This window comes from Trachypithecus francoisi, unplaced genomic scaffold (assembly GCF_009764315.1).
Source record: "Trachypithecus francoisi isolate TF-2019V2 unplaced genomic scaffold, Tfra_2.0 Lachesis_group6, whole genome shotgun sequence".
In the NCBI taxonomy this organism is placed as follows: domain Eukaryota; kingdom Metazoa; phylum Chordata; class Mammalia; order Primates; family Cercopithecidae; genus Trachypithecus; species Trachypithecus francoisi.
This window is the reverse complement of record NW_022681471.1, coordinates 73,013,138-73,085,226: the sequence shown is the minus strand read 5'-3', so window position 1 is coordinate 73,085,226 and position 72,089 is coordinate 73,013,138. Positions and strand designations below refer to the sequence as shown.

Genomic DNA, 72,089 nt, shown 5'->3' with positions numbered 1-72,089 from the left:
TGAGTTGGCTGGGCGTGGTGGTCACGCCTGTAATCCAGCACTTTAGGAGGCCAAGGCAGGCGGATCACCTGAGGTCGAGAGTTCAAGACCAGCCTGACCAACATGGAGAAACTCCGTCTCTACTAAAAAAAATACAAAATTAGCTGGGTGTGGTGGCGCATGCCTGTAATCCCAGCTATTCGGGGGGCTGAGGCAGGAGAATCCCCACCGGGATTGGAGGTGGAGGTTGCGGTGAGTCGAGATCGCGCTATTGCACTCTAGCCTGGGCAACAAGAGTGAAACTCCGTCTCAAAAAAACAAACAAACAAACAAACAAAAACACATGAGTTCAATTCCCAAGCTCACCACTAACTAGTCTAATAATCTTGGGCAAATTCTGTGACTTCCCTGAGCCTCTTTCCTTATCTGTAAAATGGTGATACCTCTCTCACAGGTTGTTGTGGAGATTCAATGCAATGACATATGTAAAGTACTTAATGCAAAGTATGCATTTATAACTATTCATTTATCTCTTATCTACCACAGACTCCCGTATTTTCTTTTCTCTTTTTTTTTTTTTTTTTTTTGAGACAGCGTCAGCCAGGCTGGAGTGCAGTGGTACGACCTCGGCTCACTGCAGCCTCTGGCCTCCCAGGTTCAAGCGATTCTCCTGCCTCGGCCTCCTGAATAGCTGGGATTACAGGCACACGCCACCATGGCTGGCTAATTTTTTGTAATTAGTAGTAGAGACAAGGTGTCACCATGTTGACCAGGCTGGTCTCGAATTCCTGACCTCAGGTAATCCACTGGCCTCGGCCTCCCAAAGTGCTGGGATTACAGGCGTGAGCCACCGTGCCTGGCCTCTGGCTAATTTTTGTATTTTTAGTAGACACAGGGTTTCACCACGTTGGTCAGGCTGGTCTCAAACACCTGACCTCAAGTGATCCACCCACCTCGGCCTTCCAAAGTGCTAGGATTACAGGCATGAGCCTTCGCGCCAGGCCAACTCCCATATTTTCATCCCAGACTGGGCCAGGAAGGAAAGTCTCAGCATGGGAAGATAGCAGCCTCAGGGCAGAGGTAGCCTTGCAACAAGGAGGCAGAATGATTTCTTCTGCTGCTTGCAGAAACAGCAAGGCCAGGAGTAGGCTGAGCTCTGGTTGGGCCATGCTGTTGGGGTCCTTCAATTTCCCCCAAAACCATGAACCTAGGCTGGGCCTTGGAAACTTTTCAGTAGGCCCATGCCAGGGCAAGAAGTATTGATACAGGAGGGAAAAGTAGGGACCAATGTTCTCCCTGGGGGAAAGATGAAAAAGAGAAGTTGGGGAGGGAGTGAAGGCTTTTGAAAGTGAAAAATAAATCGGTAGAGGAAACCTGCTGCGCTTTTCTGAAAGGAGTCACATCTTGGGGTACCAGGAAATGAACAAACTAGGACGCTTTCCCTAGCTGGCCTATAAGTTTCCCTCAGTCCTTGGGGACCATTTTAGGGGAACTCCTCCATTAAAAGGGAAATCCAAGCTCTGAGTAAAAGACCAACCTCTCACCCCCTGTATTGTAGGGCTCTGTCTCAGAGATAACAGGAAAGTCAGAGGTGGGGACCATGGTGAAATTGGGATAGGGCCCTGCCTCTTGGCAAGTATGTTCTGGGTGCCCCTCCCTCCACTCATTCAATTACTTAGTGCCAGGCCCTGTGGGGAATAGAAGAGTCTCAAGTCTCACCTATATTAAAAAACAAAACAACAACAACAAAAAAAACTGTACCGGCTGGGCATGGTGGCTCACGCCTGTAATCCAACACTTTGGGAGGCCAAAGCGGTGTGGATTACCTGAGGTCGGGAGTTCAAGACCAGCCTGACCAACATGATGAAACCTTGTCTCTACTAAAAAATACAAAAATTAGCCGGGTGTGGTGGCAAGCGCCTGTAGTCCCAACAACTCGGGAGGGTGAGGCAGGAGAATCGCTTGAACCCAAGAGGTGGAGGTTGCAGTGAGCTGAAATTGTGCCACTGCACTCCACCCTGGGCAACAGAGTGAGACTCCGTCTCAAAAAAAAAAGAAAAAACAAAAACAAAAACAAACTGTATCATGACGCTACTTCCTTCTCTGTTCCTGGCTCTTCTTTCTTTTTCAGGTAAGCTCTTGGCAGTTTCTTCCTCTGAAAAAAAATCCATGAACTTCATCCCTTTATCTCCATCCTGAATACAACTTCTCTAGCCTAAGCGTAGCTCATCTCTCACCTACCTCCAGTTTCTGTCTTCCTTCAAGGCAGCTGGCCTCCAGGTCATCAGTTGTATGCATCCACTTACTTGCTTAGAACTCTTTGATGGCTCTTCACTGCCCCCACCAGATCAAGTCCAGTCTCCTTAACCTGGCACATGAGGTCCTCTGTGATCTGGTCCCTGCTTATCTGTCTGTATTTCTTGTCACTTCTCCCACAAGAAACATGCAATTCATACTTACTTACTTACAGTTCCTGGAATGACTGTGAGTAACTACCATTTCACACCTCTCTTTATTTGCACATACCGTTATTCCTGGAATGTTCTTTCCAGCTTGACTGGAGTAATTTGACCTGTCTTACAACCTGTGACTGAACCGTGATCTTTTTTGTGAAGCTTTCCTTCAGCCTTCTAGTCTTCTAGTTGGCACCCTCCTCAAACTCCCTGGCAAGTTCCTGCCATGCCTGGTCTTGTTTATTCCCATTTTTGCCCTTCATTTTTCTTCAATTGAGTTTTATTCTATACCAAACATTCTAATTATGTTGTACGCATGTTATCACATTGAATCTTCACACCCACCCTGTGAGCTTGATGCCATTATTATCCCCATTTTACAGCAGACAAAACCGAGGCTTGAGTATCTACGTTAGTTGCTCAACATACCCAAGATACAAGGTTAATAAGTGGCATAGTGGAGATCAAACCCAGGTTGACTCAAAAGGCTTAATCATGGTGCTAGAGTCCCTAGCCTTTACCGAGTTGAGGGGTGCAGTAACCCTGGGAGAGGCTTGCTGAAGCTGGGCAGAAGTGGAGGTGAAATCTCCTTAGGGCCATGTGTCCTGATATCCTAGAGGCTACAGTTACTTTGGGGCAGGCCAGTGGCTAGTATGTGGCTTCTTCCATCTGAGACAGAGAGCGGGGTGTGGCAGGAACAAAGGTAGTGCCTTTCTAAGGATAAAAAGATGCAAAGTTGGGCTGGTAGCAGTGGCTCATGCCTATAATCGCAGCACTTTGGGAGGCCGAAGCAGGTGGATCACTTGAGGTCAGGCGTTCGAGACCGGTCTGGCCAACATGGTGAAACCCCATCTCTACTGAAAATACAAAAATTAGCTGGGCGTGGTGGGATGCATCTGTAGCCCCAGCTACTCAGAAGGCTGAGGCACAAGAATCGCTTAAACCCAGGAGGCAGAAGTTACTGTGAGCTGAGATCACCCCACTGTACTCCAGCCTAGGTGACAGAGTGAGACTCCGTCTAAAAAAAAAAAAGGTTTTAAATACTGAAACTGCCTACTTTAAGAGCTCTCACAAAATCCTCTAGCCATGCCTAGGCAAAGAAGGTCAAATTGTCCTGGGGCAAGACTGACAGGCAGCAGAGAGAAGGCAAAGGAAAGCAAATGAGACAGAAGTTAGCTCCAGCGCCATCTGGTGGTCAGCCTTAGAGAAGCAAGTGGATGGTTCTAGGGTCGCAAGCTTAGGACACAAGCCAAGGGCCAGAGAGGCTGCTCAGGTGAGCTGGGCCTTGGCTCACGGCATTCATTCATTCATTCACTACTCACGTATTCATCCACCCATCTATCTATTCATTTCTTCATTCATTTAAGAAAGGTATATTATACTAGACAGAGTCAGCACTGGGAATACAGCAATGAACAAAAACAAAAATTCCGTCTCTCATTGAGCTCATACTGCAGTGGTAGGAGACAGAGCAAAAGAATCCATGACATTGTGTGTTAGATGGTGATGAGTGCCATGGAGAGAAAGTGGGGAAAGGGCAGGAGCAGAGGCTTTGCCATTTTAAATAAAGTCTCACTCAGAAGGTGAAATTTGATAAAAGACTTGAAGGAAGGTAGGGAGGTAGCCCTGAGGATGTCTGTGTGAAGCAGATCTGGGTTAAGGAAACAATCTGTGAAAGCCCCAAGAGTAGGATCATGTGTTATGTGACTGAGGATCAGTCAAGAGGCCAGCGTGGCTGGAGCAGAGTGAACAAGGGGGAGAGTAGTAGGAGACCGCCGTAAGGAAGCAGGCAGGAGATCGATCATGTGGGGCTCTGGAGGCATATTTTATATACTGAGTGAGAGACAGGAAGCCAGGGGAGGGTGACTTGCCCAGGGTCACCCAAGCTAGCAAGTGGTACTAGGCATTCTGTCTCAAAGGCCTGAGCTCTGACCAGTGGGACACAAAAGAGAACTCAGAAATAGACGTATACAAATCTGCCCACTGATTTTTTGACAAAGGTACAAAAGCAATTCAATGGAGGAGAAGGATAATCTTTCCAGCCATTGAATTGTCTGTTTTTGGTTTTTTTTGTTTTTTTTTTTTTTGCCTATGGTTGTCTAATGCTCTAGAGCTGGGCAGAAGTGGAGGTGAAATCTCTTTGGGCCATGTGTCCTGATGTCCTAGAGACTACAGTTACCTTGGGGCAACCCAATAGCCAGTATCTGGCTATCTAATAGCTCTGGAGCATTTAGACAACCATAGGCAAAAAAATAAACCCTGAACTAAACCTCATACCTTATACAAAAATGAACTTCAACATGGATCACAGGCTTAAAAGTAAAATATATAAAAATGTAAAACTATAAAAGTTTTAGTTTTTAGAAAAAAATAAGAGAAAATCTTTGGGACCTCGGACTAGGCAAAAAAGTTCCAGGCTTGTCACCAAAAGCATAATCTATAACAGAAAAAATTGATAAAATGACTTCATCAAATAAAAAATTTTTGCTCTGTGAAAGACATGTTTCAGTCACACAAAACCATGAATATTCATAGTAGCTTTATTCATAATAACCAAAATGTGGAAGTAACCCAGACATCCTTCATCAAATGACCGGTTAAACAAACTGGAACATCTCTACCATGCAATACTACTCAGCAATTAAAAGGAATAAATTATTGGTACATTCAACAACTTGGATGAATCTCTAGGGAATGATGCTGAGTGGAAAAAAAAAAAAAGCTACTCCCAAAAGGTTATATACTGTATGATTACACTTTTATAACATTCTTGAAATAGCAAAATTATAGAGATGGAGAACGGATTTGGGGTTGCCAGGGATTAAGAATGGGGAGAGGGAAGCTGGGTTATAAAAGGATACCATGAAGAATCCTTGTGATGACTGAACAATTCTATTTCTTGACTGGGGTTGTGGATACATGAATCTCCACATGTGATAAAAGTGCATAGAACTACACACACACACATACACACACACACACACACACACAGAGAGAGATGAGTTCATATAAAATATGAAGTCTGAATAAGCTCTACGGACTGTATCAATGTTGGTGAACTTGTGTTTTTTTGTTTGCTTGTTTTTTTTTTTTGTTTTGAAACAGGGTTGCCCGGGCTGAAGTGCAGTGACGTGATCACAGCTCACTGTAGCCTCAACCTCCCAGACTCAAGTGATCCTCCCGCCCCAGCCTCCCAGTTAACTGGGACTAAAGGTGTGCAAAACCAGTGGATTAAGTTTATTTTTTGTACGGACAAGGTTTTGATGGGTTGCCCAGTCTGGTCTCACACTCCTGGGCTCAAGCGATCCGCCCACCTCAGCCTCCCAAAGTGCTGGGATTAAAGGCGTGAGCCACCGCGACAGGCCAGTTGACTGGTTTTGATATTGTACTATAGTTTTGCAAGATGCCCGCATTGGCAGAGGTGAGGTAGAGACTGCACAGGATCTCACTGCAACTTTCTGTGAACTATTTCAAAATAGAAATGTAAAACCAAAACTTAAAACCCTACAAGAAACCAGGAGATATTCTAAACAATAAACTTAAGATGTTAGATCAAAAGTTTGGAGGCCTCCACTGTCAGTTAAACAAAAAAGAAACAAAAAACCTTGATGTATTTACTGTTAATAATATTCATAACTGAAAAACCAGCTCCTCAGTGAGATTAGAACTACTTCTGATCTAACCTTACATAAGGGGATATTCAGGAAGATACTTAGTCCAACACTCTTATTTTAATGTGGGGAAAAGGAAGCTCAGAGAGAACTTGTCTACAGTCACATAGCAAAAAGACAATGGTGGAAATAAAATCCTGTTGGCTTTCCGTTCAGTGAGGATTATAAGAAGCTCAGGGGGAATTAAGGGCAAGTACCTTCGCTTCTCTGAGCCTTTCTTCCTTAAATTCTGTAAAATGGCCAGTTATGAGTTTGAGTGTGTAAAGTAACAGCTTAGTGCCCGGCACATAAAAAGTACTCTATAAACCATAGTTTCTTCACCCCCTTTGTTGAGAGAAGGACTGCTATGCTTTCAAAGCCAGAAGGGACAGAGAAGAAGACAGCAACTACTGCAGAGAGTCACCCTCCCCTTCCAGCCCTCCCTGAGTTCTAGACCTCCGGTAGAAATTGATCCTAATGATATCCTGGGGATAGTCACCATGGAAATGACTAGGGAGAGGGGCGTTCAGTTTCTATGGTGACAGCCCAAGAAGCAGGGATGTGACTTGAAAAAAACGTTGGGGATCATGGAGTTCTTTCCATGGGAATGGGAAGGGAGCTTTCTGAGGCTCACATAGGGGGAGGGGTAGGGGAATTGGAGAAATGAAGCCATTCATCTATATAGCAATAGATGGAAAAGCAGTGGAGTCACTCAAGGAACAGTTGACAGTGAAGCTTTCTATCTCCGATGCTAGAGGGCTGTTACAGGTTCACTTAGACCTATTTAAATTTTTAAAATGTCCCTCCATGTGCCGTATAAATTCATCTTTCATATCACAGTATGCCTCCACACTTTGGGAAAACTGGACCAGTGTATTACTATAGTCTGTCTTCAAACAATTAAGGGGAGCAGTTAAGACATTGTTTATCTGAATTCTTTGGAAATAAGTGCTTTACAAAAGGGGGGCATGTAGTAGCACCAGCTTACCTTTCATGATCCATGAGGGCAGGGAGTTTGCCTGTCTCATTCACTCCGGCACTTTAGAATGGTGTCCACACATAGCAAGCATTCAGTAAATGTATACGGAATAAATTAACCGTCCTCTTCTTGTTGCTCCCAACTGGAAGTTCCAAGAATATAAAAGTGCTTCAAGTTCCCTGCATATGATACCACCATTTAAGACTCAGTTTAGGAGCTAGGCACGGTAGCTCATGTCTGCAGTCCCAACACTTTGGGAGGCGGATGCAAGAGGATCGCTTGAGGCCAGGAGTTTGAGACCAGGAGTTAGAGACCAGGAGTTTGAGACCAGCTTGGGCAACATAGTGAGACCCCGTCTCTACAAAAAAATTAAAAAAACAGCCAGGCAGGGTGGCACACGCTTGTGGTCCCAGCTACTTGGGAGGCTGAGGTGGGAGAATCGCTTGAGCCCCAGAAGATTGAGCTGCAGTGAGCCAGGATCACATCACTGCATTCCAGCCTGGGTAACAGAGCTATGAAGCCCCTAGCTAGGCTCTCCTCCTGGATGTTTCTGTCATACCCTCCAGGTATCATGATAACAGCATTTGCTTCATTACATTGAATTCATGCGTTTCTTTGTCTGTCTCCTCACCAAGCTGTTAGAGCCTCAGGAGTAATGACTATGCATATTTATATCTCAGCAGTTAGCACAGTGCCTGGCACTCCAAAGGTCCTCAATAAATATTTAATTGACATAAATGCCTTTCTCTTACTTATCAAGTCTGCACTCTCCTGGCAGACTGTACATCCTCCATAATGTGAGCCAGCCTACTGATTCAATCTTTCTTCCTTTTACTTTCTAGCACATATGTATTACATTTTCATTTCTTTGTCCTTCACTAGGTCTATAATTCACCCCTCTTCTGTAGTAGAGTGTGGTGGGTTAAAGCATGGGCTCTGGCCGGGCGCGGTGGCTCAAGCTGTAATCCCAGCACTTTGGGAGGCTGAGATGGGCGGATCACGAGGTCAGGAGATCGAGTCATCCTGGCTAACACGGTGAACCCCGTCTCTACTAAAAAAATACAAAAAAAAAAAAAACTATCCGGGCGAGGTGGCGGGCGCCTGTAGTCCAGCTACTCGGGAGCGCTGAGGCAGGAGAATGGCGTGAACCCGGGAGGCGGAGCTTGCAGTGAGCTGAGATCCGGCCACTGCACTCCAGCCGGGCGGCGACAGAGCAAGACTCCGTCTCAAAAAAAAAAAAAAAAAAAAAAGCATGGGCTCTGGAACCAAATCTGGATCCAACAGATCTGGGTTCAAATTCCACCTGAATGTAACACTATTGGGCCAGTTACTTAACCTCTATGAGCCACAATTTCCTCATCTGTAAAACAAGATGCTGTGGTTTGAATGTTCCCTCCAAAGCTCATGTTGAAATGTAATGGCCAATGTAACAGGATTGGAAGATGTGGCATTTAAAGTGTGAACAGATGAATGCTGTTTCATGGGGGTGGTTAGTCACTGAGGGAGTGGGGCTCCAGAGAAAAGGATGAGTTCAGCCCAATTTCCTCTGTCTTGTGCACATACTCACCATGTGATGCTTTCCAACATGGGATGAGGCCCTTACCAGATGCCAGCAGCATGCTCTTGGACTTACCTGCTTCCAGAACAATGAGCCAAATAAATCTTTTATTTATAAATTACTCATTGGTAGTATTCTGTTATAGCAGCAAAAAAAAAAAAAAAAAAAAAAAAGGACCAAGAAACTGCAGTATAACAGCATATTCTTATGGCACTTCACTTGTGAGGTATTTATTTTATTTTATTTTTCTGAGATGGAGTCTGGCACTTGTCACCCAGGCTGGAGTGCAATGGCACAATCTTGGCTCACTGCAACCTCCACCTCCCAGGTTGGAGTGATTCTCCTGTCTCAGCCTCTCAAGTAGCTGGGATTACAGGCACCTGCCACCATGCCCGGATAATTTTTTTGTATTTTTAGTAGAGATGGGGGTTCACCATGTTGGCCAGGCTGGTCTTGAACTCCTGACCTCAGGTGATCCGCTCACCTTGGCCTCCCAAAGTGCTGGGATTACAGGTGTGAGCCACCTCGCCTGGCCACTTGTAAGGATTAATTGAGAAAATGCAGGTGGAAGCAGTGAAAAATGGCTTCCCTCCACTCTTCTAGGTTCTGTGGGTGGGCTATGAATTCAATGGACAGAAGACAGATTAACAGTAGAAGAAATATTAATTACATACATAGGCACAGGAATCCCACAAACTATGAGACTTCAAGAAGGGTCAGATGATTGAAGCTTATCCTGAGCTATAGGAAGGAATAAGGGCTTGAGGCTTCTAGGGAGTGGTGGCAACACAAGTTAGGAGAGGGTAGGGGAGGAAATGTGTGGTGCATAAACGTTGTTTTGTTAGGCAGACAAAAACTCTCTCAGCTGATAAAAGTCAACTCCGAGCAGCCCTCAGAAAAATAGATGATAGTCAGCCTGGGTGTGGTGTCAACCTCCAGTCTCCTCTCCTGTGATCTACGTTAAATCTTCCTGGTTGGTAAGATTCACAGGAAGGGCTTTCGTAACAATTAAGTTCCTTTGGAGGAGCCAGCTTTAGGCAGATAAGGGAAGCTCAGGACAGCCTCTGCCTGTATCCACTGTTCCCCAAGTGCCCTCGGTTCAAATATGAGTACACCAAAGCAACATATTTGAGGTGGCATTTCCTGAACTCCTCCATTTCCCTGTCTGAAACTTGTCTGAAGTTCACACACTAACTGTTGAGTTAATGGCTGAGAGAAAAATTGAGTTAGTAACTGAGTGGTAAGAGACTGAGAACAGGCCAGTCTACCTAAACAGTTGTGTCTCATTTCAGGAGGTGTGTTGCAGGTGGGTTCCCATCAAAGTTAGACCTCTAGATGATGCAACCTGTATTTAATAAGAGACATTTCTATGGAAACAAAAGAAAGACAAAGGTTAATGTTTGGAGCAGTATATAAAGTAGTTTTTTTTTCTTTTCTTTTCTTTTTTTTTTTTTTTTTTTTTTTTTTTTTGAGACACAGTCTCACTCTGTCACCCAGGCTGGAGTGCAGTGGTGAGATCTCAGCTCACTGAAATCTCCACCTCCTGGGTTTAAGCAATTCTCATGCTCAGTCTCCCAGTAGGGTTACAGGCGCCTGCCACCACACCTGGCTAATTTTTTTGTTTGTTTGTTTGTTTTATTTTTAGTAGAGATGGGGTTTCATCATGTTGACCAGGCTTGAACTCCCGACTTCAAGTGACCTGCCTGCCTCAGCCTCCCAAAGTGCTAGGATTACAGGCGTGAGCCACTGCAGCCAGCCTCTATAAAGTAGTTTCTGAGTCTGGAGGGCAACCAGTTGAGAAGATTTCTAGATATTAAACTTCAAGCATTTTCGGTTGGAGTAGGGGCAGGCAGTGGCAATATGACCTATTTTCCTGGTTTGCAGTTGGCATCAAGTGTTACAGTGAACTTTCTGAGTAGTCCATACATCAACAGGCACAATGTTTATCCATGTATAAGTTGTTGTGGTGATTTCTCTGACATTTATATCAAGTCATGCAGCTTCAGCTTTCAGGGCTTCTGGAAAAGGCAGTTTTAATTTCAGAAATTACAAGTCATCAGCGTAGGAGAAAAATTGGAAATATTAGTTTGCAGAGTCATAGCCAGACACTGGAGAAACTAGAAGAATTCAAGATTTAGTCTAGTTTATAGGTAAATAATAAATCTCAAAAGAATGAACTAAGATCTAATAATGGGTGCACTGTAATTTTCTTTTGAAACATAATTTTTCTCTCTACAGTCACCCCCATTTCTACCAAAAGTAATCACAGTAAGACCAACTTATTTACAACAAACTTTTTTCATAAGTTTTGGCCTGATTATTTACATAAGTGCTGCAAGAATGGTGATTGAATCATCCAAGCGTGGTGGTGCATGCCTGTAGTTCCAGCTACTCAGGAGGCTGGGGTGGGAGAATCATTGTACCCGGGAGGTGGAGGTTGCAGTGAGCCAAGATCGTACCACTGCATTCCAGCCTGGGCGACAGAGTGAGACCCTGTCTCAAAAAAAAAAAAAAAAGAAATAGTAATTGATCTTGTAGTCTATTTTAAGTCTGGAACTTTTAATAAGGAATTACAGATTGGACTTCTGAAAGCCTCTTGAGGCTATAAAGCCAAACTGAAGACTCATCATCAAATTTTGCCTGTAATATTTGTAGATTTGTATGAATTCCTCTCTTCTCAAGTTCCCCAAAATATTTTGAGGTTCCTGGGCTTGCCAGGAAATAACCTACCTGTAAGACAACAAGGTGAAGTGTGTGTTCAAGATACCAGGCTAGTTTTTTCCCCAAGGGCTTTATTGGTTTTATAAAGTCAACCTTAGTTCCCTAAATTATCTAGTCATATCAGAAAATATGACATTTTGGGCCTGGCGCAGTGGCTCAAGCCTGTAATCCCAGCCTTTGGGAGGCCGAGACGGGTGGATCACAAGGTCAGGAGATCGAGACCATCCTGGCTAACATGGTGAAACCCCGTCTCTACTAAAAATACAAAAAACTATCCGGGCGAGGTGCGGGGCGCCTGTAGTCCCAGCTAGTCGGGAGGCTGAGGCAGGAGAATGGCGTGAACTCGGGAGACGGAGCTTGCAGTGAGCTGAGATCTGGCCACTGCACTCCAGCCTGGGTGACAGAGCGAGACTCCGTCTCAAAAAAAAAAAAAAAGAAAGAAAATATGACATTTCAATCAAGCCTTGTTAATATGTCTTGGCCGGGCACGGTGGCTCAAGCCTGTAATCCCAGCACTTTGGGAGGCCGAGGCGGGCAGATCATGAGGTCAGGAGATGGAGACCATCCTGGCTAACATGGTGAAACCCTGTCTCTACTAAAAATACAAAAAACTAGCCGGGCATAGTGGCGGGTGCCTGTAGTCCCAGCTACTCGGGAGGCTGAGGCAGGAGAATGGAATGAACCCGGCAGGCGGAGCTTGCAGTGAGCCGAGATCACGCCACTGCACTCCAGCCTGGGCGACAGAGCGAGACTCCATCTCAAAAAAAAAAAAGTTCATTAAATTTTAGTCAGTTTGACCACACAAGATTCTCTCTCACTTACTCTCTCTTCCCAATTTCACATCCAGTAAATTTTTGTCCATCTTTTCTTCATTTGTTCTGAAACAATCTTTAAATAACCTCCAAATGGACAAAACTATCTTTCTGCAAGAGGCACCCTTTCTGCAGAAAGTAAAAATGTCCTTGCTGAGAGAATTAAATTTATGTTCGAGTGTTATTTCTTTGTGGCACCGGGGAACAAGCATTTCTAATGCTTTCCCTCAACAACAACAAAAAAAACAAAAAACACATTTTCGTACCATAGATCATCTTTCTTTGTACATTTTGTATACAACATTCTCTTATTTCTTGTAGTTTGATTACATATTAGGATTTTAAGTCTTAGAAACCTATATGGTTTGACTCTGTGTCCCCACCCAAATCTCATCTGGAATTGTAATCCCCACAGTGTCAGGGGAGGGACCTGTAATCCCCACGTGTCCAGGGAGGAAGTGATTGGATTATGGGGGCAGTTTCCCCTATGCTGTTCTTGTGATAGTGAGTGAATTCTCACAAGATCTGATTTGTTTTGTTTTGTTTTGTTTTGAGTCTCGCTCTGTCACCCAGGCTGAAGTGCAGTGGCTCAATATAGGCTCACTGCAACCTCCACCTCCCAGGCTCAAGTGATTCTCCTGCTTCCGACTCCCAAGGTGCTGGGATTACAGGCACATACCACTATGCCTTCCGAATTTTTGTATTTTTTTAGTGTCGACAGAGTTTCGCTACGTTGGCTGGCTGGTCTCGAACTCCTGGTCTCAAGTGATCTGCCTGCCTTGGCCTCCCAAAGTGCTGGGATTACAGGCATGAGCCACTGCACCCAGCCTCGAGATCTGATGGTTTTTAGAGTGGCAGTTTTTCTTGCACTCTCACTTCTCCCTTCTGCCAACTTATGAAGAAGGTGCTTCATTGTAAGTTTCCTGAGGACTCCTCAGCCATGTGGAATTGTGAGTCAATTAAACCTCTTTCCTTTATAAATTGCCCAGCCTCAGGGAAGTTCTTTATAGCAGTGTGAAAACAGACTAATACAGCAACCTAGGAAGTAAGCAATTTTGAACTGTCATGTACCAACACTTTATTAATACACATTTCATAATTTTTGCAAACATATTTTATCATAGAACAATTTTTCATTGTGGAACAGGACATATTTACTAATACAGATCCAAAATATATTTTGTACTTCTATAGAATTCAAGAAGCCAAAAGTAAATAAACTTATGTTCAGAAATTAATGTTTTAATATTTTATCTTATTTGGAAATGATCTGGATGTTCAGTGAATAGCCAACATTCAACTTAACTTAGCAAAACTCTGTAGGTAGGAGTTACCAAAGAGATTTGGGAAACTTTTTAAGTAAACATATAATAAAACATAATTATTGTTTAAGTTTATTTATAAATTTTTTTACATCTTATTTAATTTACTCATTCATAACAGTTGTGTTTGGATTACCCATGAAAATTTCATGAGATATTAGACAAAACTAGCCATCATCTCAAGTTATTTCACTATTAACTTTTTCTTTTTTTGTTTTTGAGACAGAGTCTCACTCTGTAGCCCAGGCTGGAGTGCAGTGGTGCAATCTTGGCTCACTGCAACCTCCGCCTCCTGGGTTCAAGCAATTATCCTGCCTCAGCCTCCCTGGTAGCTGGGATTACAGGTGTGTGCCACCACACCCAGCTAATTTTTGTATTTTAGTAGAGACGGGGTTTCACCATATTGGCCAGGCTGGTCTCAAACTCTTGACCTCAAGCAATCCACCAGCCTCAGCCTCCCAAAGTGCTGGGATTATAGGCATGAGCTACTGTGCCTGCCACTATTAACTATTTTTACAGCATATGAATGTCAGGCAGTCATCACCAAAGCAAATTACATGGGTGTTGTTTTAGTTTTTTTGTTGTTTATTCGTTTGTTTCTTGTTGACAGCTCAGAAGATGCAGCTGTCTTCGTTAAACCAACAGTATCAAGCTAGTCTTATTTACCAAAGATTTACCCAAGTCACATAAACTTGAAAAATATTTGGGTTAGTTCCCATATTTCTAGTAGTTTTAGTTTTCCATTTAGGTAAGCACTCATTTACCTCTAAGTCAATTTGGTTTTTGGTTTTTGTTTGTTTGAGACATGGTTTTGCTCTCTCAGCCAGGCTGGATGTAGTGCAGTGGTGCAATCATAGCTCACTACAGCTTCATCTGCCAAGCTCAAGCAACTCTCCCACCTCAGCCTCCCAAGCAGCTGACACTTGCAGACACACACAACCATGCACTGCTAATTTTTTTTTTTTAAAGTAGACACAAGGTCTCACTATGTTGCACAGGCTGGTCTTGAATTCTAGAGCTCAAACAATCCTCACATCTCAGCCTCCCAAAATAGTTGGGATTACAGGCATGAGCCACCATGCCCAGCTGATGTCTACAGCCAATTTGAATAGAACTCCTTTAAGAGATTTTATGACATGGGCCTGGCATGGTGGCTCGTGCCTGTAATCTCAGCACTTTGGGAGGCCAAGGCGGGCAGATCACTTGAGCTTAGGAGTTCAAGACCAGCCTGGCCAACATGGTGAAACCCAGTCTCTATTAAAAATACAAAAATTAGCCAGGCCTGCTGGCAGGCCCCTGTAACCCCAGCACCTTGGGACACCAAGGCGGGTGGATCACCTGAGGTCAGGAGTTTAAGAACAGCCTGGCCAACATGGCAAAACCCCATCTCTACTAAAAACACAAAAGTTAGCCGAGTGTGGTGGCATGCACCTGTAATCCCAGCTACTCTGGAGGCTGGGGCAGAAGAATCGCTTGAACCTGGGAGGCGGAGGTTGCAGTGAGCCAAGGTCACACCGCTGCACTCCAGCCTGGGTGGTAAAGCAAGACTACGTCTCAAACAAAAAATTAAGAGATTTTATATCATGTAGACATAACATGCAAACATGCTTGTGTATACACATCCATAAGCATACATAGGCATACAAATAAACACAAATAAAGATCTTACGGCATTTTACTTTAAAAGTTTTAGTTATGAGGCAGTAAAATATAGTAATATAAACTCACTGGTTTATCCTCACTTATATTTTTATGTAATTGTGTTTCTGACCCCCAAAAATAGAACAAATTGAGGTTACCTACTCACAAGGCTAAAGTTTTTTTTTTTTTTTTTTTAAAGATGCAGTTTCACTCTGTCACCCAGGCTGGAGTGCAGTGGCACAATCTCGGCTCATTGCAACCTCTGCCTCCTCGGTTCAAGTGATTCTTCTGCCTCAGCCTCCCAAGTAGCTGGAATCACAGGCGCCCACCATCACGCCCAGCTAATTTTTGTAGTTTTTAGCAGAGACGGGGTTTCCCATGTTGGCCAGGCTGGTCTCCAACTCCTGACCTCAGATAATCCTCCCACCTCGGCCTTCCAAAGTGCTGGGATTACAGACATGAGCCACTACACCCAGCCGGCTAAAGCTTTTTACTGTTAATAGAAAAGAATTTTTTAAGATTTTTTTTCAGGCCGGGCGCAGTGGTGCACATCTGTAATCCCAGCACTTTGGGAAACTGAGGCAGGGGGATCACCTGAGGTCAGTTGTTCAAGACCAGCCTAACATGGTGAAACCCTGTCTCTACTAAATACAAAAAAATAGCCGGACGTGTGGCACATGCCTGTAATCCGAGCTACCTGGGAGGCTGAGAAAGGAGAATCGCTTGTATCTGGGAGGTGGAGGTTGCAGTGAACCGATATCATGCCACTGAATTCCAGCCTAGGCAACAAGAGTGAAACTCCGTCTCAAAAAAAAAAAAGCATTTTTCAGGTTTTTTGTTGTTGTTGTTTGTTTATTGCTGAGAATCATCTTCCTAAAGTTTGCATTTCAAAAGGGATAAGACAGAGTAGAACGTTACATCTCAAAGGCACAGAAGAAGAATGTAAGTTTTCACCAAGAAGGAGGGGGCATGTTTGCCTATTAGAGGTCTAGTGTAGTTACTTTTTACATTTTTCTTTCTTTTTCTTAAGTGTAGGACCGTTCTGTTTCCAATGCTCTAATTTTTTAAAGTATCTGCAGACATCTTGAGATGAATAAGTGAAGTCTGGAGATTGATAATAAGGATAGGTGGGCTTTGAATTGCTTCTAGAGGCACATTCATGTTTTTGTAAGGACTCAATTCATAAGACAAGGACTGCTGTTTTTAATTCCCCCAAAAATTAGGTTGCAGGCTGATTATATCAAGGGGTTGACCAATCCATCTGATTACATTATCTATAATTTGCTCCTTTATATCAGGGAGATTTCCAACTAAAATGGAAATTAAAAGATTCCTCTGTTCTAGATTTACAGCTGTTCATCTTTGGAATGTTTTAATAATCTGTTTTCTTTCGTTCTGAGTACATAGTTCCATTTTAGCTCAAGAGAGAAGGCCCCCCCCTAAAAAAAAACAGCTCCTATTATGCTCTGAATATATATAAACCAAAGTTCTAAACCAAGGTATACCTAATAGATCACTCAAACCAAAACTAATAAGCCTCTTTTGGCTTTAACCATGGACATATGAGGCATCTCCAGAGAGGGAGCAAGAAGATGCAGCCCTTCCAAGATACAAAGCCACTCCCAAAGACAGCCAGAAGAAAACCTTAAGACGATGATCCTGAGAGCTGGCAACAGTAGGTACACTAGCCTCAAATGGGGCACAACCCACATTCCTGTCCAGCCATACTTTGGGGTGCTCCCAACCTTTTGGTTGGCTGCCTATACATGCAGGCCTGATAACCCATGTGCCTCTAACAGGCAGAAAGTTAAACAAGTTCTCAAGACACAAAAATGAGACAAACAGGAAAACAATAGCTGTCCACAAGAGGGAAAGGATCACTACCAAATGGGTACTCCAAAACCAAAAGTCATAATTCAAAGCAATTCTTACAAATGTTTCTCTCCTTAGCTAAAGGAATGTAATGAGGGAAATGGAGCTGGATTTGGAGGAGGGGAGTTTTAAATTAGGACCATGAGATCCAAAAGATATTCCGAAAGGTCAGAGACAGGGAGTTGGGGAAGTAAGTATAAGAGGGCAGAGAAGTAGAATTTACAATGAGTTAAAAGGATTTTAACTTTGTTCTAATCTGATTTCTGCTTTTTGATCTTGCTAAGGGTGTCTCTAAAGCTAGCTGTTATACCCCTTTATGCCCTTTTTTCAATTTGACCTTCTCATAGGTACCAATAAATAGGTGTTTAGAAGAGCCCTCTGAAAATACATTTTTTTAATATAGTCAATTCAGTTATCCTAAAAGTGACTCAAACCAATAAGTCTTTTCACAGAAAGATGTAGAGTTAACCCAAAAGTTATTCTAACTTTCCAGGTTTAGAATATGTGATCTGAGAGACCAAAATAGATTCTATCAACTAAGATGTACCCTAAGGTTAAGAAAATAAAAGTTACCTGTATTAGTCTGTTCTCGCATTGCTATAAAGAACTACCTGAGACTGGGTAATTTATAAAGAGGTTTAATTGGTTCACGATTCTGCTGGCTGTACAGGAAGCATGATGCTGACATCAGCTTGGCTTCTGGTGAGGCCTCAGGAAACTTACAATCATGTCAGAAGGCAATGGGATAGCAGGCAGGTCACATGGTGAAAGCAAGAGCAAGAAAGCCAGGGAGAGGTGCCACACACTTTTAAATGATCAGATCTCACTCGCTATCATGAGGAAAATATAAAGGGGGATGATGCTAAATTATTCATGAGAAATCCACCCCTATAATTCAATCACCTCCCTCCAGTCCCCACCTCCAGCAATGGGGATTACATTTCTTTATTTTATTTATTTTTATTATTTTATTTTATTTTATTTATTCCTTTATTTTTGAGATGGAGTATTGCTCTGTTGCCCAGGCTGGAGTGCGGTAGCACAAGCTCGGCTCACAGAAACCTCTGCCTCCCAGGTTCAAGCAATTCTCCTGCCTCAGTCTCCCAAGTGGCTAGGATTACAGACGCCTGCCACCACACTCGGCTAGTTTTTGTATTTTTAGTAGAGACGGGATTTTGTCATGTTGGCCAGGCTGGTCTAGAACTCCTGACATCTGGTGATCCTCCTGCCTCGGCCTCCCAAAGTGCTGGGATTACAGGGATGAGCCACCGCCCCAGGCTGGGATTACATTTCAGTATGAGATTTGGGTGGGGACACACGTCCAAACTACATCACCCACAGAATGTGGGATGCCTCCAGTCACAAACCTCCTGGTCTTTAACACTAGGCAAGTGATATTGGGATGGGAATTTCTAAGCACTAACCAAGCAATGAAGGTTAAAACAACAAAAGCCCCTTGTGGACTGGGACTGCTTATTGTGACAGACTCTCCTGAAAGTTGACATGGTCAGTCAAAGAGAATGCTGCTTGTCACTTCTTGTCTCAGGTTCTAACCTGTTTAACTGGCTGCCTGATGCAAGCCCATACTTGAGCCCCACTCCACCAGACGGCAGTATCGGAGAGAGTGTTCTCTGGTCAGAAAGCCAAGCTCTCAGGACATAAAGCAAGATGAAAGGAGAACCTCATCCAGTTTATTTGTCTCTGGGACCCACACCAAATTTTGTCTAAACTGACACCCCTTTGGTGAGAACCCTAAACTCACCAATCTGTGAGGCCAGCTTGAACAGCAGGTTTATAAGGGCCTGTCCCCATGTCCTGCCCTATGTTTCTACTCCTCGTGACACATGACATGAAAGACAAAATAAATGGAAAACAAATGCCATATCTGGGAGGAAAGGGATCAGAAAACAAGAATATTCATACTCCCCTCTCCAAAATACTAGAATCCTTATACAGGAACTAGTTCAGTGGCCAGGTGCAGTGGCACATACCTGTAATCCCAGCACTTTTAGAGGCTGAGGTGGGCAGATCACTTGAGGCCAGGAGTTTGAGACCAGCCTGGCCAACAAGACAAAACCCCATCTCTATTAAAATACAAAAATGGCAGGGTGTGCTGGTGCACACCTGTAATCTCAGCTACTGGGGAGACTGAGGCATGAGAATCGCTTGAAGCCAGGAGGAAGAGATTGTAGTGAGTCAAGATCATGCCACCGCATTCCCGCCTGAGTGACAGAGTGAGACTATTGTCAAAAAAAAAAGAAAGAAAAAAGAACTAGTTCCCACACATTTCTTCTGCTGAGCCAAATTTAGAAAGGGTAAGACAAAGAGACTCAACAGTTTTGCTTCAACCAGACTCTGAAGGAAGAGACCTGAAAACCTGATGTGGTCAGAAATCTTACCTGTGGCTAGCATTTTCGTCAGGGGTCCCAGAATCCTATAGTTTCAGCATTTGTGGAGCGAGCTGGTCCCTTCCAGTGAGGCCTTGGGTTGGGTGCCAACTATAGGGGAGCAAAAATAGGCTTTCCTCCATCCTTCTATGTTCCTTGGCTGGGCTATGAATTAAATGGATATAAGACAGATTAACTGGATTTTAAAAACCTATTTCATTACATACATATGTATGGGAATCCCACAAATTATGAGACTTGTAGAAGGGTCAGATTATTGTGTTATAGGACCAACAGGTTTGTATGCCACTGTGCAGTAACACACCAATACACTGAAACAGAAGGGTTTGCAGCAGAGAAAGAGTCTAGTGATTGCATGGCACCAAGCGAGGAGATGGCAGGAGACCCTCAAATCAATCCTCTCAAGGAGCTCTGGGCTGGGGTTTCTAAGGGGATCCTGGAGGGTGAGGGGGCTGGAGAATTGGGGCCATTGATTGGTTGGGGTAAGGGGGATGAAATGTGCAAACTGCACTCTTTGGTGAGTCAGCTTCTTGTGGGGTTCTTCACCCCAGCTGATGTCAGTAGTTTTGCTGGCATACAGGACCTGAAAAAAATATCACAAATGGAAAACTTAGTATTTTATAATGTTCAAGTTGTGCACTTTATTATTATTATGCTCATCAAGCATGAATGAATTAGCACCTTATGGTTATAAATGTTGATTCATAATATTCAATTTAAGTACAGCTACAATTGATTTGGCTGGGTTCAGGCTCCCACCATGCTGGATCATAACATCCCCAAATTTTAAAAATACCAAATGCATGACAGTGCTCCCATGAGTGATCATGAGGTGATTAGTCATTGTTCCATTGAGATGTCTTATTTAAGAGGAATAAGCTGGCAATCTTAGTGTCCATGGCCCTGAAGAACCAGATGCCAGGTTTAATTTCAGTATAAGTCACACCCAAGTGTTATGGGCCTGGAGCAAGGAGGGTGGAACTTCTCGGGTGGGTTTCTGATTTCTAGAAGGTTGGTAGTTTAAGAAGGTGAATTGGAGGTGATAAGCATGTTGACAGGGAATGATTTGACTTGGATGTGCTATGTACAATAAATGACTGAATGTCCTATGTAATATTAAGGATTTGCTGTACTAGACAATGGGCGTGTATGCAAATCTGTCCTTGTGATATGTTCAATAAATGTATGATAGGTTATTATGGCATTATTGTTCTTGCTGGATATTCATGGAAGTAGGAATTTAATGTATGACAATACATCAATGTACAATGTATGATTAAGCGTATATGATACCAGTACATTAATTCTTGGGGTGGAGCAGGAATGAGCAACGTACATAGTTGTAGTATTAATTTTTGTGGATTCTTCAATACTGACATAGCAGTTAAAATAAAATTATTGTACTCCCAAGTAGAGAAATCAGGGAATAGTTAAGGTACAACTTAAGTTTTGGGTGCTGGTGGTGAAGCACGAAGCTTCCTCCTTGAAACTGTCCTGGGGAGGAGGGCCCCCCATTTTTGGTTTACAAGACCAGAGTAATTTAGTTATACTACAAGGACTTCTTCATCTGAGTAACTTATTTTCTATTAGACTAGTGAGTGACATAAAAACCAGGATGAGGGAAAAATATGCAATAGATGCTGCTTAGCCAACGATGATGAAGCCTCACTTCTGATTCATGTAAGCTTAAGAAGGTCTGCTACTGGCCGGGCGCGGTGACTCACGCCTGTAATCCCAGCACTTTGGGAGGCTGACGCAGGTGGATCACGAGGTCAGGAGATCGAGACCATCCTGGCTAACACGGTGAAACCATGTCTCTACTAAAAATACAAAAAAATTAGCCGGGCGTGGTGGCGGGCACCTGTAGTACCAGCTACTCGGGAGGCTGAGGCAGGAGAATGGCGTGAACCTGGGAGGCAGAGCTTGCAGTGAGCGGAGATGAGGCCACAGCACTCCAGCCAGACAGAGTGAGACTCCATCTCAAAAAAAAAATTAATAAAGAAGGTCCGCTACTAACATTCAACATAGCATTGACTTAATGGTTGAAATATCATGCTTCGCTGCTTGGATATGTGAATATTGGAACAATAGTTAGCATAAGAATGGAGAGGACAAAGGCCAGTACCCCTCTTAGTTTGTTAGGGACAGAATGTAGAACTGTGTAGGCAAACAAAAAGTATCACTCTGGTTTAATGTAGGGTGGTATACTGAGGGGATTTGCTGGAGTCTGGTTGTTCAGGTGAGAATGAATAGGTCAGGTGAGAATAAAGTAGTAATAGAAGAAAGGGGATCAGGCTTAAGATGTCTTTGTATAGTAGGGGTGAAATGGAATTTTGTTAGAATCTGATGAAACTCCTGACAGGTTGTTAGAGTCTGTCTTGTGGAGAAATAAAAGGTGGACAGCTACTAGGGCTACAATAGCAAAGGGTAAGATGAAGTGAAGGCAAAGAATCATGTGAGGGTGGCCTTGTCAACTGAAAAGCCCCATCAAATTCACTGCACAAGGTCAGTGCCAGTATATGGAATAACTGATACGAGGTTGTGATTTCTGTTGTACCTCAAAAGTTTATCTATTCTCATGGCAGGACATAACCTATAAATGCTGTACTATTATGGCAAATAATAAAATAATACCGGTGTTTCAGGTTTCTAGGCAAGGATAAGACCCATAATATAAGCCTCATCCTACATGTAAGAAGAAGCAGATGAAGAATATTGATGCTCCATTGGCATGTAGATATTGGATAAATCAGCCATAATTTATATCTCAACAGATGTGTGTGATGGAGAAGAATGCAGCTATTATATCTGATGTATAGTGTATGGCTAGGAACAGTCCTGTAATAATTTGTAGGGCCAGGCAGACACCTAGAAGAGAGCCAAAATTTCATCATGCAGAAATGTTTGGTAGTGCTGATAGGTCAATAAATGAGTGATTAATAATTTTTATTAAGCGGTGGGTTTTTCAGATGTTGGTCACTAGAGTTCTTATAGTTGAAGTACTGTATTAGGGTTCTCTAGAGGGACAGAACTAATGGAATATATATATATATATATTTCATTATATATATTCCCTTTATATATATGTGTATATATGAGAGTTTATTATATGAACTCACATGATCACAAGGTCCCACAATAGGCTGTCTGCAGGCTGAGGAGCAAGGAGAGCCAATCCGAGTTCCAAAACTGATGATCTTGGAGTCTGATGTTCGAGAGCAGGAAGCATCTGGCATGGGAGAAAGATGTAGGCTGGGAGGCTAGGCCAGTCTCTCCTTTCACATTTTTCTGCCCACTTGCATTCTAGCTGCACTGGCAGCTGATTAGATGGTGCCCACCCAGATTAAGTGTGGGTCTGCCTTTCCCAGCCCACTGACTCAAATGTTAATCTCCTTTGGTAACACTCTCATAGGCACACCCAGGATCAATACTTTGTATCCTTCAATCCAATCAAGTTGACACTCACTATTGACCATCACAAGCACAATGATGATTTTTCATGTCATTGGTCATGGCTAAATTCCATGTGAAAATTATGACATAGACTGTGTAAGAGTTAAAGAAAGAGGAGCTGGCACAGTGGCTCATGTCTATAATCCCAGCACTTTGGGAGGCTGAGGCAGGTGGATCATGAGGTCGGGAGATCGAGACCAGCCTGGTCAACATGGAGAAACCCCGTCTCTACTAAAAATAGAAAATTAGCCAGGGGTGGTTGTGCATGCCTGTAATCCCAGCTACTCAGGAGCTAGGGCAGGAAAATTGCTTGAACCCAGGAGGCGGAGGTTGCAGTGAGCCAAGATCACACCATTGCACTCCAGCCTGGGCAACAAGAGTGAAACTCCATCTAAAAAAAAGAAAGAAAGACAGAGAGAGAGAGAGAGAGAGAGAAAGAAAGAAAGAAGGAAGGAAGGAAGGAAGGAAGGAAGGAAGGAGGAAGGAAGGAGGAAGGAAAGAAAGAAAGAAGAAAGAAGAAAGAAAGAAAGAAAAGAAAGAAAGAAAGACAGACGAAACGTGGCTGGCAGTTAAAGACAGGTTTACTTTAGATAAAACCTGAGAGGCACTCCTGGCTGATTTTGGTCAGGAGCACTTTCTCTTACGGACTAAGAGTATATATTGGTTTTAGGGTGAGGGGGACTTATCACAAGCTTGGAATGTTTCTGTGTGAGGGAGAAGTTTTATGGTGGGGTTGGAATGTCTCTGGGAGGAGGGGAGGTTATCTTGGGGATGACATCTTTCTGGCCAGAGGGGGCTTATCTCGAAGCTGGCATCTTCCTGGCTGGAGGGGTGTTTATCTCAAGGCTGGCATGTCTGTGGTCAGGGGAGTTTGGAATGTTTCTGTTGGAGATGTTATTTGTGGTTTATGGTCATGCCGACCTTAGCCATTAGGCTGATACCCTTTGGATTAGGCGGAGTTTTACTAAGGTGAACTTTAGAATGAGGGACTTGTCCAAAATGGCGATGCTCCTGCTCTGTCAGACTGTGTTTTTATTAAGTACAATTTTTGTTGTGGGCTTTGCGGGTTTTTCTTCAAAGCCTTCACCTATTTATGGAGGTTTAGGGTTGATCATTAGTAGACGAGTAGGTTGTGGTATTGTGTTAAATTTTGGTGGTGCTTTTTTTTTTTTCTTTTTTTTTTCTTTCTTTATTTATTTATTTATTTATTTTATTATACTTTAAGTTCTAGGGTACATGTGCATGACGTTTATATCATGTATAACTCCCCAATGCAATCCCTCCCTCCTCCCCCCTCCCCATGATAGGCCCCAGTGTGTGATGTTCCCCTTCCCGAGTCCAAGTGATCTCATTGTTCAGTTCCCACCTATGAGTGAGAACATGCAGTGTTTGGTTTTCTCTTCTTGTGATAGTTTGCTAAGAATGCTGGAGGCGTCACGCTACCTGACTTCAAACTATACTACAAGGCTACAGTAACCAAAACAGCATGGTACTGGTACCACAACAGAGATATAGACCAATGGAACAGAACAGAGTCCTCAGAAATAATACCACACATCTACAGCCATCTGATCTTTGACAAACCTGACAAAAACAAGAAATGGGGAAAGGATTCCCTATTTAATAAATGGTGCTGGGAAAATTGGCTAGCCATAAGTAGAAAGCTGAAACTGGATCCTTTCCTTACCCCTTATACGAAAATTAATTCAAGATGGATCAGAGACTTAAATGTGGTGCTTTTCTGGGGTTAATTTTTTTTTAATTTACTTGGGGTGAGTGATAGTGGTTTTGGAATGTGCTACAACAATGGCTATTGAGGAGTACTCTGAAGCTTGGGGCTCAAGTGTTGTTATGGGGTGCCCTGTTGTTAGGGTTATTGTTAGAATTATTATGGTTATGTGACTAGTGCATTATGATGAGGTAGAAATTATTACTGATTATTAAAATATGAAAATTGGGTGGTTTTTAAGGGTGAGGAGGTAGGGCTTTGTGAAGATTCTGTAGGTACTGCTGCATTGTACAGTTATGGTAGTTGATTAATGGTGGTTTCCGGTTTATCTTTGTCAGCATTTTTATTGTGATTGAGATTACTTGGGGAAACAGGGTTACATGATTAAGAATAAGATTAGAAATACTGGGACAAGAAAGGAGAGAAAATAGAGTTTGGTTAGGCCTTTTTTGACTGGATACAGTGATTGAGTTTAGTTTTTAGAGCTGGGCTATATTTTTTGGTGTTGCTTTTTCTTTTTTTTTTTTTTTTTTTTTTTCTTGAGACGGAGTTTCACTCTTGTTGCCCAGGCTGGAGTGTAATGGCAGTCTTGACTCACCGCAACCTCCGCCTCCCGGGTTCAAGCAATTCTCCTGCCTCAGCCTCCTGAGTAACTGGGATTACAGGCATGTGCCACCACGCCCAGCTAATTTTGTATTTTTAGTAGAGATGGGGTTTCTCCGTGTTGGTCAGGCTGGTCTCGAACTCCCAACCTCAGGTGATCCACCTGCCTTGGCCTCCCAAAGTGCTGGGATTACAGGTGTGAGCCACCTCACCTGGCTCACATTAAGTTCTATTGCTACTGAAAATCCTAGAATAGTTATGCCAAGGGCTGTAAGTTTTAGGAAGAGGGGCATAGTTATTTGGGGAATAGGTATAGGAGTAATATTGTTGGAGATGAAAAATCCAGCAAAAATACTACCAATTGCTAGGCATTTAATTTAGTTTATTAGAATAGGGTTACTTTTTGTTTTTTGTTTGTTTGTTTGTTTGTTTTTGAGATGCAGTCTCACTCTGTCGCCCAGGCTGGAGTGCAGTGGTGTGATCTTGGTTCACTGCAACCACTGCCTCTTGGGTTCAAGCGATTTTGCTGTCTCAGCCTCCCAAGTAGCTGTAATTACAGGCGAGTACCACCATGCCCGGCTGATTTTTTGTAAATTTAGTAGAGGTGGGGTTTCACCATTGTTGGCCAGGCTGGTCTCGAACTCCTGGCCTCAAGTGATCCACCCACCTCAGCCTCCCAGAGTGCTGAGATTACAGGTGTGAGCCACTGCACCTGGCCTGATTTATTTTTGTTGATGACTACTAAGGTTGTTAAAGCAAGGCTGTCCTAGCAGTGTGAAGAAAATAATTCGGGTAATGTATACAGCCTTTAGGGAGGTGGTGATGAGTATAATTAACAGGGCTCAGCCATTAGTATATGATGTGCTTGTGGTTTCAATGATGAGATCGTTGGAGTAGAACCTGTAAGGCAACATATACCTGCGAGGCTGCCAATGATAAGCGAGGACGAAGTGAAGATGTCTTGTTCATTATTTAGTTTATGAATAATAGATCCAGAGCATATACACTATGGCTTTGAAGAAAGTGTGAGTATAGATATGAAGAAATGCTAGATGAAGTTGATTAATGACAGTTGTACCTATTGAGACCTAGTTGACTTGAGGTAGAAAATGCTACAATTTTTTTGATATCATTTTGTGTTAGAGCTCAGATTGCTGTGAATAAAGTGGTGATGGCACCTAAGCATAGTGTAAGTGCCTGAACGATTATATTATTTTGTATTAAGGGGTAAAAGCAAATTAGTAGGCAGATACCTGCTACTACTATTGTGCTAGAATGAAGGAGGGCAGAGATGGGAGTTGGGCCTTCCACGGCTGATGGAAGTCATGGATGAAGTCCAAATGGAACTGATTTGCCAGTTGCTGCTACTAGGAGCCCAATTAGTAGGATATTGGGGTTGGGGTTAAGAATAAATATCTGTTGAAATTCTCATGTATTAGAGAATGATAGGAACCATGCTATTGCTAAGGTGAAGCCAATGTCTCCAATGCAATTATGTAGAATTTCTTATAGAGCTGCTGTGTTAGCATCTGTTCAGCCATATCATCAGCTGCTTAGTAGTAAAGATACAATACTTGCTCCCTCTCATCCAACAAAAAGTTGGTAGTGACTAGAATTAGTATGGTGATGAGAAATGTGAGTAAATATTTGAAGAATGATTGATATTAGGGCCTGAGTGTATATATAATATTTATTTATTTATTTTGAGATGGAGTCTCACTCTGTCGCCCAGGCTGGAGTGCAGTGGCATGATCTTGACTCACTGCAACCTTCACCTCCTGGGTTCAAGTGATTCTCCTGCCTCAGCCTCCTGAGTAGCTGGGACTACAGGTACACACCACTACGCCTGGCTAATTTTCGTATTTTCAGCATGTTGGCCAGGCTGGTCTCAAACTCCTGACCTCAAGTGGTCCACCCACCTGAGCCTCCCAAAGTGCTGGGATTATAGGCGTGAGCCACTGTGCCAGGCCATCATATTTAAATTCTATAATCGACCATGTGATGAAGAGTGCTACTGGTATAAATACTATCGAAAAATAATCTAGTTTAAAGCTAAGTGAGAGTTTTAGGGTTTGGGTGGTCTTTCAGTGTCAGTTTGAGATGATGGTTTCCTGAAGTAGGTAAATAAATGTAGTAGTTGGAATGAGACTGGTAATGAAGGGCTCATGTGATGGAGGTTTTTATGTAGGTGAGGTAGGAGTTACTTTTGTAAATATTAGTTGAAGTAATAATAATTGGAAAAGTTAAAGGAGGAGAATATACGCATATTACTTTTATTTGGAGTTGCGCCAATCTTTTGGCACCTAAGTCCAATGAATAGCTTCTATCCTTTGAAAGTTGAGCCTTATTGTTAGATATGGGGGCATGAATTAGCAGTTCTTGCATGCTTTCTTGGTAAATAAGAAGTTGGAGGCTTCTATTATTAGACTCACAATCTAATGTTTTGGTTCGACTGTATTTACAATATATGAAGCCCAAAATCATTTTGGGGTCAGTGACAGGAAGAGGAAGGGTAAAAGACGTATGGACGTTAAGGTGTTTTCTCATGTAAAGGAAGGTTTAATGCTATTAATGTAATAGGTAAATATCCCTCATTGTATTATAATTTATATATATAATATAATATTATATATATATATATATAGTGAATAGAGGCCTGTGATTGACATGTTAAGTCTATTAACACATACTGAAGTTACATCAGGAGAATGAAGCTATAGTTACAAAAAATTCTCCAATTTGGTTGATGGTTGTGGGGAAAGCGAGATTAGTAAGACTAGCTAAAAGCCATCACATGCCTATTAGGGGAGTGTTTGGAGATCTCAGTGCTGCTTGGCCCACTGGAGACCTCTGTGGCCAGCAATGCCCCTGTCTGGGCCTCACTCAGCCCTGGGCTCTCCACAGGAGGTACCCTGCTCACTCAGCCCAGTGGGCTGCACTTGGCTTGTGCTCAGGCCCAGATCCCCCACTCACTATGGGATCCATGCTCAGCCCTCAGCTGGGCCAAGTGTGCCACGACCTACTTCCACCTTGGGCGCAGGCGTCTGGATGAGGGGACTGTGGTGGTGCCTGAACAGGGATGCCAGTGACCTCGAAGCCCCAAAGAGGGTGTTGCAGCATGCTAACAGCTCTTGCAATCCCACTGTCCACAGCCTGACAAGGGGGGGCATGTGGCGCCCAGCAGCTCCCTATCCTGCTTGCTCAGCAAGCTGGAGGGGAGTGCTACAGGGTTACAGTTCTGTTCACACACACCATTTGGGGGTCCCAAGTTCTTGTCCCACATCCAAGAAGAATGAGGTTATGCTGTCAGCCAGTGGGTGAGCAAGGCAAACTGAGTGATGAAACAGCTCTCAGTGGAAAGGGGACCCAGTTGGGCAGCCCTTTTACCCAAAGTCAGGTAGGCTCCCCACAACCTGAAGGCAGGTAGTCCCAAAGTGTGAATGAGTCCGGGGCTTTTATGGACTCAGAATGGGGAGTGTGTGCTGATTAGTTTATGAGTGTGCAAAAAAGGCTAAAAAAAAGACACCACTCAAAGATGGGCACAACAGTGTAAAAAACCAATTAGGGAAGGGTAGGTATATGTAAAATAGGTGAAGGGTGGGGATCAATCAGAGGAAAGCACGCCAAACAGGAAGAGTGGTTCTCAATCCGGTCTGTGGATTTATTGAGACTTGTAGCTTGGTTTTCAGACTTTAAACTGTCTTTGGTTTGAAGGTCAGGTTTCACAGGGGACCCGCCCCTGTCTGCCTAGGGATTTGTCTGCCTCCTGCTGCTGTCATCAGGCTAATAGTATTGTTCAACTATGGATTCGTTCATAATTTGAGTTTGCAAAGCAAAACAGTATAGATGATGTGAGTCCATGGGCAATTTTTAGGACAACTGCACCTATAAAACTTCAGGGTATTTGGATAAGGATGGCTACAACAAAAAGTGCCATGTGGCTGCTTGCAGAATAGGCAATGAGATATAGAACAATTAAGGGGAACTATAATCCTATAACAGGGTCTACATGATTTTGAAGCAGTAGGCAGCAAACTATGAGGAAGGAAGCGAGTCAGAGGGTAAGCTGACCTCATGATTCATGCTGAATTTGCTACGAGCTTGGTTTATTTTTTCTCTCTCCCTCCCTTCTTCCCTGATTAATTTTATGAAGTTTATAGGGATTGTTTCAATTAAAGCTTAAACAGCATCCCGAACTACAGAAGGAATAGGGGCTTGGGGCTTCCTGGGGGCTGGTGGCAACACAAGAGTTATGGGAGAGCAAGGGAAGGAAATGTGTGGTAACAGAGGTTGTCTTGTTATGCAGATAAAAAGTCTTTCAGGTAATAAAAGTTGTCTCAAAGCAGCCCTCAGAAGAATAGGTGATTGTCTGGGTGTGGTGTCAGCCTCCGATCTCCTCTCCTGTGATCCAAGTTAATCTTCCCTGGTTGGTAAGATTCCCAAGAGGGTATCCATGACAATTACGTTCCTTTTGGAGGAGACAGCTTTAGGCAATAAGGGGGAGCTCAGAGACAGCCTCTGCCTGTATCCACTGTTCCCCAAGTGCCCTTGGTTCAAATAATCAGCATACCAAAGTGGCATATTTTGGGGTGGCATCTTCTGAACTCCTTCACATGTAAAGCACTTAGCATAGTCACTTGGCAGGATGTGAGCACTCAGAGAAGGTTGGGTATTATTATGATACAAAGTTATTCATTTAACATTGAGTCTCTCCTACCTAATGGGTGGCAGGTTCTGTGCTGGAGTGAACAAAGATGAGTAAGACACTCTCCCTGGCCTCAAAGAGCTCTCAGTTTAGTGAGAGACAGGTGTGGATAAAGATAACCACAGTACAGTACTATCACAGGGGGATGAATCAAATGCTATAAGAGCTAAGAAGGAGGCAGCCTCACCTACGGGGGAAAACCAGGAAGTGCTTCCCAGAGGAAGTGATCTTGAGCCAAGTTATGAGTAATGAATAGAAATTTGCCAGGCACGGACAAGGAAGATGACATTCCAGGCGAAGGTACCACCTATGTGAATGCATGAAAGCCTAAGAGAACATGATAGGTTTGGAGAACTAGGAGAGTTTGCTAAAGGTTCAGCTTAGGATCCATGAAGGAACAAAATGAAAAGGATGTCAGCAGGCAGATCAGAAAGGATCTTGAAGTCATATTATTGAGTTTGACCTTAACAGAATGCCCCTCTGGGCCAAAGCTATTCTCTCCATTCTTCTAACACCTTGAACACACCTTTATCAAAATATTTATCAAATTACTATTTGATTATTTGTTTACCTGTCTTTTCCATGGAACTATGGACCCCTTAAGAGCTTAAACCTTGGGTAGTGTTCGAATTCTCAATGCCTAGCATTCAGGTAGCACACAGCACATATGGAAAGAGTAAAGGAAGGAATTTCTCCAAAGTCACACAGCTATTCAGTAACAGAATTGGGCTAAAGGGATCCTCCCACCTCAGCCTCCCAAAGTGCTGGGATTGCAGGCGTGAGCCACCACACCTGGCAGATTAGTGCTTTTCATATTGTGTTACTTAGAGCCCCGGAGTCCCTCACCTGGAGTGCAGGTTGAGGAAGATGGCCAGTGGCTGAGTCAGCAGACTTCTTTGTATCCTCTTCAAATACATCAGTCCTTTTAGAAATTATAGGTTCTCTCAAACTTGTTTTGGAAAAAAAAAATTACGCTACTACAAAAAGTTTAAGTACCATTATACTTTCATGATTGCTAAGTGCCCTAACTAGGATTTTTAAAAATCTCCCATGCACAATAGGAGTTAATGTGATAAAATGTTTACACACAAAACACAGCAAACGACTCGTTTTTATTATTCTTTTTTCTTTTTTTTTTTTTTTTTTTGAGACAGAGTCTCACTCTGTCGCTCAGGCTGGAGTGCAGTGGTATGATCTCGGCTCCCTGCAGCCTCCGCCTCCCGGGTTTAAGCGATTCTCCTGTCTCAGCCTCCTGAGTAACTGGGATTACAGGCCGGCGCCACCAAGCCCAGCTAACTTTTGTATGCTTAGTAGAGACGGTGTTTCACCATGTTGGCTAGGCTGGTCTCGAGCTCCTGACCTCAGGTGAGTTGCCCACCTCGGCCTCCCAAAGTACTGGGATTACAGGCATGAGCCACCACGCCCGGCCATTATTCCTTTTTTTCTAACCACTTTTTAATCTTGGTATTCTTTCAAATAAGATGAAATGCTATGCTTAAAATGACAATTCTAATATATAACAGGTACTCTAAAAATAATGGCATCCCCCATAAAGACTGTCATTTTGGTTGGGCACAGTGAATCACATCTGTAATCCCAACACTCGGGACAGTGAAGCGGGTGGATCGCTTGACCTCAGGAGTTTGAGACCAGCCTGGGCAACATGGCGAAACCCCGCCTCTACAAAAAAATACAAAAATTAGCCAGAAGTGGGGGCTTGCACCTGTAGTCCCAGCTACTTGGGGGGCTTGAGGGGAGAGGATCACTTGAGTCCAGGAGGCGGAGTTTGCAATGACCCGAGATCGTGCCATTGCACTCCAGCACTCCAGCCTGGGTGGCAGAGTGAGACCCTGTCTCAAAAAAAAAAAAAAAAAAAAAAAGACTAATTTTGAAAGCCATAAAAATGGCTTACAAAGCTTAAGACCAAATTAAGATTCTGCATATTTTTTTCCTCTTAAGTAACAGTAAAGACATGTTTTAATCCAAGCAAATGCAGAGAAGCAAATTATCTTTACTCTCACAATTACTACACTTCTAAGTCTCTTCCACAAATACTATCTTTTTCTTCTTTATATTCCCTGCCGAGCCTGACCCTGAAAGGTCAGTTTACTAGAGTTACTAGAGGTGCCAGATAAACCAAATAGGTAATTCGCCAAGTCTCACTTCCTTCTTAGTTTATAAAGCAGGGGTTGCAAGGGAAGGTTTATTAGAATCACCTGGGAAGCTTTTTCAACCTGCACGTGTGCCACAGTCTCCTCTCCCTCTTAGGAAGCACTGTTCTAGTTTGGGGCTTCAATCTGTCCCACATTAAAGGTCTTCATCTTTCTAAATCCTACCCAACTGAAGGCTAATGGAGTAGAAACAATTGAACTCAGAAGTCACTGACTTTGTCACAAACTGCCTGGGCAAGTCCCTTAACCTTTCTGGTCTCAAGTTTTTCCTCCGATTTTGGGGGTTCCCTTTAAACGTTGACATTCTTCTATATGACTGCATGTCATGTCTAAGAAGCCTTCTGAACTACTCCTAGCATAGAACCAAGACTTGCCCTTTCTTGGTTTTCCAACAGCCTGTGCAGTACAACATATCACCTATTTTATACTGTCCTATATTGCCCTCTAGTTGTTTTTTAATGAAGCTTTTCTCTTCTCAACTATATGTAGTTTAAAATACTAGTTTAAAAGTTTATATTCAGGGTTAGACAGTGTGCCTGCTACTTAAATCTCCTAGGACAATTCAGGCTGCATCCTAAGGTAATCAGTATGTATTTATACTGCTTTGTTCAAAACAATGATGTCCCTTCTTTGAAGTCCTGAAATTATATTTTTCATCAGTTCTGTCCAGTAGAAATATAATGGGAGCTACAAATATAGTTTTAAATTATCTGGCAGGCACATTTACAAAGTGAAAAGAAACAAGTACAATTAATTCTAATAACATATTTAATCCAATATATCCAAAAGACTATCATTTCAACATGTAGTCCCTGTAAAAAGTATTGACATTTTTCATTCTTTTTTTTTTTAATGTCTTTGAAATCTGGGGTTTTTTTACACTTGCAGCACATCTCGATTCAAAATAGCCACTTTCAAGTGCTTAGTAGCCACATGCAGCTAGTAACTACCTACTGAACAATGCAGTTCTGCATAACTGGGCTGCTTTCCAAACTGATCACTTTTTTTTTATTCAGATAATGACTGATACTGAGTACTCAGCTACCCAGAGTGGTGCAAAGATGAGTCAAATTCATTGTGATAGGAGAGATTTGTAAGTCACTAGCAATTATACAGTGTGGTAGGTGCCACGATAGAGATGCAGAGAAGAAACCCAGACTTGGCGGCTGAAGGGCACAGGATGGAAGGCGGTGGGGAGACAAGGAAGGTTGCACAGAAATAACATTTGACATAGGAACTAAGTTCACGAAGGGAAGCCGGCTGTGCGGTGACCGGAGTTGCAGGTTACCAATCTTGCTGAGGGGGGCTCCACTGGACCCCGGGTCGTAGGCGTGTGTGGTGTGAAGGGGGAAGAGGACGGGAGAGGATTGGCTGGGAGGAACCCGGAGCTCCAGTTGGTGGGTGGACGGAAGCCGCAGGGGGGCGCTACTTGCACTTCGCGCTCAAGCGACGGGATCTTCAAACCGTGGGAGTGGCGCGGCGGCTGGAGTCCCTGGACTCCTCAATCGAGGAGCTACTCGCGAGGTAAGGGGCGCGCCTGACCGGCTCCTAAAGCGCACTCGCTCGTCCGCACTCCTCGCGCTCCGAATTCAGCCTCGCCACACCCGGGCTTCAGAGCCCACAGAACTTCTCAGCCCCGTGTCGGCGACGAGGACTCATGGTAAAACAGCGCCTAGGGTTTCGCTTGTTTGTTTGTTTTTAACAGATGCCTACGACTTGTAATAGGCTGCCTCATAAAATGAGTCTATGGAAACGGTTGCCAGGGCCGGCGAACGGCGGCTCCCGGAAGTCCTTTGATGCTTCGGTAACAGTGAAGCTACTGGACCAATGAGGTGCCTCTTCCGGTTTTGTCCGCGGTCGCCCAGTTCTTCTTTATCAAGGTGCCTTTGACCCCGGGAAGGAGATCTTCCGGGTTCCTCTCTCCCCAAGATGGCTGCTGAGGACGAGTTACAGCTGCCGCGGCTCCCCGAGCTGTTCGAAACGGGCAAACAGTTACTGGACGAAGTAGAAGTAGCGACTGAACCTGCCGGTTCCCGGATAGTCCAGGAGAAGGTGTTCAAGGGCCTGGACCTCTTTGAGAAGGCTGCCGAAATGTTATCGCAGCTAGACTTGTTCAGGTATGGGGGAAGATAGTAATAATGGCTGAGAACGAAGGTAATAATGGTTACCAAGGGTGGAGCCATTGCGTCTGAGTGGAGGGGACCTTTAGTAGTGAGAACCTTTCGTTCCTACTTACCACTGCGATCTTGTGTACATTGTTTACATTCCCCACCTCTCTTCCCAGATGGTTGATATCCCACGACTCTGCTCCCTAGTGTCTGCTGATTGCAAGGCATTGGGTGTGAGCCCTCAGCCACTTTCATTAAGTGAAACTGGGCGCTGTTACCCGTGCCTCCTCCCTCTGCTCCACTCCCAGCCCAGCCTCCCACTCCGTCCCCCAGGAGCCAAGGGCCACAATTTTAATGCCTAGCCAGGCTTCACTGCCTCCTTTTTGCTCTTCCAGCCGAAATGAAGATTTGGAAGAGATTGCTTCCACCGACCTGAAGTACCTGTTGGTGCCAGCATTTCAAGGAGCCCTCACCATGAAACAAGTCAACCCCAGCAAGCGTCTAGATCATTTGCAGCGGGCTCGAGAACACTTTATGAACTACTTAACTCAGTGCCATTGCTACCATGTGGCAGAGTTTGAGCTGCCCAAAACCAAGAACAACTCAGCTGAAAATCACACTGCCAATTCTTCCATGGCTTATCCTAGCCTCGTTGCTATGGCATCTCAAAGACAGGCTAAAATAAAGAGGTGAGTCAATAGCTATAATATGAGGGCTGCACAATGGCAGTGCTTTTCGGGAGCATGCTTCCTTGGCGGTTGGTGGGGGGCCAGAATGGTGTGTGTCACTTTCTTGGTTCTTATTGAGCATAGGCCCTGGGGAGAGCAAACTTTCCTGAGTTTTTCAAGAAGCCTCTGCTTTTGTTGAGATGATTATACTTACCTATCAGACCCCTACTACCTTATGATTGCCAACAGCAGCAATGTAATTTAGCAGAGTGTCTCCCAACCTTTTCCACATCCTCATAGCAATGTTCACATGGTACAGTGGGGTAGATGTCTCTGGAAGACAAAGCTAGGCCATTTTATGGTCCCTGGTTGAGGAGCTCTGTTCAGACTGCTGGAGTAGATGTGTAACATCCTGAACTCATCTTAGTCCTGGCACAGCTTCATTGTGTGATCTTGGAAAAGTTGCTTACTTTCTTAGGTTTTTTTTGTTGTTGTTTGTTTTTTAAACAACATTTAATGGGTGGTCATGCTGTCTAGGAACTATGCTAGGCACTGGGGATACAAAGTATATAGGTGTTTGTGTGAGTATGAGTGGTCCGTGCCTTGGAGGAGCATACAATCTGGTGAGGAAAAAGGGCATAGAAACAGAATATCAATATACACTGATGTTATGGAGGGTTGTACAAGGTACTATGAGAGCAGAACAGGAGGGGCACCTAACCAAAGGGAGCAGGAGAGAGGAGAAAGCTCCCTCGAAGAGGTGACTCCTGTGCTTAGTTCTTTAAGGGTAAATAGGAATATCCAGAGGAAGAGGAGAGGAGGACATTAGCCAGCAGAGTATGTAATAGCCTTAGTAAAGCCACAGAGGCGTTAAAGAAACAGTGGTGGGTGGAGATGTGTAGGACAAAAACAGCAGCTATAAGCAATTAGGTGATGGTAGAACACAAAGAGGGTGGTGGTAAGGGGGAAGGAATGATACTGAAGAATGTTGTAGGGTCCACATCAAGGAGAGCCTGGGATGTGAGGAACGTGAAGAGAAACTTGTTGCTGAGAACTTGATAAGGTGTTTGAATCCCAGCTCGACCGCTGTGATTAATCACTGATTTTTGGCAAGTTATTTAATCTTTCACTACCTGAATTTCCCCAGCTGCAAAATTCAGATAATAATAGGTCCTTCTTTATAAAGTGGTTTTTGAGGATTAAAAGAGAAATATATATAAAGCAGTTAGCACAATGTTTGACACAGTAAACACTCAAAGTCAACTATTATTTGCGGCTAAGAGCATGGGTCGTAGAGTGAGAGACTGGGTTTGAGACCCAGCTTTACTTATGAATGTTGTTGGACTTTGGGGATTTTTTTTTTTTTTTTTTTTTTTTTTGAGGCGGAGTCTCGCTCTGTCGCCAGGACTGGAGTGCAGTGGCTGGATCTCAGCTCACTGCAAGCTCCGCCTCCCGGGTTTACGCCATTCTCCTGCCTCAGCCTCCGAGTAGCTGGGACTACAGGCGCCTGCCACCTCGCCCGGCTAGTTTTGTATTTTTAGTAGAGACGGGGTTTCACCGTGTTAGCCAGGATGGTCTCGATCTCCTGACCTCGTGATCCGCCGTCTCGGCCTCCCAAGTGCTGGGATTACAGGCTTGAGCCACCGCGCCCGGCCTGGGGAAGTTATTTAACCCACTGAGCCTCAGCTTTCCTCATATGTGAAATCTAAATAATAATGGTACAGATGGTCCCCAATTTGCGATGGGTTGTCTTAGAATTTTTTGACTTTATATTGGTGCAGAAGCAATACACATTCAGGGGAACATCAATAAATTACATGAATTATTCAACTCTTTATTATAAAATAGGCCTTGTGTTAGATGATTTTGCCCAACTGTACGCTAATATAAGTGTTCTGAGCATGTTGAAGGTAAACTAGGCTAAGCTGTGATGTTCAATAAGGTGTATTAAATGTGTTTTCAACTTCCCATATTTTCAATTTATGATGGATTTATTGGGATGTAGCCCGTTTTAAGTTGAGAACACATGTGTACCTACCTCAGGGTTAATAAGCACAAATGGGAAAAAGCACATAAAACAGCACAATATCTGGCACATGGTGAGTATTCTGTAAATGTCAGCTGCTATCAGATAGGACATGCCAAAGAGCTTACTCTGGTTGGTGACTGAGATCCACTGAAGAGTTCTGTTTCTTTTTTCTTTTTTTTTTTTGATACAGAGTTTTGCTCTTGTCACCCAAGCTGGAGTGCAGTGGCGTGATCTCGGCTCACTGCAATCTCCACCTCCTGGGTTCAAGCAATTCTCCTGCCTCAGCCTCTCGAGTAGCTGGGATTACAGGCACCTGCCACCACGCCCGGCTACTTTTTGTATTTTTAGTAGAGATGGGGTTTTGCCATGTTGGCCAGGCTGGTCTGCCTCGGGCTCCCAAAGTGCTGGGATTACAGGTGTGAGCTGCTGCGCCCTGGCTGTTTCTTTTCAAATAGTAGCATGATCACATTTGCATTTTAACTAGTACACTCTAACAGCAGTTAGGAAACAATGAGGGAAAAGATTAGACCCAGTTAAGTCACAAAGGTGACTGGGGTTTACTATTGCAATGGTAGAGGGATGGGGGAATATATTTAGGAGGGTTGAATCTACAGGAAACCTAGTGATCAATTGGTTGTGGAAGGTGGGATAGAAGGAAGCAGCAAAGAAAGATGTCATGTTTCTGATTTAGGTGGATGGCTGTGAAATTTATTGAGATGGGGAAAGAGGAAGAAGAGAAGATGGGGGAAGGGGAGAGTATGAAGTTAGTATTGAAACATGTTGAGTTTAAGGTGCCTAGGAGATAAGTAGAGGTATATGTTAGTCTGAAGCTCAGAGGAGAGGCTTGGTCTAGAGAGCTGAAGATGATTCATTTATTCAAAAATATTTATTAATTCCTTCCTGTGTGCCAGGAGCTGTTCTAGGTGTTAGAGAATCAGATAAAGTCAGTGCTGCTATGGAGCTTTTATTCTGGTGCTAGAGAAAAACAATAAGCTAGTAAATAATGAAATTTCAGCTGGTAAGGACTATGAGGAATAATAAAGTTAGGGGATAGTGAGTGACTGAGGATATGGGCTAGACTGATATGAAATGGAATTTAACATCCTGTCCTTTGTAAGTAGTTGGGGGCAGCCTGTCAGCAGGTAATAGGTAGTTTAAACAGTGAGTTTGGTATCCAAATAATTATACAAAAAAAAAAAACTGCAAGAGAGAGACGAGGGAGTGGTCACATCTGGTTGGAGGGATGAAGAAAAGGTTTCAGAACATAATGGCATTTGACACCAGGCGCGGTGGCTCACGCCTGTAATCCAGCACTTGGGAGGCTGAGGCAGGTGGATCACTTTGAGGTCAGGAGTTCAAGACCAGTCTGGTCAACATGGTGAAACCCCGCCTCTGCAAAAAAAAAAAAAAAAAAATAAGCTGGGAGTGGTGATGCACTCCTGTAATCCCAGGTACTCGGGAGGCTGAGGCAGCAAAATCACCTGAGCCCGGGATGCCTCAGTGAGCCGATATCGCACCATTGCACTCTAGCCTGGGTATTGGAATGAGACTCTGTCTCAAAAAAAAAAAAAAAAAGAACATAAATGGTATTTGAGACGAGTCTTACAGGCTGGTTAAAACTCGAAATTAGGCTGAGCATGGTGGCTCATACCTGTAATCCCAACACTTTGGGAGGCCAAGGCGGGAGGATTACTTGAGCCCAGGAGTTCAAGAACAGCCTAGACAACAAAGTAAGACTCTGTCTCTACCAAAAAATAAAAATAAAAAATTAGGTGTGGTGGCACAGTCCTGTAGTCCCAGCTACTCCAGAAGCTGAGCTGAGCTGGGAGGATCACTTGAGCCCCTGGAGGTTGAGGCTGCAGTGAGCTGTGATCGCACCATTGTATTCCAACCTAGGTGACAGAGTGAGACCCTGTCTCAAAAAAAAAAAAAAAAAAAAGATTTTCTTGAGTGTAAAAGTAATAGTGCTCATTGTAGAAAGTTTGCAAAACAGAAGAATATTTTTTAAATTAAAAATAAGCCTCAATCCTAGCACTCATGATGATTATTGTTAACTTTCTGGTGTGTTTCCTTTCAGACATATAGCGATTAAGCTAATAAATTTGGAATGCTGTAACTATCCTGTTTTTTAACCTGACATACCGTGAGCATTTCCTCGTGTTTTTTGAAACCATGATATTGAATGTTCCATGCTCTAGTTGTACCATAATTATTTAATCTGTTATTATCAAATATTTAGACACTGGTTTTTTGCTATTCTGAGTAATGCTATAAGCAAACATCTTTAAATGCATCTGTCACTGTTCCTTAGGGTGGATTTCTGGAGCCAGTGACTGGGTCAAAGTGTTTGAATATTTTGAGGCTCTTGACATATGGTAAAAGTGTTGCTTTCCACGATAACAGAGTTTCAGAATATGTTCCACTGCATTTGTCCTGGATGTTAATACTTAGAAAATCCAATTGGGTGGCCGGACACGGTGGCTCACGCCTGTAATCCCAGCACTTTGGGAGGCCGAGGCGGGTGGATCACCTGAGGTCAGAAGTTCGAGACCAGCCTGGCCAACATGGCAAAACCCCATCTCTACTAAAAATGCAAAAATTAGCCAGGCGTGATGGCCAGTGGCTGTAATCTCAGCTTCTTGGGAGGCTGAGGAAGGAGAATTGCTGGAACCCAGGAGGTGGAGGTTAAGCTGAGATCGCACCATTGCACTCCAGCCTGGTCTGACAACAGTGAGACCCCATCTCAAAAAAAAAAAGAAAAAGAAAAAAGAAAAAAAAAGACAATCCAATTGGGCAAACAGAAAGTATCTATTGTTTTGATTTGCATTTCTTTGGCCTGCCTGGTTTGAATGTTTTTCTTAAATGCCTGACAGATATCAACACTTAACTTTATACTAATGTCTCCCACATTCATATCACTAGCCCAGACTCTTCCTGACCTTCAGACCCATACTTGCAACACCCTTCCTTCATAGGTGTTTCACAGACATGTCATACTTTGAACCCTTGGCTTTTTAACCCCCAAATGTGCCTCCACAGCCATCTCAGTAAGTGTACCACCATTGACTTAGGTTTTTAAACCAGAAACCTAGGATTTACCTTCAATTCCTCCCTTTTTCTGAATTTTCACATCCAGTCTATCAGCAAAGGCCTGTCCATTCTAGCTACAAGAGGTATCTTCTATCCTTCTATTTCTCTCCATCTCCACTATCATACCTCAGTCTAGGCTACCAACATTTCTCACCCTAGATAGATAAATCAGCTCCAAGGCCTTGTGTGATCTGCTGCCTGCCTCTTTTCAGTCTCACCATGTGTCATTCTCCCCTCGTTCACTAGACTCCAGCCACAATGACCGTCTTTCAGTTCTTTGAATAGACCCAGCTCTGTCCTCTATTGAATCTCTGTGTGTGCAGTTCTCTTTGCATAGAATGCTCTTCATATGGCTAATTCTTCATCCTCTAGGTCTCAGCTTGAATATCACTCCTCAGGCCTTTCCAGATCAGTCTCTTTAAGTAGTTAACAACTATTATTCTCTCTTTGCTTCATGTTTGTTTCCTTCTTGGCACTATGTGCAGTCATTTCATGTGTCTTTCTGAGTTTTGTCTTTCTCCCCTACTACAGTATATACTCTATGAGGGCACAAGCCATTTCTTGTTCACTGTGTTATGCCTGCCAGAGCTTGGCATATAGAAGTTACTAAAGCAATACTTATTGTTGACAAGCAGAAGAAACAAGATGAACAAAAGCCCAAAGCCAGGGTATATTTAGTATGTTCAAAGACCATGTAATAATCTGGTTTGGCAGAAGCTAAGAGGAGTATGGTTGCAGCTCTGCATAAAGAAGTGATATGTATATAAAATAGTGAAAAAGAAGAAAGGCAGAGGGAGAAATACAAGTTAGCATGTTATGATAGTACTTCAAATAGGAAGGAGTGATAAAAAATGAAGTTATAGCTATCAGAGATACTACTTTTGCAAGAAGAGTTTACATGGTTAGAAAACAAATTACTCAGATCCTTATTTACTTTCTGGAAGTCCCCCAACCCATGCCTTTAGATATTGAGGCCGTCTTACATAAAACACCTGAATGGTGTGTCCTCTCTCTCAAAACCTGTTTCTTCATGTATGTCCTGTATTTCCCATATCTGAGGAGTATGAGTCTGGTTGAGTAACAGCAACTCCATCCTTTTGAGAGAAATAGAGAAGTGAACGCTGGATAAGTAATGAGTCTAGTTTTGGATTTACTGAATTTAGGTCCTAAAGTGGCAACTGGATAGTCATTTCCATAGACAGATTGAAATGTGCAAGTAAAGTTTATGAGACTGTTTTGTGACTGATGTGAAAGATTTAGGAGGCCTCTGCTTTGGTTGGTGTAGATGAATTTGCCAAGGAAAAACATGTAGACAGAAAAAAAAACTCAAGGATAAAACTTTGGGGCAAATTAAGGGAGAAGGAAGAGGAAGGAAAGAGCAATCAGAAACTCAGTAAGGTAGCCGGGCGCGGTCTCTCACGCCTGTAATCCCAGCACTTTGGGAGACTGAGGTGGGTAGATCACGAGGTCAGGAGTTCAAGACCAGCCTGGCCAAGATGGTGAAACCCCATCTGTACTAAAAATACAAAAAAATTAGCTGGGCCTGGTGGCAGGCGCCTGTAATCCTGGCTACTCAGGAGGCTGCGGCAGGAGAATCACTTGAACCCGGGAGGTGGAGGTTGCAAGGAGCCGAGATTGCGCCACTGCACTCTAGCCTGGGCAACAGAGCAAGACCCCGTCTCAAAAAAGAAACTCCATAAGGTACAGGTACTTACAGGAGCCTGGAAAAGAGAAAGCAAATGTTATGTCCTCTTTGAAGCCTTTCCCTAATTATCTTCCCTCCCAGATACCATGGCATTTAGTTCATGTTACTTATCACAGTATAACTATCTGTCAGTCTCTAGACTTGAAACTCCTCAAGGTGAGAGACTTTGACTAATTGTATCTCAGTATCCTAATTATATCATTGTATATAATTGCATCCCTTGGTGCCCAACCCAGTAATTGGATCATAGTAGGTACTTGGAGGTGTCTTTGGGAGAGACAGAGTGGTCATAAAAAGATGGAAGCAAAATGCCGTAGCAGAAAAAGCCTAGACTTAGGAGTCAGACCTGGGGTAACTAATCCAATTTCTACCACTTAATAGATGTGACATCATTTAGCAACCCCCCCCAGCCTCAATTTCTTTATCAGCTAACAGTGTATTGCTGCTTACAAAGCACTTTGATTTGTGTTTTTCCATTTGATCCTTGTAACAACCCCATGAAATAGACATTCTTGTCCCCATTTTAGAGATTTAAAAAAAGCAGGGGGAGCGAGCGCTCTGAGAATTGAATTGCCCAAAGTTACATAGCTAGTAAGTGGCTAGGTTAGGATTTAAACTCAGGTGTTCAAATTCCCAGTTCAGTAACATTCCCACTGTAGCATGGAAAAGAGAAGAGTAGGCCAGGTGTGGTGGCTCATTCCTGTAATCCCAACACTTTGGGAGGCCAAGGCGGGCAGATTGTTTGAGTCTGGGAGTTCAAGACCAGCCTGGGCAACATGGCAAAACCCTGTCTCTACAAGAAATACAAAAATTAGCTGGGTGGTGGTACACGCCTATAGTCCCAGCCACTCAGGAGGCTGAGGTTGGAGGATGACTTGAGCCCAAGAGATTGAGGCTGCAGTAAGCTGTGATCACAGCACTGTACTCCAGCCTGGGTGACAGAGTAGAGACCCTGTCTCAAAAATAAAGAGAAGAGTGATCATTTAAAAGGATAGAAAAATGAGTTGAGGGAAAGTGTTTCTAAGACAGGGGAAAGGCGCCAGTAGAGTGAAAACTAGCTGCTAACGACAAGGAGGATGACCAATAAATAGAGTGAGGCCTGGAAGAATGTGTGTGGGGTACTAGATTGATAACAAAAGTGGAGTGGTAAAGACATTACCTTTGATCGGGCATAGTGGCTTGTGCCTTTAATTGCAGCACTTTGGGAGGCTGAGGCAGGAGGATCATTTGAGGCAGGAGTTCAAGATCAGCCTGGGCAATGTAGTGAGACCCTGTCTCACTACAAAAAAATTAAAAATTAGCTGGGCATGGTGGTGTGCACCTGTCTTAGCTACTCGGGAGGCTGAGGTGAGAGGATCACTTGAGCCCAGGAGCTCGAGGTCGAAATGAGCTGTCATCACACCACTGCACTCCAGCCTGGACAACCAAGTGGGACCAAAGCAAAACAAAAAAAAAAGACATTACCTTGGAAATGCCTTGGTAGAGACAGAATCAGCTCCTTAAAGACAAGAGTAAAAGAGGAAGAGAGAAGTTATATATATATCTATATATATATTTTTTTTTTTTTTTGAGACAGAGTTTTGCTCTGTTGCCCAGGCTGGAGTGCAGTGACATGATCTCAGCTCACTGCAACCTCCACCTCCCAGGTTCAAGCAATTCTGCCTCAGCCTCCCGAGTAGCTGGGATTACAGTCGTGTACCTCCCTGCCCAGTTAATTTTGTACTTTTGGTAGAGACGGGGTTTTTCCATGTTGGTCAGGCCGGTCTCAAACTCCTGACCTCAGGAGATTCGCCTGCCTCAGCCTCCCAAAGTGCTGGGATTACAGGTGTGAGCCACCGCGCCCGGCCAGTTAGAGATTTTATGGTGAAGAGGGAAATTGAATTCTACATTGGCTGGCCATCTGGTGAGTGTGATGGTGATAATAGTCTTCACAAAACATGAACAAAAGGATGGCTGAGCAAGGGTGACCACTCAGCCAAAGTTTGACAATAATGGTTTGTAGTTGAACCATTTGATACAAGTTTCTAATTCCTTAACTCTCTTCAACAGCTTGGGAACAGAGAAAGGGAATGGAAGTTGCCCAGAGTTAGAAGGGTTACAAGGATAGGGGATTGTAGGGCAATAGGGAGTATTTCCATGTAATGGCCCACCATGGGGAATCTGACAGTGATGAAGGTCTAAGACTGGTTTTCCATCTGGTCCTTGGAGCCCCAAAATTTCACTGCAGTGCCTCGGGGTAGGGGGGAGTGTTGGCAGCCCTCCTGATTTAACCAAGGTAAATTTTACTTGTTTATTACTTATGGGAGTTCCATGGCATCTCTCATTAGAAGAAAAGGTTCTTTTACTAAGACAAAATAGTTTAAAAAACACTGGCCCAAATGAAAAAGTGTTGAGTTAGAAGTTTAAAAGATGACGAGCAGGCTGGGTGCGGTGGCTCACACCTGGAATACACTTTGAGAGGCTGAGGCAGGCAGATGACCTGACGTCAGGAGTTTGAGACCAGCCTGGCCAACATGGCAAAACCCCGTCTCTACTAAAAATACAAAAATTAGCTGGGTGTGGTGGTGCACACCTATAATCCCAGCTACTTGGGAGGCTGAGGCAGGAGAATCACTTGAACCCGGGAGGTGGAGGTTGCAGTGAGTCAAAATTGCGCCACTGCACTCCAGCCTGGGTGACAGAGCAAGACTCTGTCTCAAAAAACAAAAAAAGGTGATGAGCAAAGTCATAGAAGCTAGGAAATAGAAGAAAAGGAAGGAGCAGAGTACAGTAGTTAGGCCTTAAGCCTGCAGAGAATGGGAAAAGAAACAAAATAACTTTATTCAGAGGATTACTAGACTAACCCCGAATTTACCCTGACTTATATCATCCTAAGGTCCTAATATGTTATTTTTTTCCTGTGACAGGTACATCCAGGAAAGAGAGTTGGGGATAGGAGTGAGACTGGAGTTAAACATTCTCAAGTAGTATCTCTGATAGCATTCATGAACTAGGAATTGTATTTCTTTGTAGTGTTTTACTCAAAAAGCTTCCTAGGATGATGATGTGTCAGTTATTTGTAACATTATAGTAAATGTCCAATTGTTAAGTAAAAGGAACAGAAGAGCCTAAAAATTTTTTAAATAGCCTTTTCTGAACAGTGGTTCTTGACTTTTTTTTTTCCTTTTTTTTTTTTTTTTGAGATGAAGTCTTACTCTGACGTCAGGCTGGAGTGCCATGACACGATCTTGGCTCACTGCAACCTCCCACTCCCTGGTTCAAGCGGTTTTCCTGCCTCAGCCTCCCAAGTAGCTGGAATTACAGGTGCACGCCACCACACCCAGCTAATTTTTGTACTTTTAGTAGAGATGGGGTTTCACCATGTTGGCCAGGGTGGCCTCGATCTCCTGACCTCATGATGCACCCCCCTCAGCCTCCCAGAGTCCTGGGATTACAGAGCTGAGCCACTGCACCCGGCCGGTTCTTGACTTTTCATGGGTCATGGACCCCTTGCCCCTTTGATAATTTGATAAAATCTATAAAAATTTCTCAGCCAAAAAAAGAGAAAGCATATAGGTAGAGTTCTGTATAAAATTTGAGGGAGTTCAAGGACCACCCCCACCACACTGAACTCTCTGTGGACTTCAGCTTAAGACACCCTGATTTGGGTGAAGACCTACAGAGGAACATCTGATTCTGGAGAATCTAAAGTGGGATTTCAAGCAGAGATATTTCAAGATATGTCTCTTGGAAATCTTGATGTTTTTCCTTGACTTCTCTCTTTCCTTCAGGCTCTTACATCCAATAAATCAACATATCCTATCTATTTTATATTTTAAATATACCCGCATCCCACTATCTCCATCACTACCTTCCTGTTTCAGGTCACCATCTCTCACTTGGATTGTGGCAGTATCCTCTTAATTGCTTTCCCTGCTTATATCCTTGCCTCATAGCTCCCACAGGCTATACTCCACACAACAGCCAGAGTGGCCCATATTTTAAAAAGTCTTTTAATGTCACTCTATTCATGTCATGTATTCAAAAGCCTCCAATGGCTTTCCCATTCAAAATATCATGATATTTGATATTTTGGTTATTGCGACCTACCAGGTTCTACACATTATGGCCCTGGCTATGTCTGACTTCATTTTCTATCACTCTTCTTGACCTCAGCCACACTGGCCACCTTGATATTTCTCAGCCGTGTCAGGCCAGGCACACTTCCCACCTCATGGCCCTTGTATTTGCTCGTCTTCCTTAGCATAGTCTTCCAGATATTGGCATAGTTACTTTCCTGAAGTCTTTGTTCACTGTCAACTTTTCAGAGAGGTCTCTTCTGACTACCTTGTGTATAATAGCACCACTACTTTTCCACCATCACCGTATGCACTTGACCTTACTTTTTGCTCTTTCATAGCACTTATCACAACCTAACTCATCTATTTCTTTTTGTCTACTCCCACTAGAATGAATGCTTCATGAGACCAAGGACTTCTCTTTTATACACTGCTGTGTCTCCAGCACTGAGAATGGTGCCTGTCACACAATAGGTACTCAGTAGATACTTGTCGGATGACATACTAGAATGCATCCTGAAAAAGAAAGGTAGCCAGGGTGGTTACGAGTCTTCAGATGATATAAAGATAAGCCAGAAGAGCTGGGAACATTTTGCCCAGAAGAAAAAAAGAGTTGACCATTTTTTAGGCTGTTTCACAAGGCATTCCTGCATCAGTGGCAGGTAAATGACCTCTAAGATTCTACGATTCTTTGAAGGTGTAATTCCCAAAATAGAAGCATCATAGGAAGCACTATGTTGCGATTCTAAGCACCCACCCTAGTAAAGGTCAGTATAATCAAATGACTACGGTACTCGTCGTCCCTAAAAGACTTCCTGAGATCCGGTTACTTCTGTATTTTTTTGGCTTCAGAATGTACTCCTCAGCCCCTGCTCGGTCCTCGTCGTCTGAGGGAACTGCCTGGTGGCAAACTCTGGGGTATAGAATCTATATTCCTGCCGAGGTGGAAATTGGCATGCTTACTACCCTGTCATTTGCAAAGATGAAATCTTATTGAGGCCTTCTTTTGAAGGAATACCTCTTTATTTTTAAGTTCATGGGTAATGCTTTTCTGTGGAACAGATACAAGCAGAAGAAGGAGTTGGAGCATAGGGTGTCTGCAATGAAATCTGCTGTGGAAAGTGGTCAAGCAGATGATGAGCGTGTTCGTGAATATTATCATCTTCACCTTCAGAGGTGGATTGATATCAGCTTAGAAGAGATTGAGAGCATTGACCAGGAAATAAAGATCCTGAGAGAAAGAGACTCTTCAAGAGAGGTAAGCCTGGCCAAAGACAGCTACTGCCAGAGATTTGAGTATTTTACAGGAGATCAAATTAAGATCCTGTTAAGTCTCCATAAAATCACTGTTTTTATCAAGATGAGTATAGAAAGGCCAAAGGGTCACTAGAGTAACTTTCTCTTTAATTTAATGTGGTCCCCAGTGCTTTTTAATCTGTAACACACTTACAGTCATTTGTAATGTTGTGGTATACCATGGGGGACAGAAAAGTCTCTGAAATAAAAATTGGTTTTGATTGTGGAAAGCTGTGGCTGCTGAAGGAAGGCATAGGGAGTTAAACCTTTTAAAATCTGTGCTAACTGGCCACTATGGTGGCTCATGCCTATAATCCCAGCACTTTGGAATGCCAAGGCGGGCAGATCACGTGAGGCCTGGAGTTTGAGACCAGCCTGGCCAATATGGCAAAACCCCCTCTCTACTAAAAACACAAAAATTAGCCGGGTGTGGTGGTGCGTGTCTGTGATTCCAGTTACTCAGGAGGCTGAGGCAGGAGAATTGCTTGAACCTGGGAGGCAGAGGTTGCGGTGAGCTGAGATCATGCCACTGCACTCCAGCCTGGGTGACAGAATGAGACTCCATCTGAAAAAAAAAAAAAAAAAAAAAATGTGCTGACTATAATAAAGGGGAAGAGAGAAAGAGGATAGGAATGGAGAAGAAAGGTAGAACTAGAGGAGAGGGAGAAAAGAGTAGGAAGAATCTGAAACAAAAGACCAGGGGGATATGCTTAGGTTGGAGGAGGAATTAGAATTTAACCTTGCCACAATGATGCACTCTCACACCTTTAGATTACCCATGTAGGAGGCACAGCAAGGACATTTCCATGCACAGAGTGTCCAGTAAACTGGTAAAGAAACCTGGCGAACAGCTTTGGCTGTCTTTGAACATCATAACCCTGTTTTGGAGGTGACGCTTCAAAAGAATAGGCTCTGCTGCCACTTGTTCTTTGGTTCAGGACACAACATGAATTGGGTTGAATTTATCAGCAAGTCACAGCCATTTATTTAAGTCCTCAGAGAAACCTCTTCCTAATTTGATTCGTACTAATTAGCCCAGGAGCTCTTGCCTCAGGATAACATCAACCTAGTTCTTCATGTTAAGAGATCAAAGAATGAACAATTAGTATTCTAAGGTCATAAGGCCCCTTGAGCATGTCTAGATGAGTGCTTTTCAACATTTTGAGGCTGGACTTTTCTGGGTCCTGCCCTGTCCCTTTCTTTGTGTGTGGGTTTTTTGTTTTCTCTTGTTCATTTGTTTGTTTGTTGTAATTGTCGTGTTGTTTTAATGTCCTCTCATGTGGTATTGGAATTGGTTCTGAAAGTGATCGAGCTAGAACTAAGTGAGCACCTTTTCTTTAACCGTCCTTTGTTTCAGCCTTTGTTTCAGCACGACCTAGAAAGCCAAGGTTCCTTGAAACTTTTCTATATACCTCTATATGGAAACTACTAACTATTCCTTGTCCCTTTCATTTAGGAACATTGACTTCTAAAGTGCCGTAGAAGTTCTTGCCAGTTAAGTGCATAATTACATTGGAAGAGGTTTTAGAAGAAGAGTTGTAGGCTGGGCGCAGTGGCTCAAGCCTGTAATCCCAGCACTTTGGGAGGCCGAGACGGGCGGATCACGAGGTCAGGAGATCGAGACCATCCTGGCTAACACGGTGAAACCCTGTCTCTACTAAAAAATACAAAAATCTAGCCCGGCAAGGTGGCGGGCGCCTGTAGTCCCAGCTACTCGGGAGGTTGAGGCAGGAGAATGGCGTAAACCCGGGAGGCGGAGCTTGTAGTGAGCTGAGATCTGGCCACTGCACTCCAGCCTGGGCGACAGAGCGAGACTCCGTCTCAAAAAAAAAAGAAAAAAAGAAGAAGAAGAAGAGTTGTAGTGATTCAACTTTTAACTGAAGGCCAGGCTGAGGAAAGGGGCTTCAAGTTCACCTCAAGGATTTAGATGGAACATGGAAGAGAACTTTGGAATCTTCTTCTTTGGACAGGGTATTTTAAAGCCAAGTAATTTTTTTTACTTCTAGTGACATGATTCCTGGGAGAACTTTCTGTCTTTTTTGCAAGGTACTCAGGCCCCCTCAGGAGAGCTAAGGAACCTCCACCATTAGTGTTCTGCTACTGTATCTTAGAGACTGATAAATAGAAAGTGAATTTTGAATCCAGAGCTTTTCAAGCACCTGAAGACTTGAGAGCCCATATGGTAGGTTGGGTAAAATGGCAAATTCACCTCTCATAATTAATTTCCTTTTTAGGCATCAACTTCTAACTCATCTCGCCAAGAGAGGCCTCCAGTGAAACCCTTTATTCTCACTCGGAACACGGCCCAAGCCAAGTAGGTAGTACTAGAAAGGGGTTTGCTTTGCAGCCCTCTGCCTATGTGGTTCAATGTGGCAATTCATGAATGACCCACAGACTGAGTGGTATTGAAAAGTCATGATCTCGGCACAGTGTCTCACGCCTGTAATCCTAGCACTTTGGGAGGCCGAGGTGGGTGGATCACCTGAGGTCGGGAGTTTGAAACCAGCCTGACCAACATGGAGAAACCCCGTCTCTACTAAAAATACAAAATTAATTGGGCGTGGTGGCACATGCCTGTAATCCCAGCTACTAGGGAGGCGGAGGCAGGAGAGTCGATTGAACCTGGGAGGCAGAGGTTGCAGTGAGCCGAGATCATGCCACTGCCCTCCAGCCTAGGCAACAAGAGTGAAACGCCGTCTCAAAAAAAAAAAAAAAGAAAAAGAAAAGTCATGATCTCACCTATGGAAGTTGTTCTTTTATCAAAGGGATATTATCTCTCCTGAAACTTTTACCATGTCTGTCTTCCTCAGATACTTCCTTCACAAACTCAAGCTTAAAAATAGGCACACATGGGCCAGGCATGGTGGCTCACGCCTGTAATCCCAGCCCTTTGGGAGGCCGAGGCAGGCGGGTCACCTGAGGTCAGGAGTTCAAGACCAGCCTGGCCAACATGGCAAAGCCCCGTCTACTAAAAATAGAAAAATGAGCCAGGCATGTTGGCGGGCACCTGTAATCCCAGCTACTCAGGAGGCTGAGGCAGGAGAATCGCATGAACCCAGGAGGTGGAGGCTGCAATGAGCTGAGATCACCCCGCTACACTCTAGCCTGGTCGACAGAGTGAGACTCCATCTAAAAAAAAAAAAAAAAAGCGCACATGTAAACAAAACAGAAAAAAGGAAAATAATTGAACAGAGAATTGTATACTTTACAGGTTTTTTTTTGTTGTTGTTTTTTAACATTATTCGCACTCTTCCTGCCTTCAGCTACAATTCTCAAAAGGACATATTTGCCTCCCTATGATTAATTCTGAGTTCTTGAGATACTTTTCCCTAGGGTGGCATGAGAGTCTCCTTGTTTTCTGTACCTTTCAGAGTCACCAACTGTGAATACCCATTCCACGGTGTCTTCACTGCTTTGTGGAGCATTGGCCTCTGGGATTGCTTAATGGGAGATGATCCTGGGCTATTTATCTTCTCATGAAAGCTCTGGACTTTAATGCCCCTTTCTGGATGCCTCTTTTTACATATCCTCCCGTGAGTTTGCACAACTCCTCAGAAGTTGACTGGGTAGGGAACAAGGCTGAAACGGACACAGACTTTGTTGTTAAAGAGACTTTTTAGTAGTAGTTTTTTTTTTTTTTTTTTTTCATTTTCTAAATGCAGTGTAATTTTTGCAGAGTATTTGGAGCTGGTTATCCAAGTCTGGCAACTATGACGGTGAGTGACTGGTATGAGCAACATCGGAAATACGGAGCATTACCGGATCAGGGAATAGCCAAGGCAACACCAGGTATGACGGGGTAGGAGGGAAATAGTTGTACCACTGGTCTTGTACTCCCTGGCAATTAAGTTCTCACCAAGTATAGTTGCCCTTTAGGAGCAGAAATAGTGGGGACAAAGATTCTGAGTAATAGAAAGATTCTAGGCAGTATTATGTTTATTATTAAATAGCAAATGATTATGGGAGGATGGGGACAGTGGTAGCATAGTTTGTAAATCTCTCCAAATGTCGTGACATAAAAACAGAGCAAGCTGTGTAGAAAACTCAGTCTATGGATAGCAGTTCCACATCTGGTAATGGCAGAGTAGGTTGTATCAGGCCAGCCCTTCATACAGGATAACAATTACAAACTGAACAAAATATTTTTAAAAACAACTACCTGAAGGTACTGGAAGGTCACCAAAAGCAGGTGTAAGCTGAAGGAGAGTCAGCACTTACAAGGAGGAAATGATACTTGGAACTACTTGAGGGCAGGGACTTTGGCTTACTGTACCTTTAGTGCCCAACTTGGTAATTGGGTCATAGTGGGTACTTGGAATTGTCTTTGGAAGGGCAAGATGGAGAGAGTGGCCATCAAAAAGGTGGAAGCAATAGTGTATAACAGAAAAAGTATGGACAGACCTGGGATGAACAGTCCGACTCCTGTCACTTTTTTTTGAGACGAAGTCTCACTCTTGTCCCCCAGGCTGGACTGCAATGGCGCGATCTTGGCTCACTGCAACCTCCGCCTCCTGGGTTCAAGCAATTCTCCTGCCTCAGCCTCTCGAGTAGCTGGGATTACAGGCACCTGCCACCATGCCTGGCTACTTTTTGTATTTTTAGTAGAGATGGGGTTTCACCATGTTGTCAGGCTGGTCTCGATGTCCTAACCTCAGGTGATCTATCCGCCTCGGCCTCCCGAAGTGCTGGGATTACAGGCATGAGCCACCGTGTCTGGCCCTCCTGTCACTTAATAGATGGAATATCCTAGTCCCTCTGAGCTTCAGTTTCCTTATCTCATATATTACCCCATTTGATCCTTTTTTAAAAAGGAGAAATAGAGACAGGGTCTCACTGTGTTTTCCAGGCTAGTCTCAAACTCCTGGGCTCAGGCAATCCTCCTGCCTCAGCCTCCCAAAGCACTGGGATTATAGGCATCAGTCACCACGCTCAGCTTCATTTGATCCTCTTAACAACTTTGTGAAGCAGACGTTCTTCTTCTCATTTTAAGATGAGAAAGTGCTCTGGGACAAATAGGTGAAAACAAAAAGAAAAAAAATAAAAATAAATAAGATGCGCTGGGCGCAGTGGCTCACACCTTTAGTCCCAACACTTTGGGAGGCTGAGGCAGGCGGATTGCTTGAGCTCAGGAGTTCAAGACCAGCCTGAGCAATATGGCGAAACCCCATCTCTACCAAAAATACAAAAACCAACCGAGCGTAGTGGCATGTATCTGTAGTCCCATCTGCTCGGGTGGCTGAGGTGGGAGGATCACATGAGCCCAGGAGGCAGAGGTTGTAGTGAGCCAAGATCATGCCACTGCACTCGAGCCTGGGTGATAGAGTGAGACCCTGTCTCAAATAAATAAAATGAGGAAGTAGTCACTGAGAACTGACTTAAAGTGGCCTGACTAGGATTTAAAATCAGACCTTCAAATTCCCAGATTCAGTTCTGTTTCTACTATAGCACCAAAAAGAGAAGAGTGGTAATTTGAAAGGATTAGCTTTTCACCTGGGGGCAAACTGCAGTTACTATGATGTGGGGTAACTCAAACTTGGTTAGGAACTTGCAGTAGTACTGTTTGAGGAATGAGAGAATTGAGATCACAGTGACTAGCAACTGAAAAATGAAGGAAGATATCTCAGAAAAGAGAGAACCACAGAGAAGGCGCCCTTTTTCTGTATATAGACCCTACTGAAATCTCTGGCTGACTATGCATGCACAGAATGGACTCTAAGCACCTCAACTAAGGCTAAAATAACTGAATGGAGAATTCAGCTGTTGCCCAATGCAAGGGAGGTAGAATTTGGCATTTTGGTTTTAGACAAGTTAATTGCCTGCTAAAATGAAAAATCAGTACTCTTTAGAGGAATGAAACAGAATTCAGAATCTCTACAATATATCATTTATCACGTCCAGAATTCAATTCTAAGCTATTAGACATGAAAAAAACAAACAGGAAAATGTGACTCATAACTCAAAAGGAAAGGCAATCAATGGATACCAACCCCAAGATAACTCAGATGTTGGAATTAGCGGACAGGGACTTTAAAACAGCTATTATTTTTATCCTCAAGGGCAGAGAGCAAAAGATGTTTGTAATTAATGAAGAGATAAGAAATCTCAGCAGAGAAATAGAAACTATACACATAATTCTGGAATGGAAAAATACAATATCTGAAAATGTAAAGTCACTGGATGAGCTTAATACCAGATTGTTGCTGACAGAAGAGCGTGTCAGTTAACTTGAAGATCAATAGAAATTATCCAATCTGAAAAAAAAGAATGGGTAAAAGTAAGCAGTATGTCAGTAGCCTGCGGAATCATGTACAAAGGTCTCATGTATGTGCAATTGGAATGCCAGTACGAGAGGAGAAAGAAGGGAACAGAAAAACTTGAAGAAATGATGGCTAAAGATTTCCCAAGATTCAGAAATGTCAGCAAACCCTAAGCAGTTTAAATACAAAGAAAATCACACATAGGCACATTATAGTCAAACTGCAGAACACCAGAGAGAAAGAGGAAATTTTGAAATCATCCAAAGATAAAGTACACATTACAAATAGGAGAACAAGGATATAAATTATTGCTGAATTTCCATTAAAAACCGTGGGAGCCGGAGATGGTGGAACATCTTCAAAGTGGTGGGGGGAGGAACTTGTCAATGTATAATTTTATACCCAGTGAAAAATATCCATAAAATGAAGATGAAATTAAGACGTTTTCAGATAAATGAGAGCTATAAGAATTCTTCACCAGAAAATTGACATTAGAGAAATGCTGAAGAAAATTCCTCAGGCTGAGGGGAATGGTATCTATTCAGATAGAAATGTAAATATTCAAGTAGTGAAGAGCATCAGAAATGGTAATTATGTGGGTAAATACAAAGGACTATCTCCCTCAACCCAGTGTTAAAAAAACTATACGTGACTTCTCAAAGCAAAAATTACAGTACTGTCTTGTGAGGTTTATAATGTATGAGGTGTAGTATATATGACAGCCATCGCAAAAAGGACAGGGTAAATGGAACTATTTTGTTTGTGAGATTCTTCTGTTTTATGTGAACTGATACGTGTATACAAATTACTCTAAAACTTAGCAGCTTAAAATAATCAGCGTTTATTGTATCATATAGTTTCTGAGGGTGAGGAATTCAGAAGCAACTGGGTGGTCCTAGCTCAGAAACATTCATGAGGTTGCAGTCAAGCTGTCAGCTGGGGCTGCAGTCTTCTGGAAGCTTGGATGGGACTAGAGAATTCGCTGCCAAGCTCATCAATGTAGCTGAGGCAGGAGGCTCACAGAGCATTGCTCACAACATAACAGCTTTCGTTCCCCAAAGTGAATGATCTGAGAATGACCCAAATCAAAAGGCTCAACATCTTTTATAATCTAATGTTGGAATATGATTTCTGCCCTCTTCTATTGGTCATATAGACCAACCCTGATAAACAGTATGAGAGGGGACTCCATAAGAGCATGAATACCAAGAGGCTGGGATTGTTGGGCACCATCCTTGAGGCCCCCCCCAACACATAATTTTAACTCTAAGTAGGCTGGAAAGTTAAAGATGAACATTGTATTTCCTAGAGCAACCACTTAAAAAATAATTTATCAAGAGAATGAGAAAACAAGCCACAACCTGGGAGAAGATACTTGCAAAAGACATATCTGATGAAGGACTTTGTATATTTTACCCAAAATATACAAAGAACTCTTAAAACCCAACAATAAGAAAAGGAGCAGTTTTAGGCCAGGTGTGGTGGCTCACACCTGTAATCCCAATACTTTAGGTGGCCAAAGTGGGAGGATCCCTTGAGCCCAGGAGTTCAAGATCAACTTGAGCAACATGGTAAGACCCCCGCTCCACAAAAAAAAAAAAAAAAAAAAAAAAAAAAAACTAGCCAAGCATGGTGGTTCATGCCTGTAGTCCCAGATACTTAGGAGGCTGAGGTGGGAGGATTACTTGAGCCTGTGAGGTCGAGGCTGCAGTGAGCTATCATCGCACCACTGCACTCCAGCCTGAGTGACAGAGCAAGACCCTGTCTCAAAAAAAGGGAGCAGCCTGATTAAGAAGTGGGCCAAAAATCTTAACTGATACCTCACCAAAGAAAATACACAGATCACAGATAAGCATATGAGAAGATGCTCTACATCATGGCATTAGGGCAATGAAAATTCAACCACACTGAGATACCACTACATACCTGATAGAATGGCCAAATCCAGAGCACCTCAAATGTAAATGGAATAAACCTTCAAATTAGAAGTCAGGGATCGATTATCAGGTCTAGCTACATGCTGTCTATAAGAGATACATTTTAAATATGAAGACACAGATTGGTTACAAATAAAAAGAACAAAAAAGTTATATAGGTGGCTCACGCCTGTAATCCCAGCACTTTGGGAGGCCAAGGCATTTGGATCACGAGGTCAGAAGTTCAAGACCAGCCTGACCAACATGGTGAAATCCCGTCTCTACTAAAAATACAAAAATTAGCCAGGTGTGGTGGTGCGCATGCCTATAATCCCAGCTACTCAGGAGGCTGAGGCAGGAGAATCACTTGAACCCAGGAGGCTGAGGTTGCAGTGAGCTGAGATCACACCACTGCACTCCAGCTTGGGTGACAGAGTGAGACTCTATCTCAAAAAAAAAAAAAAAAAAAAAAAAAAGATATATAGGTTGAGCATCCTAAATCTGAAAATGAAAAACCTGAAATGCTCCAAAATCCGAAACTTCTTAAAGCTAATGTGATGCTTAAAGGAAATGCTCGCTGGAGCATTTTAGATTTTCAGATTTGGGATGCCCAACCAGTAAGCATATGATGCAGATATTCTAAAATAAAAAACAAATCTGAAATACTTCTGGTCCCATGCATTTCAGATAAGGGATACTCAACCTGTACCATGCTAACAGTAAGCATAAGAAAGCTGTAGTAGCTATAGTAATATCAGATAAAGTAGATTTCAAGATGAAAATGTATTATCAGATATTAAAAGGGCATTTCCTACTGATAAAGTGGCAATTTATCAGGGAGACACAGCAGTCATAAATGCGTTTGTGCCTAATAATTTTCAAATTATTTACTTGAATACTTATAGGCCACTGTAGGGTTATTCATTGGCCCAATTTCAATATTGGATCTCCAGGAACAGAGAGGCCTGGGGCAGGGTTGGGACAGCCAGTCAGTGGAGCAGTCAGTACATACACATTTACCCATTAAGTTCTCTGTCTTCTGTGGGCATGGTTTGTGGTGCCCCAAAACAATTACACTGGTAATACCAAAGACCACAGATCACCATAACAAATAAGGAAAAAGTTTGAGAAACTAAGAATTACCAAAATGTGACACAGTGACACGAACTGAGCAAATGCTCTTAGAAAAAGGGCACCAATAGACTTGCTCGCTGCAGGGTTGCCACAAACCTTCAATTTGTAAAAAAAATTAAAAAATTAAAAAAAATTTTTTTAAAAAGGCTCTGCAAAGCACAGTAGAGTGAAGCACAATAAAATGAGGTATGCCTTCACCTTTTCAGATACCCATGGAACATTCACCAAGGTGGATCATATACCAGTCTATGAAATAAGTCTCAATAAATTTTTAAAAATTGAAATCACACTGAATATGTCCTCAGACCACAATGGAATTAAATTAGAAATCAATAACATACCTAGAAAATTCTCAAATATTTGAAAATTAAACAATACGCTTCTAAATAACCTATAGGTCCAAGAGGAAATTAGAAAGAAAATTAGAAAATACTTCTAACTGGGAATAGTTCAAGAGATCTGTTATACAGCATGGTGACTATCGTTAATGGCTGGGTGTGGTGGCTCACACCTGTAATCCTAGCACTTTGGGAGGCCGAGGCAGGTGGATCACCTGAGATTAGGAGTTCAAGACTAACCTGGCCAAGATGGTAAAACCTTGTCTCTACTAAAAATACAAAAATTAGCCGAGCGTGGTGGCGGCTGTAATCCCAGCTATTCGGGAGGCTGAGGCAGGAGAATGGGTTGAGTCTAGGAGGCAGAGGTTGCAGTGAGTCAAGATCACGCCATTGCACTCCAGCCTGGGCAACAGAGCAAAACTCCATCTCAAAAAAAATAAAAATAAAATACAGAGTAGATGTTAAGTGTTCTTACTGCAAAAATAACAATGTATGAGATGCTGCATCTTTTAATTAGCTAAACTATCCCATAATATATACTTCAAAACATGCTGTACACCATAAATATATGTTTGCCCATTTAAAAATAAAGAGAATACTTTGAACAGAATTACAGTGAAAGTACAGCATCAGAATTTATGGGATACAACTCGAGCAATGCTGAGATGGAAATATGTGTAACTTTCAACACTTGTTAGAAAAAAGGAAGATAAAATCAATTACCTAAGGTTTTACCTTAACAAGGGCGGGGGGCAGGCCTAGGGAACAAAGCAAGCCCAAAGTAAATAGATGAAAGGAAATAAAGGCAGGGAAACTAGGGGTGGTCGTGGTCATGGTAGTAATGCACAAAAATTGGACATGTGTATACTCCCATGACTTGGCAGTCTCCCTCCTCAGTATATACCTAAGAGGAGTGAGACCATATGTCCACAAAAGACCTGTGCAAGATTGAACATGGCAGCATTATTTGTAATAGTCCACACTGAATACACCACTCAAATGCCCATAAATAATAGAACGAAGAAATAAATTTTGGTATATTCACACAATGGAAAACTATGTAGCAATAAGGTTAAACTATAGTTTGTTAGCTGTGACAAATATACCTGAATCTTATAAACCTAATTATGAGTGAAAAAAGCCAGATGCAAAGGAGTATATACTGTATGATTCCATTCATACAAACTTCATCAAACAGGTAATACTTGTGTGTGCTGGTTGAAAGTTAGTAAGTGTTCACCCTTAGTTGGGGATCATGAATGGAACTGGACCTACAGGGTCTTCTGAGGAGTTAGAAATATTTTGTATCTTGATCTGGGTACTGATTACATGGATGTGTTCAATATGTGAGAGTTCACTGAGCTATACAAATATTAGTATATTTTTCTACATGTATGTTATACTTCAGTGAATATGAAAAAATACCCATGGACAATATTTATAATGAAAATAGGTGGCAGTGTATCCCCATGAACGTCACAATAAAAACAGGTAAGGGCAAATTACCCGTAGCCACAAGATCCAGCAGTTATTGGCATCTGTGCAGGACAAAACCAGAGTTGACAGGCCATCTGAAAAACTTGACAAACAGAACTCCAAAACAGCATATTCCCTAGAAAGAATGGCAGTCCCATTTAAGAACTGCAGTTGAAACTGGGAGGGATGAGTATGAGTCAAAGTCTGAAAGGGATAGAGTAGTCTAGTCCTTAATGAACTCTTGAAGTTGATCCACCAGGTCTCCCTTCCAGGACAGGGAATCACACTGAGGAGAAATTGCTGAGAGTAGAATTGAAATTAAGCAGGACAGGAATAGAAAAAGAAAAGGTCCAGATGAAATTAGAGGAGAGGACCAGAACCAGGAACTCCAATCAAGCAAGTAATCATATTTCTTTAATGCACATAAAAACAGCGGAAAGGGAGCCTCTATGAAGTTAGAAAAGCTACTCTGAACCGTGCTTCTTTCTGCAAGTTTAGGAAAACATTTCACATAAAATGAACAGCAGACTGTGGTGATGGTTGCACAACTCTGAATATAAAACACTGAACTGGGCTGGGTGGGTTGGCTCATACCTGTAATCCCAGCACTTTGGGAGGCGGATCACAAGGTCAGGAGTTTGAGACCAGCCTGGCCAAGATGGTGAAACCCCGTCTCTACTAAAAATACAAAAAAAAAAAAGAAGAAAAAAAAAATTAGCCGGTCACGGTGGTGCGTGCCTGTAGTCCCAGCTACTCGGGAGGCTGAGGCAGGAGAATCAGCCTGAACCCTGGAGGCAGAGGTTGCCGTGAGTCGAGATTGCGCCACTGCACTCCAGCCTGGCAACAGAGCAAGACTTTGTCTCAAAGAAAAACAACAACAACAACAAAAAAAAACAACTGAACTATATACTTTTAGGTGGGTAGATTTTATGGATTGTGAAATATAGCACAAAGCTGAGAAAAAGGGAACAGAAAATTATCAAGTCAAACCCTACACAAAATTATTAGAAAGAATTGGAAACACTACAGAAAGACACGCTCAAAAAAAACCAGAACAAATCTGAAACATGGTATTCAAAAAAGAGTTGGAAGATATTCGGAAAATAACATAGGACATGGAAGGACAATATAAAGCAGGATTAGAAAAACTCAGAAATATGACAACTTGGGGAACATGAACCATTTCAGAAATATAGACTAAAGTAGAAGGAAACAAAAATGAGTGAATGCAACAGAAAATGCCTTACTATGGTAAAAGGAAGGAAAATTTTAAAATGAAAAAAGATAAACAGGGTTTGAGGAAAAGTGACATATACTAAAGATAGTAAAGGAGACCTGGCATATAGATAATAGAATTATCTGAAGAAGAAAGCCAAAGCAAGGAAAAAGGATAAATGCTAAAAGTTAATATTAAGGAAAGTTTCTTGGGATTAAAAAGTTGAGTGGGGGGGATCTCTGTTGGTGCTGGGTGTGGCGCAACCCACAGGCAGCCACAGCAGTGCTGTATTCCAAGGCACAGGTGCTCAGGGTGGCTGTGGAACTTGGTCCTGGGGTCCAGTATCTTCTTGAACTGCTGCAGCACCGGTGACATGGGTGCATGTTTAGTCTCAGGCACAGGTGGATGCCGCTCTCCCACCAAGCCAAGGACTATGACTCTGAGGCACTTCCCAGTAGCTTGGGCCCAGGGGCAAGGATGTAGCTGTGATTCCTTTCCTGGGGGTCAGGGTATAGTACTGTCATGGCTCTGGGGAGGGAGGGGTGTTCCAGACACTCAGACCCCAGGGAGCAGGGCACAGTGGCAATTCAGGCACCAGGAAAGAAGATACTGTGTAGTGGTGACTCTGGACCCTGGAAGCTCTATGAGGCCGGGTGCAGTGGCAGCACAGCCCCAGGAATGGTGGGGCATAGCTGTGGCTTGGGCTCCAGTGGGTGGGATGCAGTGCAATGTTGGCTTTGCTCCCCAGGGAGGTGGGACACCTCAGCGACTCAGACCCCGGAGGGCTGGTCCAGATCCAGGGAGGTGGGGGTGCTATGGCTGTTTGGCCCAGAGAGCATTGTGTACAGATTATCCAAGGCTGTGTTTCCCTGGGGAATCCAGGGACCCGGTGCTATGCAGGCTAAAGCACCAGGGTCCCAGCTGCTTCCCTGGGCCAAAGCTCCAGTTCCCTGGGGCTGAGGCACTGAGTTGGATCAGGCACCAAAGAGGCACAACTGCTCCCCCAAACCAGGCCCAGCTTCTCCACGGGGCCTAAGCTCCTAGTCCTGGAGGGCTCGAGCACCACGGTCACTTGATAAGAAAAATCACACCGTGTACCTGAGAAATAACCCAGGATGACCAACAAGACATAGTCTAATAAAATTTCTGAATTTTAAAGAAAAGCCACAGACATCTCAGTAAAAATAGTAAGTGATTTATAAAGAAAAGAAACTTAGATTACCCTCAGATTTTTTGAGATCTATATTTTATGCCAGAAGAAAGAAGAAAATGGAATAACAGATATTTAAGATAACTCAAAGAGAAAAAATGTGAGCCAAGGAACATTATACATGGTAAAACTGACTTTCAAGTATAGAGTACAGATATTTATCAACATGCAGGAATTCAAGAAATATTGTTCCACCATCCCATGAATTTGCTAGAGAATGAGTTTCAGGCAGCCGAAGTGTTGAGAAACATTGGCATAAGGACAGGTAGTGAGCACTAAGTGTACAGTTACTTGTAGAATTAAGATGGAATGAGGATTAAAAGGGAGATGGAGTGTGTAATGCCTTTGTGGCCAGATAATGTACATAACTATTTTTAAAAATGGAGAAATGGGGAAATCATGCAAAATTTTAATAGTTCTCAGTAATTATATTGGTGGGGTGTCAAAGTTAGTGTTATTATTGCAAGACTGTGTATAATGTGAGATAATATAAATGAGCAATTATTAGATATTCTAATTCTATCGTCCTGTCTTTGAGAACTAGGACTTTTTTTTTTTTTTTTTTTTTTTTTTGAGACGGAGTCTCGCGCTGTCACCCAGGCTGGAGTGCTGTGGCCGGATCTCAGCTCACTGCAAGCTCCGCCTCCCGGGTTCACGCCATTCTCCTGCCTCAGCCTCCCGAGTAGCTGGGACTACAGGCGCCGCCACCTCGCCCGGCTAGTTTTTTGTAGTTTTTAGTAGAGACGGGGTTTCACCGTGTTAGTCAGGATGGTCTCGATCTCCTGACCTCGTGATCCGCCCGTCTCGGCCTCCCAAAGTGCTAGGATTACAGGCTTGAGCCACCGCGCCCGGCCGAGAACTAGGACTTTTAATGTGAAAGAATACAGATGTAATTCCAAAAAATTTAGATTTTTTTTAAACCCTGTAGTACTCCATATGAACGCATGAGAAATTTTATTTAAAAGTAAACACACACACACACACACCCTACTTTTGCTCTATCCACTGAAAAGGCTTAGAAACAAGGACCAGCCCAGTAGCAATGAGGATACCTAGTAACTCCAGTCGTGATACAGAAATACTCTTCCCAATATTCTTTCTTTTAAGAAATCAGGGTATCTTAGAGAAATAACTGACTACAATTCTGGGGCAGGAAATGTACAAAATAAGCTTGGAACATCTTGTCATAAAAGATAGGGAAGGAGCTTTCAAAGGCTACTGGGGTCATATCAAAAGCCAATTTGAAGATATTTCCACTGGCCAATTTGGTTTCACAGAGGATAATTGACAGTAGCAACAAGTCCATCCAATGCCCAAATCTTGGTTTCTTTTTTTTTTTTTTTTTTTTATTATTATACTTTAAGTTCTAGGGTACATGTGCATAACGTGCAGGTTTGTTACGTATGTATACTTATGCCATGTTGGTGTGCTGCACCCATCAACTCGTCAGCACCCATCAATTCATCATTTATATCATGTATAACTCCCCAATGCAATCCCTCCCTCCTCCCCCCTCCCCATGATAGGCCCCAGTGTGTGATGTTCCCCTTCCCGAGTCCAAGTGATCTCATTGTTCAGTTCCCACCTATGAGTGAGAACATGCGGTGTTTGGTTTTCTCTTCTTGTGATAGTTTGCTAAGAATGATGGTTTCCAGCTGCATCCATGTCCCTACAAAGGACGCAAACTCATCCTTTTTTATGGCTGCATAGTATTCCATGGTGTATATGTGCCACATTTTCTTAATCCAGTCTGTCACAGATGGACATTTGGGTTGATTCCAAGTCTTTGCTATTGTGAATAGTGCCGCAATAAACATACGTGTGCATGTGTCTTTGTAGTAGAATAATTTATAATCCTTTGGGTATATACCCAGTAATGGGATGGCTGGGTCATATGGTACATTTAGTTCTAGATCCTTGAGGAATTGCCATACTGTTTTCCATAATGGTTGAACTAGTTTACAATCCCACCAACAGTGTAAAAGTGTTCCTATTTCTCCACATCCTCTCCAACACCTGTTGTTTCCTGACTTCTTAATGATTGCCATTCTAACTGGTGTGAGATGGTATCTCATTGTGGTTTTGATTTGCATTTCTCTGATGGCGAGTGATGATGAGCATTTTTTCATGTGTCTGTTGGCTGTATGAATGTCTTCTTTTGAGAAATGTCTGTTCATATCCTTTGCCCACTTTTTGATGGGGTTGTTTGTTTTTTACCAAAACAGAGATATAGACCAATGGAACAGAACGGAGTCCTCAGAAATAATACCACACATCTACAGCCATCTGATCTTTGACAAACCTGAGGGAAACAAGAAATGGGGAAAGGATTCCCTATTCAATAAATGGTGCTGGGAAAATTGGCTAGCCATAAGTAGAAAGCTGAAACTGGATCCTTTCCTTACCCCTTATACGAAGATTAATTCAAGATGGATTAGAGACTTAAATGTTAGACCTAATACCATCAAAACCCTAGAAGAAAACCTAGGTAGTACCATTCAGGACATAGGCATGGGCAAGGACTTCATGTCTAAAACACCAAAAGCAACGGCAGCAAAAGCCAAAATTGACAAATGGGATCTAATTAAACTAAAGAGCTTCTGCACAGCAAAAGAAACTACCATCAGAGTGAACAGGCAACCTACAGAATGGGAGAAAATTTTTGCAACCTACTCATCTGACAAAGGGCTAATATCCAGAATCTACAAAGAACTCAAACAAATATACAAATCTTGGTTTCTAATACCATCCTCTAATAAATGAACCAGGGCTTCTTGGAGAAATAGCTGATTCTAGGGCTGAGGCAGAGAATATACAAGATGAACCTGGAGCATCTCGTAGTCAGATGATAGTCAACATATAATGGGGTTATATCCTGGTAAAGCCATTGTAAGTTGAAAATATGGTTAAGTTGATAATGTGTTTGCTACACCTAACCTACCCAACATCGTAGCTTAGCCTAGCCTACCTTCGACCTGCTCAGAACACTTGCATTAGCCCACAGTTGGGCAAAATCATCTAACACAAAGCCTATTTTATACTACAATATTGAATATCTCAAAATATGAAGTATGGCTTTTACTGTATGCATATCACTTTCACACCATCATAAAGTTGAAAAATCAACTCAGGGCTCTCTGTAGTAGAAAACAAGAGCTCAAAAAACTGTTGGGGTGTTAAAGGAACACAAGAGCCAGCTGAACCCTCACAGCCCAAAACTGGGAGAACTTGGGCAGGAAAGTAAATTTAACAGTATTGGATTATCAAACAAGGAATAAAATGAATACACACGAGTCCACTGTGATAGAAATAAGTGATTGAATAAGTAAATAAATGAGGGAGAAGAGATAAATCTGCCCTAGAGAAAAATTTCAAATAATTTTATATAGATACTCCTGCTTCAAGGAGGTGTGTAGCATGACTGTGTACCCCAAAAGTGTGGGCTGTGCTTAGTGACTTGCTTCCAGGGACTGCAATGTGGAAGGAGGGAGGAGAAGTAACTTTAGTTGGAAACCTACAAATACCACTTTGGTCAGGTGATCGAGGTTATTATCAGTGTGAAGTCAGGTTGATAGCATATGTAGTATTGTCCTCCAAAACCCATAACCCTAGTCTAATTCTGTAAAAAATAGGCAACCCAAACTGAGGGACATTGTACAAATTACCTGACAAGTACTCTTCAAAACTGTCCAGGTCATCAGAATGAAGGAAAGTCTGAGAAAGAGTTACAGCCTAGAGGAGACTAAAGAGACAGACAACAAATGTACTGTGATGTCCTGGATAGGATCCTGGAACGGAAAAGGGACATTAGGTAAAACCTAAGGACATTTGAGTAATGTATGCACTTTAGTTGTTAATAATGTATTAGTATTGGTTCATTAGTTGTATGACAGAAACTGTATTAATGTAAGAGGTTAATAATAAGAAACTGGGTGTGGTTATGTGGGAACTCAGTATTATTTTCTCAATTTTTCTGTAAATCGAAAACTTCTAAAATGAAGAAGTTGATTTAAATAGTTTTTTAAAACAATAATTGTGGGCCGGGCGCAGTGGCTCACACCCGTAATTTCAGCACTTTGGGAGGCTGAGGTGGGTGGATCACTTGAGGTCAGAAGTTCAAGACCAGCCTGGCCAACATGGTGAAACCCCGTCTCTACTAAAATGCAAAAAGTAGCCAGGTGTGGTGGCAGGCACCTGTAATCCCAGCTACTCAGGAGGATGAGACAGGAGAATCACTTGAGCCCAGGAGGTAGACGTTGCTGTGAGCCAAAATCACACCACTGCCCTCCAGCCTGGGTGACAGAGCAAGACTCCTTTGTCTCAATAATAATAATAGTTGCAACTGGTTGAAACTCATAAGATATGTTTAAATCTATAAGTTCATAATTATATATTTTTTTATTTTTTTAGAGGTGGGTCTCACACTCTGAGCCCAGGCCGGGCTCAAGCAATCCTCCTGCCTCAGCCTGCCCAGTAGGTAGGACTACAGCCATGCACTACCATGCCTGGCAGATTTTAAACATTCTTTTCTTTTTTATAATTTTTTAAGCCAATTTAAGTGTCATAAATTTTTTTTTGTAGAGACAGGGTCTCTCCATCTTGCCTAGGATGATCTCGAACTCCTGGGTTCAAGCAGTCCTCCCACCTCAGCCTCTCAAAGTGCAGCGGTTACAGGTGTGAGCCACTGTCCCCGCCCATAATTATAAAACAAGCCCAAATTATTCAACCTCAGAGGCTAACAAGGGAACACATTATCTTGAGAAATGGTAAATAAAGGAAAAAAGTCAAGTATTTTATCTTTTCTACTAGGCAACCAAATAGTAGTTGATGAGGGGAAGGCTCTCTTTGTAAAAGTATTCCAGTTAATTTTCAAAAGTTAAAATTAAGGGCATCACCTTTTTGAAACCCCCCAGGAAATGAATGAGTCTCGGCATTGAGCATCAACAGCTCCTAACATGACAACGAGACAGAGATATTTACATGCCTCCTGATGAAGGAATGCAGCACCACCTATAATTATTCACGCTGAAGGGATCAAACTTGAGTCAGATCAAGCCCCTGTATTCAGCTGCCAATCTGCAGAAAATACAGGAGGACATGTTGGACTGCATCATGAGTATGCAATCAGCCAAATCTGGTCTTTGGGAAACAAACTCTACAGGTCATATGCCCCAAACTTCTTCAACAGATAACTTGGAAGAAAGGGATGGAGGGGGAACCTATAGATTTAAAAAGATATCAAAACATTTTTAAATAGGCAAGGCTAACCTCAAAAATACGATGCTAGGCCAGGTGCAGTGGCTCACACCTATAATCCCAGCACTTTGGGAGGCCAAGGCAGGCAGATCACTTGAGGTCAGGAGTTCGAGACCCGCGTGGCCAATGTGGTGAAACCCCATCTCTACTAAAAATACAAAAATTAGCCAAGTGTGGTGGCAGGCACCTGTAATCCCAGCTACTCGGGAGACTGAGGCAGAAGAATCACTTGAACCCAGAAGGTGGAGGTTGCAGTGAGCCAAGATCACACCACTGCACTCCAGCCTGGGAGACAGAGCAAGACTGTCTCAACAACAACAACAAAAAAAGATGATGATGCTAAGTGAAAGAAGTCAGCTGCAAAAGATCACACATTACATGATTTTGATTTCATGTATATGAAATGTCCAGAATAGGCACATCTATGGAGACAGTTGATTCATGGTTCTAGGAGCTGGGGGCAGGGAGGGAAGGAATGGGAATTAACTGTAAATGGGCACAAGGGATCTTTTGGGGTTATAGAAGTTTTTAAATTGGATTGTGGTGATAGTTGCACAACTCTGTACTAAAAAATACGTTGAGTAAAAAACTGAATGTGCAAATAGACAATTACAGTGTCTAGTGATATACACTTGGGTAATAAAACTGTAATGAACTCTAGAAAGTTATTACTGTAAAAAACAGTATAGTGGTTACTTTTGCAGGGGAGGAGAGTTGATTTGTATAATGTACACAGAGAGGCTTTTGGGGTGGATACAGGAGATCTGTTTCTTGACCTGAGTGGAGGCTATAAGGCCTCCTTATAAAAATTTGTTTTATATGTACTTGTGTGGTTTCCACCATCTTTTATTTTATAGTAAAGGATTTAAAAGAAAAGAACCAGGCAAGGTGGCCCACGCCTGTAACCCCAGCACTTTGGGAGGGCCAAGACCAGCCTGGGCAACATAGGGGAAGACTTTGTCTCTACAAAAAATGTAAAAATTAGCCAAGCGTGGTGGTTCATGCCTGTGGTTCCAGCTACTTGGGAGGCTGAGGCAGGAGGATGACTTGAGCCCAGGAGTTCGAGGCTACAGTGAGCCATGATCACACCGCTGCACTCCAGCCTAGGCAACAGAGAGAAACTCTATCTCAGAAAAAAGAAAAGAAAACACGAGACTCTTGAGCTGTTAGATGAGGTCCCCACACATTTCATTCATAGTAATGAGACTGTTTCTCATGAGCAAACTCAAGAGTAGCCGGGAAAATGCTGCTTTACCTCACAAAGGAAAAAAAATACAAAAGAGATGCAGCAGTTAGTTTAATTTCTTTTGGGTGTACACTGCATGATAAGTGCCATTTGGACCTCAGAGCCTATTTCAAGTACTGCAAAATAATACGTAGGCATGCTTTTCTTATAGGTCCAACTGCCCTGTGATTTTCAGTTTTATGCACAAAAACTTGTATGACTGTAGTGAAGGAAATGGATGGAGGAGGAAACGTCAACTGCAATCCACCCCCTGGCAACTCACAAATCACAAATTTATAAATTTTTTTCTTTCATGTTTTTGGATTGCAGGGGTTGTTTGGTGGTGGTGGTAATGTTTTTGTTTTGGGGCTGGAGGGGGTGTTGGCCATTTTTGCAAGAATTCTCTTCCAAAATAGAATTCATTCTGAGGGGCACCTTTTATGATTTTTGCCTTCTTGTGGAAACCGCTCAGAGCATCCTTTCGTACTATTTTTTAACATGCGATATATTAGGTAATGCAAGTTCTCTCCCCGCTTCCGCCGGGCCCAGGGTAGGCAGCTGGCTGTATTCCTGTTCTCATTGCATGTGGTTGTGCTCAGAGTGGAACTGAGGCCCCTGACGTTACTTATTAACATTCCCTCAATTTCTCACCTCCCTTTCTAATTTTTCCACTTTAGAGGAATTCAGAAAAGCAGCTCAGCAACAGGAAGAACAAGAAGAAAAGGAGGAAGACGATGATGAACAAACACTCCACAGAGCCCGGGAGTGGGATGACTGGAAGGACACCCATCCTAGAGGCTATGGCAACCGACAGAACATGGGCTGATCTTCCCACAACACGACAGGACTGCAGGGTGCACAACTCCCCCGCCAAGAAAAACCATGCAGTCCTCCCCTCCCTGGGCTCCTGCTTCAGCTCTGTACAACGAAGGCAAAGATGCTAAATCTTGCTTTGCGTTCAATAAAGTGTCAAGTGATTAAGTGTGTATTTGTACCCTAGATGATGTGAGCCAGCAGTCTTGTTTTGGCATCATCTTCATCACGTTGTATTCCAGTTTCTTAAGTGGAGAGAAAAGAGTGCTGAGAAATGGCTCTGTATAATCTATGGCTATCCGAATTCTCTGAAAAAACAATAAAAGCCCCCTCTACTACATGAGCCTGTACAGAAATATGGCTGTCAGCTGCTTTTTTTGACAGGGGAGTGGGGACATTTAGCTCTGGGTCTCTGGGCTTATGGGGAGATGCCCTTTGATGTGGGCAGTGAATTTGTCCAGCATCAGATCTGCCCAGGCATTCTCCTTCCTACTAGGCATATGATATGAAGCCGTATAAGTAACACCCTGCACCATGAAGCAGTCCAGCACTCTACAAGGGGAGATCATAAAAGCCAGAGCTTTCCCTGCCACACAGCACTATTCTCAGAAACTATAGCTGTAGGTGAATGGACCGCAAAGGGATGTAGTCTACTTCCCGGTCCTATCTACCTCGTTCTAGCGTGGCCAGAAGAAATGAGAGAGGAGGTACTCTTAAGAGTCATCCTTGGCCGGGCGCGGTGGCTCAAGCCTGTAATCCCAGCACTTTGGGAGGCCGAGACGGGCGGATCACGAGGTCAGGAGATCGAGACCATCCTGGCTAACACGGTGAACCCCGTCTCTACTAAAAAATGCAAAAAACTAGCCGGGCGAGGTGGCGGACACCTGTAGTCCCAGCTACTCCGGAGGCTGAGGCAGGAGAATGGCGTAAACCCGGGAGGCGGAGCTTGTAGTGAGCCAAGATCCGGTCACTGCACTCCAGCCTGGGCGACAGAGCAAGACTCCGCCTCAAAAAAAAAAAAAAAAGTCATCCTTGTGTGCGTATCTGAGACCAGGGTCTTTACTGTCATGCAGACATTTACCATATATCCCTTGGGGTGAAGAGCAGCCTCAGGCCATAGCCTTTGTTTTTTTTTTTGGAGACGAGTCTCACTCTGTTGCCGGGGCTGGAGTGCAATGGCATGATCTCGGCTTACTACAACTTCCACCTCCCTAGTTCAAGCAATTCTCCTGCCTCAGCCTCACAAGTAGCTGGGATTACAGGCGCCCATCACCACACCCAGCTAATTTTTGTATTTTTAGTAGAGACGAGGTTTTACCATGTTGTCAGGCCGGTCTCAAACTCCTGACCCCCTGAGCCACCCACCTCGGCCTCAAAAGTGCTGGGATTACAAGCGTGAGCCAGCCAGCCTAACTCTTCGATTAGCCCTTCTTGCCTATGCTGTGAGATACCCGGCACAATCCAAACTAATGGCCTGGGTAAATGTGCCATGGTGGTTGTTTGGCTGCTTAGTGAGGTGCCTGCAGTCACGCAGATAATGGGTGTGGGGGAGGGGGACAGTACAGATGACACTGCAGCGTACCTACTTTCTGGGGAACAGAGAAGACAGTGTCCTCAGCTCTTGCGTTGGTATCCTATAAAAGCAGCCATGTGTTGAAACAAATGATATGCACAGAAAGCATACTTCTGTTCTGTGGCTTTGTTACACGAGTTTTCTTTTAAGAGGAAGATGACTCAGCCCTCCCAGCTTCTGCAGTCTGGCTTAGGAGAGGTGTTTGAAAAGGAGACTCAGTTCCCTCTTGTTTATAGGGTGGTTAGTGGAGGGCTGTCAGGTGATGAGGGGAGGTTGTGTTTCGTGGGAGATGACAGAAGACTACCAATAATCTATTTGTATACTGCTTAATGAGGAGTCATCTCACCCTCACAACATAAGCTCCTGAAACTGGGAGAGCACAGATTAAATCCCCAAGGATTTCGAAAGCAACATTTTCCGCTCTCTTCCAATGGTTGCCAGCCTGCCTCTAGCAATGGCCTATTTCCTGTTCTTGAAACTCCACCCTGAATTTATTCCCAAATGGGCCAGGTTGGAGTCACCTCCTTGGTCCAAGTCCGTTTGAGATTGGGCCTTCCAGAAGGCCCAGCTCAATTAAACACCTTCACACATCCTGATACCTAAGAGGCAAACCAGACAAGGTGGGTTTGAATTCTGGCTTTAAAAATTGCAGGCTGACAGAAAGACAAACTTTGCATGTTCTTGCTTATTTGTGGGAACTAACAAAACAATTGAACTCATGGAGATAGAGAGTAGAAGATGGCTACCAGAGACTGGGAAGGGTACTGGGGTAGGGATGGGGACGGTTAATGGATCCAAAAAACTATAATGAATAGGACCTACTATTTGACAGCACAACAGGGCGACTATAGTCAATGATAATTTAATTGTACATTTAAAAATAAAAGTGTATAATTTGTAACAAAGGAGAAATGCTTAAGGGGATGGATATCCCATTTTTCATGATGTGATTTTTACGCATTGCATGCCTGTATCAAAACATCTCAGGTACCCCATAAATATATGCACCCCCAAAACTAAAACATAAGAAAATTTAAAATTGCAGGCTGTGTGACATGACCTTGGGCAATAAAAGTCCGAACTGCCTTTTCTTCGGGGCATGTAGATAAGCTGTCTCCAGGGGCTGTGAAGGTTAAATGAATAATGGCACCTATTATCGTAAACTCGGGCAACTGAAGAGTAAGTGCTTTCTGTTAGCTTAGTGACTGCAGTCTGTCCACTGAGAAGGGAAAGGAAATGGACAGATATGGGCCCCTAGTATGTGCCAGGCACTTTCCCACACTTAATACAATGACCCTGCGAAACTTGATTTCTTCAAGTTCACATTACTAAGATGTTATGCTGCTGTCATTTTCCACGTGCTTCCCAATTACTTGTGCTTTTAGCTGTGTCTTAAAGCTGCTTCAAAGAGGAGCAGCTTTAGAAATCCAAACTAAAACAACCATGTCTACATCACTGGAGCTCTAGAAATTCCTTCTTAGCTGACTCACCAAAGAAAAGGTTATGTCAGCTCCCCCGCCACTGCCTCCTCAGCTGGGGGATAAGAAGACGGAGGTGGTGAGCAAGCTCATCTTCCTCCATTTTCCTCCCCAGTTCTGTCTGCCTGAATGCCGGAGACACCAAAAAAGCGCCACCTTCTCTACTCCCACCAGAGGCGAGTTTTTTCAGGGTCCTAGAGTGAGCTGGGTTTGGTGGATTCCCGGAAGCAAAGACTCTTAAAGCTCTCAATGATAGTAGTGCTTCATAGTTTGCAAAACACTTTCACATATGCTGCTTATTTCATTCTCACAACCTGTCAAGCAAGATCTGATATCTTCACACAGCTAAGAAGTAGGGCGCGCTAACAGATCGGCTTAGCCAAAGGATTTGCTCTCTGTGGCCCTCACGTGGAGGCCAATTAGATTTGGAAAAGGAGAACGCTAGGCAGTATTTCCTTTACTGCAGTTACACACTGATTTGTCCTTTCCACTCTTGTTCCTCTTAACACCCCTGTGAGAAAGGGCAAGGGGAGAAATGAGCTGACTTCAAACCCAAGAATTTGGAGTTGGAGTCCTGAGTCAAAGTCTCAGTTCTGGGGGCTCTGCCACTCCCAAACTGGGTGGCCCCAGGCAAAGTCTTCTGTCATTTGAAACAACTTAAAGAGGGGGAAACTTTAGGAAACTGCCTCTCTGTGTTACCCAAACCCCAGAAAGTCCTCCCCGCTGACCCTGGGCCTGCAGTTTGCTCATTAGCACAATAGGAGCATTGCCACCCATCTCTGTTGGGCATGCTACAGCAATAGAGTATTGTTATCACTGTCCCCTTGCAAAACAGCTGTCCCCAAAACCTGCGCATCATTTCCTCACAGATTCCTTTTAACCCACTCATCAAAGTGCAAGTCAACAGGGCACGGTTCGTTTCTGTCCAACACAAGGAGGCGTGGGTTCTAGTCCCAGCTCTGTCACTGTCTTAGCCCCTCTGAGATGCAGCCAATATCTGCCCTACTTACCTCACAGGCCAGGGTGGGGAGCAAATGAAATCGTATAGGCAAAGGCACTCTGAACAGTTGTAAGACACAACACAAGAGTGACGAGTAAGAGCAGCAGGCTGTTGGTAAGCTGGAGAGACAGAGGAGGGGATGCTTTTTTTTTTCATTAAAAATTTTGGTAATAGAGATGGTGTCTCC

At 43.2% G+C, this 72,089-nt stretch overlaps 1 protein-coding gene across 2 annotated transcripts; it reads left to right on the top strand.

Moving 5' to 3' along the window:
• Positions 1–33,492: 33,492 nt before the first annotated feature.
• On the top strand, positions 33,493–68,207 carry IGBP1 (immunoglobulin binding protein 1). Of its 2 annotated transcripts, XM_033200899.1 has the most exons (7): positions 33,493–33,580; positions 33,762–34,173; positions 34,560–34,853; positions 46,777–46,972; positions 49,245–49,324; positions 50,687–50,799; positions 67,716–68,207. In XM_033200899.1, the coding sequence occupies exons 2-7, from the start codon at positions 33,986–33,988 to the stop codon at positions 67,862–67,864; spliced, it is 1,020 nt and encodes a 339-aa protein (XP_033056790.1). In that variant the 5' UTR covers positions 33,493–33,580; positions 33,762–33,985; the 3' UTR covers positions 67,865–68,207. The 2 variants fall into 2 exon arrangements, with proteins under 2 accessions (XP_033056790.1, XP_033056791.1); XM_033200900.1 differs by lacking the exons at positions 46,777–46,972; positions 49,245–49,324 and having other exon boundaries at positions 33,495–34,173.
• Positions 68,208–72,089: the final 3,882 nt, after the last annotated feature.

Bases quoted from the DNA above. Each gene is read 5' to 3' on its own strand.
- IGBP1 (XM_033200899.1), top strand. From the start codon at position 33,986: ATGGCTGCTGAGGACGAGTTACAGCTGCCGCGGCTCCCCGAGCTGTTC. The intron at 34,854-46,776 runs GTGAGTCAATAG...TCTGTGGAACAG, and splicing joins AGACAGGCTAAAATAAAGAG to ATACAAGCAGAAGAAGGAGT. The intron at 50,800-67,715 runs GTATGACGGGGT...TTTCCACTTTAG, and splicing joins AATAGCCAAGGCAACACCAG to AGGAATTCAGAAAAGCAGCT.